Source organism: Canis aureus, chromosome 23, assembly GCF_053574225.1.
Source record: "Canis aureus isolate CA01 chromosome 23, VMU_Caureus_v.1.0, whole genome shotgun sequence".
Classification (NCBI taxonomy): domain Eukaryota; kingdom Metazoa; phylum Chordata; class Mammalia; order Carnivora; family Canidae; genus Canis; species Canis aureus.
In genome coordinates, this window is record NC_135633.1 from 39,513,668 (window position 1) to 39,585,756 (window position 72,089).

General features: G+C 36.8%; 1 long non-coding RNA gene across 1 annotated transcript; it reads left to right on the forward strand.

The window, feature by feature from the left end:
- Positions 1–13,422: 13,422 nt before the first annotated feature.
- LOC144295493 (uncharacterized) lies at positions 13,423–57,640 on the forward strand. Its single transcript, XR_013362631.1, has 2 exons — positions 13,423–13,563; positions 56,919–57,640. It is a non-coding gene; the product is annotated as an uncharacterized LOC144295493 (long non-coding RNA).
- Positions 57,641–72,089: the final 14,449 nt, after the last annotated feature.

A 72,089-nucleotide genomic window follows, 5' to 3' on the forward strand; every position in this document is an offset into this window, starting at 1 on the left:
AAGAGTGGTTTTCTTGGGAGGCTAGCGGTGTCTCTTTGTGAATGTAGGGAGGATGTTGCCCAGGGCTCCCTGTCCCAGTGCAAATTTAGCTGGGTCACCTGTCTCCAAGTTATAACTATCTTCTTGACATAAAGTTTATTTCCCTTTGGAGAAAGATAATTAACACTATATAATGGAACCTATCTGCCCAGCTATTATAAGGGGCAACGTTTCTTTTGGTCTTTCAATCTCTTTAGCCATTGCCTGTGATCTGCACAGCAGTCTGGTTTAATGCTTAATCACCAATAAAACTGTTTCATTCTTTTCTATATTTTGTATAGAGGATTCTTTTGGATTGGCAGGAGATTTTTTTTAAATTACTTCCCCAATGCCAATCAGAGAACATGAGAATTGGAGTGTCTGCCACTCACAACATGGAGGTAAAATGACTCCCATCTTGGCTGTAGGAGAAGGCAGCAGAGTCAAAGGTGGCTTGTCATTTCAGTTTTGATAGGTGATGATGCACAGTAGGTCTTTATTACAAATCTTAAAACGGAATGCCACTATGTGACAGTGGAGATGCAGAAACTGTTTTAGGAGAATAAAGTTCAGAGAGTGTAAATCTTATAGCATGTTTCCTGCAACGAGGAAAGAACAGTGGCCCACGTAGTTCTAAAAGTCACAAATGATGATACTAAGGGAGGACAACCTGTGCTCTGCTTTTCCCACCACAGGATCCTGCCCACGAGGGCCTAGACTGGTATGGTCTTGTGTCACCGATTTTACACAGGGGGATTAGAGCCAAAGCAGTGTAGTTGGCTACACATTTGGCGTATCTCCTCTAGAAGATCCCCATAGATGTTGGTTGGTCCATTTATTCATTCATTTACATCCTCCAACATTTAATAAACATCCTAAAGAACCATTTCAGCATGAGATGCTGCAAGTAGAGCTCAGTAAAGCTCAGGTCTTATTCTCAAGGAGCTTCCAGTTTACTGAGAAAGACCCATGAATGATGATGGCAGAGAGTGACAAGTATCATAACTGGAATCAGCACAAGAAGTTATGGGAATTCAAGGGACAATGGCCATCCTGGGGCAGGTCAGCAAAGTCCTCTGGAAGATATGACAGGTGGGCCCTGTCGTGAAGATGAGAGTCCAACCTCTGGAACGTTGGACTCTCACAGTTCTTCCCTTTGGACTGGTTAATTCCTAAGATCTAGATCCTCTGCATTTCACCTTAGGTAACCTCCACCAGGAAGCATTTATGCTGGCCTTGCAGGGCCACCAAACATTTATGCTGTTGCTTTGTGGCTTCATAGGGCCCTGTGTGGCCCCCCATCACAGTATTAATCTTCAGTGTCAGTGTTCTTTTACCTGTCTTTCAGCCCCACACCACACTGGGAGCTCTGAAAGGGCAGGAACTTTATGATATTCACCTTTGTTTCTCCAACATCTCACATGGTACCTGCCACAGAGGTAGTACTTAATACTACCTCTATGAAATGAATACTACCTCTATGAAACCTATGAAATGACTGGATGTTAGGTGAAAAAGGTATATGTGAGAAAAGGATTGGGAAAGAAGGAAAGGAGTTATTGACATTCTCCGTAGAGAGAACAGCATGAGCTTAAGAAGGCAAAAATAGCTAAGTACTGTGTGTAGGGAATGACAAGTATTTTAGATTTGCTGGACCATGCACTGCAAAGGAGAGAGTGGCAGGGAATAAAATTGAAAAACTAAGCAGAGACCCTGCTTCAGTCCCATGGTAAATGAAGTCAAGTGCCCTCCATTGATCTCTGTTTCCCTTTGGCAGGGTCTTGAGGATTGCTCATTGAAGTTGACATCTGCCTAATGTGAATATGTTACAGACCTTTCTCCCTATCAAGTAACCGACAGAGATGCAACATTTACAACAGTTGAAACAAATATGGTGACCCTAACTGCAGCCTACTGTGAACCTTTGGAGGACCCTTCTCCAGAAAGAGGGTTATCACACTAGAGGGGATCCACATGCAAACAGAGTTCAGGAATCAGGTACAACATATAATCACAGATATGTAACTCACACCTGATTTGTATCAAGTTACAGAATGTCTGAAAGGATCCTGCTTGGTTACTGGGCATTTTTAAAACAAGCTTGTTGATGGGCTAATTCTATGGTGGTGGAGGATAAGAGGCCAGCTGTGGCTTAGTAGCTATATACCCTGACCTGACCCAATTTTGAGTCTACAGTATGATCCTTACTGGCATAAGTACTGACATCAGAGATGGTCTTGGGAGGAACCAAGGAGATCAGCCAGCTTAGTGTACTAGAATGGGATGTGGACAAAGGATCAGAAGACCTGAATTCTATGTCCACTAATAAGTCACACACCTCTGTTTTTGAGACTGCAATGACATCTTGGATGCAGAACTCTGAAACAGTAAAGAATTTTAGCCTTTTATTACTTATAAAAATCAGTATTGAAACTGATCAAGCAATCCCTTTGAGGTTAGCCAAATACAAGGGCAGGAGGGGATTCAGGGAAATAAAATTTTCTATTTCTGCCCTCAAGTTTCTTTCTACTTTGACAGTGAAGACAAAATAAACACATACATAACAAAGAACAATTAAGCAGAGACTCTTAAGGCAATCAGAGTCTAGATAAGAGAGGAAACATCCTGAGATGGAAATATAATGAAGGTTGCAAGCTGAGTGGCAGGAATGAATTTACCTTTTTCTCTTTTCTTCTTCTTTTTAATCCTTTCCTATTGCAACAGCAGAAAAAAAAAATCACAACTGCCTACACGGATTCATCATAAAAACTCTCAGTACACTAAGACAAGAAGAGAAGTACCTTATGGAAAATCTACGGCCACTATCATATTTTTTGTTTCAGTTCAAGGTAGTTTTTGTTCCCACACTTTAATTCTTCATCCTACTGAGAGTTCTAACAATGCAATGCAGCATGAAAAGCTAATAAAAGTCACGAAGTTTGGAAAACAGAAATGCAAATATCTCATTGCAGGAAACATGATTGTCTCTACAAAAAAAGCTAAGGAAACTACAAAGGAAGTGATGAAACTAATGAGTAAATTCAGCAAGGTTGGAGGATAGAAGGTCAGTGTACAAAAATTGTAGTTTTATGTACTAGCAGCAAACTTTTAGAAAATGAAATAAAAATATTCATGGTAGCTTAAAAGAGGAACACAAAGTACTTAGATATAAATTTAACAAAAGGCTTGATGTCTAAATACTGAAAAGCACTAAATATTGCTAAGAGAAATTAAGTAGACCTAAATAGAAACCATATTAAAGGATTGGGAGATAGCAGAGACAATTATCTTCCAATTATTTAAAGTTCTGGAATAGATAAAATTAATCTAGAGTTGAAAACATTCAGCACAGTCTGAAGAGGTAGTTGGGAAATTACATGAAATTTTTTCAAGTTATGGAAATATTCTATGTACTATTATGAACAGAAGTGTGAATTATATGTATGCATTTGTCAAAACTCATGAAATTTTTATCTAAGATTTTTGTTCACTGAATATACATTTTATCTTTTCTTTAAAGACTTATTTATGTATTTATTTATGATAGACATAGAGAGAAAGAGAGGCAGAGACACACAGGAGGAGGGAGAAGCAGGCTCCATGCCGGGAGCCTGACGTGGGACTCGATCCTGGGACTCCAGGATCATGCCCTGGACCGAAGGCAGGTGCTAAACCGCTGAGCCACCCAGGGATCCCCTGAATACACATTTTATCTAAGTAAATAATGTAAATCATATTGAATTGTAGTTAGTAGGTTTGCTTTGTGCTATGGTATAGGATAGCAATTCTAAAAGACGTTTTGTGTATTCCAAGCTTGAGAGAATGAGTAATTGTGTTGAGAAAATGGAAACCAGGATTCTTGTTGTTATGTATTATGAGTATTCTTACGTATGTGTGTGTGTGTTTAAATATGCATATATACCTTAGACATTCTATAGAGATGGCCTACAAGCCATGACCTACCAGCAGCAATGAGTACATCATCAGCCCAGGTCACGTTTTCTAAATATCATTTGCTATTAAAAGGAACCAAAATTCTTTAGAGAAATGGACAGATCCAGGACTGAGGCAGGGAAATTATGAATTGACCCTGAGACATCTTATTTTGTCAGTAAATATGGAATTATTCAAAGAATAATGAGAACATTATAAGAGGACACCAGAGACAAGTTATAGTGGCTTCATTGGTCAGATCTGGAACAATTTTGGCACCTAAATAAATAAATAAATAAATAATAATAATGTGTTTTTAACCATTGAATAAAATAAAACCTGTGAGTTTATACCAATATAATAAATGAATAAATAAATTGGAGAAAAGGAAAAATTTTCTGCCAGTAGAATTGCAATATATACAGAGATATATAGAAGTAGAAGGTTAGGGGTAATAGGTAATAAGATATTTACATTATCTCACATTATTGATGAGTAATAAGATATTCACATAGTCTTAAATTATTTCCCCACAAAATACCTATTAGCAAGGAAAATGGTACCTTTATGTTGGAGAAACCAGGTAGGCATTGCCTAAATCAAGTGATAATGTTAACATCACCAACATCAAGACCAACTGTCATTATGTGCCTCCTGTGGAGGACAAAAATGTCACTTTTCTGCTATCTTGACAAAAATGCCTGACTTAAATATAACTATGAGAAAACACATGATAAACTAAATTGAGAATATGCTACTAAATAATTGTTCTACTCTCTTGAGATCCTCAAGGTCAAGAAAAGTGAAAAAAAGGACTGAAAAATGATTCCAGAGTAAAGGAGACTACCCAAGAGATGTGACAGATGATTTTGGGTTGGATCCTGGACTGGGAGGATTGTAGTTGATAAAATTTAAAAATCGATTAGAAAACAGATTATGGCAATATTAAATTTCTTAATCTCAGATAACTGTATATGATGATGTGAGAGAATGTGCTGAGGGAATACACACTGATCTTGTTCTTAGGAAATAGGCATATTGAGGAGTCAATGAGAAAAGTGTCTCCATCCTCTTGTCAGATGGTTCATACATATATGAAATGATAAAACAAATGAGCAAAATGTAAACAAATGGCAAACCTGGGTAAAGCATATCCAAGATTTCCTTGTACTGTTCTTGCCATTTTTCTTTACATTTGAAATCACACAAGAATAAAAGTCACCAAAAATGTGGCAGGATTACTAAAACAAAAGTCAGGATAATGATTACATCTTGAAATGTAGGGGATGCTCATGGGGCATATAGGGCATATAGGGGCACAGGGACATTTTTCACATGCGCAGGATATTCTGTTTCCTAGCCTGTTTCTTAAGTACATGGTTGTTTATCTTATTATTTTTGAAACTCTCAATACATGTTTTCTACCGGTTTCTATAGGTAGGATTCATTTAATAGAAGACAAGACACCAAGAGGATAAAGAACCATCCAAACTACAACCACTTATTTATGGTGAAGTCAGGGCTAAAAGCTGAATATTTCAATTCCCATCAAGTCCATTTCTCCTCCAGGTGACTATGTTGTGAATCATAACAAGATTGATACGTTTGGCCAGAGAATGCCTAAATCCTGACATCAACCAGCCATTCCTGCCTACATGGTCCTATGACTGAGGAAATAAAACTTCAGTGCTGACTAGGTTTTTGATCCCTAAACCCTCTGCAGTCGCTGGTGAGTAAACTGGACCCGGGAGAACAGCTCTCTTTTCTAGGCTACGGATGGCCAGACCCTAGAATCACAGCAAGGTGAATGAGTTTTTCACCTCATTCTCCCTAACTACACCCAATTTTTAAATTGCGTGTGACCCTGTGGTCACAATAGTTTTTACCACAGCCGACAGGCTAGCCAGCAAGCAGAACAAAAAGTCTCTCTGTGTGTTTGCATATTCATATCCTGCTACAACCCATTTCTTCATAAAAGCTGCCCAATTAGAATCTTTGCCCTCCATCAAATAAAAATGATACTTTCGAGAATGGAGTCAAAAGTGAGTTGTGAACTTGTTCTGGATGACAGACACCATTGTTGTCTGTTCTTATTCATAGGCTGTCTTCAGGCCAACAAGAACACAGGGGCAGGTAGGTAATGGAGACCCACTTAACCTGTAAATATAGACAACCTGAGGAATTGTTAAGCTTGTGGTAACTTGTGAACAAATCCAATCACATTTATCTGCTTTCTTACTTTGCCACTATAAAAAGCTATCAAAAGTGCATTTAAATTTTCCTATGGAGAGGGAATATACAGATCATAATGAAGGTAAGAATATGCTTATAACTACATGTTTAATTCTTACAGGAAAAAAAAATGTGCCCATATACAAAATGTTCCATTTTGAAGTTCTAGGCAGCATGTGGTGGTGGTGGGTTGAATGTCCACAGTAGGTTCTTTTGGTTTTTCTTCCCTTCATATTATTTGTTTATATTGTTCTATCTAAAGGTTCCCGTAACACCATCTCTTCCTTACCTCCTCCCTAAACCCCCGACTTTGCTCCTTTGTATTAAGGTTTGGCCTGAAAACACATTCCAAACAATGTCATATTCCATATACTTAGAGACAAAGGAAATGGTTGCCTAGCAACAAGGCCCTGTCAGAAATTTTGAGCATTCTTTTACTTTCCATTTTAGGGCAATGCTCAGGAAACTGTTTGCGGAGAGATCCAAGACTAGGATCTCTTTGTCTAAGAACTCTAAGAGGGAGAAAGAAAAGGAGGTGGAGGAAGTAGTGGTGGAGGAAGAGGAGGGGGAAAAGTATTAAGGTCTTTTCATCACAATCTAAGTTGTGCTCTCAATGGGAATGGAGAGACTTGGCCATAGGTAGGATGGAGCACTTAACTTGTCCATTCCTCTTCTAGTTCCCCACTGTTTCCCACGCTTAACATGGGATTCTAGTCAATTAGCTGAGCTGATATAGAAAGTCATTAAGGGAGGCTGACTCTTGCTCTGTCAGCCATCCAAGCTCTCTTGCCTCAAGGGCTTTAGGGACAGCCTGGGAGTGGCAGCAATTTCAGATTTATTTTGGCTGTTCTTAGTCCTCCTTAAAACATCAATCCTCTCTAGGATGATTATTATATTTTAATTTATTTTCTATCAGGGACATTTTTCCACATTATTAAATATTTCATGACTATAAGGTTGTCCAGAAACAGATGCTATAGGTATCACGTGACCGGTCTATCCATTCCTCACTGTACATTTAGTGTATTTGGAACTATTTGCTTCCATTGATGTTGTTTCTATAACTTTAATGTTCTATAGCTCAGAAATTTTTGTAAATGGGTGGCTAAAAGAATTTGGAAATATCTTAAATTTTTTTAGTTGGGCATTTTCAATATATACTTGATATTTATCAACTGCTTCTAGAAAACTTGAATTTATCAGCAAATATTTTCTGATTTGATGGGAAAGAACATGTTAATGTTTTATTTAGCTATTAGTTGGTTACTAGTTAGGTTAAATACATTTTGTTTAAAATCCATTTTTAAGACTTTCTAAAGTTTCTGATCATGTTATTGTCCATTTTTTCCTGTTGAGTGTTGTCTTTATTTATTTATGAAAGCTCTTTATACTCCCCGCTACATGCGTACTTAACTCACACATGAGTATGTACCCTTTATACAATGACAACTGAAATGAGGATGGGACAGAGGAGGCACTAAAGTAAAGAACATATATTTATGGTCATATTTGTTGAAAATATTTCTCCTAGTTATTTGCCTTTTACTTAATGGGAGTTTATTTATTTTTTTTACTTAATGGTTTTTTTGTGATTTTTAGTTTAGATCTATATCTTATTTTTGTAGCATCCCAAAGAACACAGTGATGAATGGAGGCTCTGGTATTTGCTTCCTGGATTCGAATCCTGGCTCTGCCATCTCCATGCTGTGTGATCTTGGTCAAATTACTTTAGCAGCCTTCTGCTTTACCTTTCTCTATAAAATGTGCATATTAATTGCACCTAGTTCATGGTGGGTGATGAATTTTCATCAAATATGTTAATAAAGCACAGAGAATGATGGCTGGAACATGCCAAGCACTTAATAAGTTAAAGTAATCAATATCATGTATCAAATATCCTAATCTATTCCTTTGTGATTTCTCCCATAGTTCAGAAAGTCTATATCCATAGAAAAACAAAGAATTCATTTATATCTTGTTTTATTTTCATTATTATTTACTTACTCATTTTTTGTTTAACTCACTAGAATTTATTTTGGCATATGGTAAGAGATAAGGCAACTTGATTTCCCCCCAAAATGTTTAGAGTTCCCTTTTTTCAATTAATTCACCTATTCTTATTGGTTTGTATGATTCTCTTATAACTTACTACATTGTAATATATACTTGGGTTTGTTTTTAGACTATTATATTCTATTGTTCTGTCCTTTTATTTCTTCGTGCCATGTTGAAAAAAATCAGTATAAAAAAATCAGTTTTATTATTTACTAAGCCAGTTCTGGTTTCATCATTTTCAAAACTCTTTTAGCTATTTTAGACTGTAAGTAGTCCAGGTGATTATCTAAATCATTTTAATAGGGCAGCCCCGGGGGATCCCTGGGTGGCTCAGCGGTTTAGCGCCTGCCTTTGGCCCAGGGCGTGATCCTGGAGACCCGGGATTGAGTCCCGCGTTGGGCTCCCTGCATGGAGCCTGCTCCTCTCTCTGCCTGTGTCTCTGCCTCTGTCTCTCTATCATGAATAAATAAATAAAATCTTAAAAAAAAAATAGGGCAGCCCGGTGGCGCAGCGGTTTGGCGCCGCCTGCACCCCGGGGTGTGATCCTGGAGACCTGGGATCGAGTCCCACGTCCGGCTCCCTGCATGGAGCCTGCTCCTCTCTCTGCCCCTCCCTCCTTCCCTCTCTCTCTCTCTCTCTCTCTCTGTCTCTGTCTCAATAAATAAATAAAATCTTTAAAAAAATAAATCATTTTAATATATAAAAATACTCCTGGGATTATGAATAGGATTACACTGATCTATAAATTGATTTTGGGAAAACTGACACTTGAACTATTTAGTTTCTTCATTTACAAAATGTTTTCGATTTTTCAATAGTTTCTTTTTTTTTAGTGTTTTCATAAAGCTTTCCACACATTCCTTAACATTTTTAGCAGTTAATTTTTTCCCCTGTTTGTAAAAAGGACTTTCTCCCCTAGTATAACTCCCCAAGTTATAGTTTTAGTTCTCAACTCAACCTCAGTTTTTTTACTTGTATTATCTCTGTGTGTACTTTTTGTAAGATGTTTGAAGTCTGAACCAGGGACTACCTGTCAAACATCATTTAAACTTGAAATGGGGATACTCTGTACCTCCAAAGTTGTTATTTCTAATTAAACTAATTTTAATTGCATCTCAGTGACACATAAGGCTTACTTGAAGAGAAAGAAACGATTCCTGCTACAGAGTAGACATAGAGAACTGATTTAATCCGAGCTGTGATAAGAATGAGGGAAAATGGCTGAGGCACAAGATGAGGGTCCAGCCTGAGGCCACAACAGGCAATCTTTAGGAGGTCATATTTGAGCTGAGCTCTGAGAGATGAGTAGAAATTAATTAGATGACCCATGGATGTACCTGAAAAAGGGGTGGGCCAGAATGCAAGATGTTTAAGGAATCAAGATAGGATCTTTGTGGCTGTGATGCAGAAATGAGGAGTGAGGTGGGAAGTGACATTAGATAAGTCAGAGAAAGGATTTTAGCCTTAAAAGGAAAACAAAAGTCACTTTGAAAAAAACTAAAAATGGACCAACTATTCCGATTATCTAATACTACTATCTGTATTCCCTTACCCCCCACTTAGAAACCAAGATTGTTCCCATGGTTATAGTGTCATAGTCCTTGAGAAAATAGCATTATAACAGTTAATGTTTTTTAGAAAGAACATTTCCTCCTGGAGAGACTTAAGTCTAGCTTCTCCTCTAGATTTCTTGACAGTTTATAGCTCTAGTCAAAGACCGACCAGCACAGTCTGCCATGGGATGCAAAAGCACTAAAAATATGTGGTTCTCAGTATTGTCTTGAGCAAACCTCAGCCTGTTTTGTGAAAGTAGCTGTCTGTAGAACAATGTTATATCGTCTCTTTTGTGAAATCTAAGAATGGTGAGTGCCAAACTGTTTTATCAAGTGTCCAGTCACCAGCGCAACCTAACAGACGGCCTATCCTCTAATCGAGGCAAGCCTACTTATTAGGGGAATGTTCCTCAATGTTGGCAATATTGACATTTTGAGCCAAATAATTTTTTTTGTTGTTGTGGGGCTTATAGTGTATTTAGCAGCTGCATCCCTGCCCCTACTCACTAGATTCCAGTAGCATTTCTCTCCAGTTCTGACAACTAAAATTGACAAGCAAAAATCTCTCAGGTTGAGAAACGCTGAGTGATAGAGACCATGATAATCCTGTACTTCCCAGTTGGAACTATTATATTCATTTTTGTTTTGCCATGAATTTACTAACATACTGTAAACATTTAACAAATGAGATTCAGAACTATTACTAACGGCTAACTTGCCTCTAATCTGCAAAGCATTGTCATATATATCCTTTATTCATTCATTGTAGCAAACATGAATTAAACACCTGCTTTGTGTAGGCACCATGCCAGTTGCTAGAGCTACAAGTTCAAATGAGACAACTTTGTAAGGGGGCCTAGAGTATGGGGGAAGACAGAGCATCATTGAGTCCACCAGCACCATTTAGATATGTGGCAGATGTCTCTGAGACGTGAACAGAATGTATAGAAACCCAGGTGAAGGGTGGAGCCCCCAGGAGCTTAAAGTAGAAGTGAAGCTCTGTGCTGCAGCTGAAACATGGTAGTTTTCAGGCTGCTGATGGATTTGAGGAGCCATGAGACCTATAAGAGTATTTTAGGACATGTATTACAATCATCTCTCTTTTAAGGATAAGAAAATTGCAAGGTTAAACATTTAGCTTGGGGTCACTTAGATAGCAACAAAATTAACCTGTCAATGGAACTATCTTCTGGATAAACATTATTGCCTTTTATAAGAGAGACTCAGGGATCATTTTTGACAAGTACTCCTCTCAAACCCACCCACCCCCAAAAGAAACTATAATGACAAAAATAATATTCCCTTACATAGTGTATTTCAAAAGGCACGTTCACAGACCCTATATCCTGTGATCCTTCCACCAACCCTGTCAGTTAGACATAGGCATGCATTATCATCCCTCTTTAGAGAGAGAAGGGAGACACTCAGGGAGTGTGTTGACATATAGTGCTCACAAAGCATGCTGCCCTCCTCAGCATGGATTCGTAGCTCCCATAGTGCAATGTAATGGTTCATTGTATTTTAGCTTGTCATTGTATTTTAGCACCAGGATACTGCCATCATTTTGGTATCCTTAAAAGCAGTTCAATTTCTGCACTTAGAGCTGAAATTATAGTGTCTCAAAGCTAAATTTAAAAGAGCAATTTACTGCTGTCCCCATGACGAAACAGAACCAATCAATGTAATAAAAAAAATTTAAGATCATTCTGTACTTTGTAGAGTTGCTATTGCAGTCGTGTGACTCATAGGGAGCAGCAGACTGCCTGTCATGGAATATTTAGAAAGCAGAACAGTACTTGACTGAGGTAGGTACTCAAGAAATGTGTTAGAAGGATAGATGGATGGAAATGTGAATGGTTAGATGAGGAGGTGAATGGCTGCTGTCACGGTGAGATGGTAACCTTTCCTCAACAACATAGCCTTGCTGTCCACTTGTTAGGAATGAACTCCTTTTCACTGGCTTCCACCAGTTTCTAAACCCAGTTCTTATTTGAAAAGAAGGCAAGAACAGGTGAAAAATACTGAAATTGAGGGCAGCCTTTAGTTTGGAAATCTCCTTTCTAAGGAAGAGGTGTTCAAAACTCATTGTGTTTGCCCCAAATACTGTAATGATCAGGCTCAAAGATGACCCCCCCTACCCCCGCACTTCCTTTCCACCACATCCAGGTGGTTCCCGAGTCCTGTCACACCTCCCTCTCAGGAGCATTTCAAAAATATCCCCTCACTTCCATTTTTATCCCTGTTAGTAAAGTAACAAGACCCCCAGCACCCAATTTCTGGGCTGTCACCTTAATGTATTAACTGTCTTGTCCTCATGTTTTTTCATTCCATCTTGAGCACCATGTTCAAACTAAAATTTAAAAGCTTTTTTTTTTTTGTCGTTTCTTCTGCCTTCTCAAACTTTTAATGGTGGTATATGATGAAGCTCAAATTCCTTATTCTAGTACACTAGGCTTCCCACAATGGGACCCTTACTATTTTCTCTTTACATACACCTACTCAAACCTGAGCAGTGTCTTTATTGTACCCAGAACATGTTTTGTGTCATCTCATTTATTCTTTTGTCAAATATTTACTGAGAGCCTTCTACCTAAGCCATGTATTAAAATGAGTATTCAGAAAAAGAATTTGAAAAGACAAATCTCCTGCCTTCAAGGGGCTCAGTATCCTGGAGTATATGAAAAAGCTATTCTGTTAGGGAGTGAATAGGTTGCTATAGGTTAGAAGCAAGATACAGAAGGAACTCAGGGGAAGGAAAACCCTTCTGCTTCCTATTTTGGATCAGTTCTGTATCTGCTGCTCAATACTTCCTATATTGTAACTTCACTTCTATTTTATTTTATAATTATTCATCAGCCCTCAAGTCAGAGATGAAATCTTACCTCTGGCTCCTGAAAATCCAGTTCTGTGCCAGACTACCACATAGTAACATCTACAACAACGAACAGTTACCTGTTACCTATTCTCTGAGAGGTATCCTACTGGAAGCTAGCTTCATACACATTTTCCCAATTGATTTCCACAATGCAATAGGCATGATTGATGCATTCATAATATCTCTATTTCACAGAGTGATATCGAACAACTTGCCCAACAACTATTAGGTGGAGGGGCCAGTATTAGAAGCCCATCAGTATGATGCCAAGTCCTATGCTCTAAATCACTTCCAAATCTTAACCTACCAATGATTTAGTGATGAATGAATGAATAAACGAATGTCCCTCTTTCTCTGTAAGGTGGTTCCTCTTCCACTAGCATTTCATAAAGCTTTTGGAAGAGGTCAGACACATTTAAACATTTTTCTTTTACTTTAAAATGAGAGATGTTGAAATTGAATTGATAAAAGTGAAATTAGTCATTCCAGAGGAGTCACAAGTGCCAGACACATGCAAGGTGTTGGGACAGATAAGGGTAATGAATACTGAATATTGACTTGAAAAGGCTGGAAATGGAGCCCTCACAGTTATCTAGATGGGATCACATTATGGTTCTGTTCCATATGACCAATAAAATAATAGGACCAGGGGTGACAATTTCAGGGGAGGGAGATGGTTGCTTTCTGGACAGCTTCCCCAAGTTCCTCTCCTCCCCTAGCCAATCCAGCTGCTTTACTTTGTCCTCTCTGCTGAGAGAGGACTTCTCATTGTTCTCCAGCTGCAAGGCATTAAAGGGACGGAATTACAGGGAGGAAGCTTGTCTGTGCACAGGAAAAATGAGCTGCACTGGGTTTGGCAGGATTTGGCAGCTGTTCCACATCGGCCTCTGTAATAAGGTAAGGAAAGGGGGATTGTGCTAATGAACAATGCTGGTCAGTTGGCTCATACACCACCTCTCATCTGAACATGTTCTGGGCTCAGGAAAGGTTTTTATAGCCTTAGAACTTTTTAAATCCTCTGATGATGTTGGCATAGCTGAAGCAAACCTTGAGGATATACTCCAGGTCAGAGCTATCAGCAGGAGTTATGCTAAAGTGGAAAGAACACAGAACCTGACTTCAGAAAATGCAGTGCTGACTGTGGCTTGGTTCTTGGCAGTTATGGGGCCATTTTTTATCTTCAGCTTATTATTTATAAATGGAGATAAAACACATGCAGAAGGATTGTTTTGATGATTACATACAATTTTACTTAGGGGAAAGTCTAAAACAACATGAGAGACGTTTCTTATTTCTTCTTATCTTTAAATGCCCAGTTGAAGATTCCTCCCACCTTCATCCCAGTGGATTTTGATAGAAACTGGTCTTGGATGATTGACAGGAACAAATGAGTAGGGCTAAGATGTGAAAAGCAAATGATTGTACAATTGGGCCCCCAAACCGTGTGTGAATAAATATCTCCAGCCTCTTTCCTCAGCCACTAAGGAAAATTCTGGCATTTTATCCTCTTCTGGGATGTGGTTGGTCAAATTACCCTTTATAGGTCTGAAGACCACCTAGAATTGACCAAATAATTAACAGTTTTCCTCATTCTCCTGTAGCTTTATAAATGTTATCTATTATACTTAATTTACTCTAAGAACTGAAATCTCACCTCAAATGAATAATATAGAATGTAGTAAGATATTAGAATATGTAATGATTTCAAAATAGTGTGAGAATTGTCTTTGTCCAAAAACTATATTTGCTTTCTGTTTGAAAAACAGAAGTGACTTCCTCATAGAATTTGCCTCAGTTCAGGCAGGAGATTTGCAATCTTATTTTGTCACAGTCCACATTTGTGCTATTGGTGATAATAAAAGGCAGGACTGAGCTAGCCCATTGGAAGCCTTGGTACAAAGTACTCTTCTCTCTGGATGGAAGTAGGCCAGCAATTTGATGAGCAGAGTGCCAGCTACATTCCAGCCCTTCCCAGGTTGGTGCTCTTGTGTGTAACCTGGACCATTGTTTCTGGTGGCCCTGGTTAATGGAATTATAGCACCCTGTCCTCTTTTAAAGCCTTTGTCTGTAATATCAACAGAGAGTGATTATGCGAACCTCTGTATGTCTTATTCCAATATCAAGTATTAGTCAAGTATTGGTTAAAATTATGAAGAATATTGATTAAAACATTAATAGAAATTTACTTAGTATCTGCAATGTGCATTGAGATAAGTGCTTTCAGAAGCATTATTTCATTTGATCCCAAAGTAAGCCTGGAGGAAGGTATTATCATCCCTATTTTACAGCTGAAGAGATTGTGGTTCAGAGGTGAAATATAATCGCACAGGAAACAAGTATCAGAACCAAATTTGACTTGAAGTCTTTTTCTTAAATAGCATTATGCTGCCTTAAAATTTCCTAACTGTATGATATTGTCAAATTGCCTTCATCCTAGTTTAAGTTGGCACATAGATTATTCCTCCAGGGTGAATGTGTAGGAGATAGGCTGATACTACATTATACAACACAGCTTTAATTTGGATGAATTCTTTTCTTTTTTTGATTGATTATATCTTCACTTACAGTGTTGTAAGCTGATCAGAGAAAATAAGCAATAATCCATTTGACTTACCAGCATCCATGAGGCAATGTGCCTAATAAGAAATCTATTCATTCATTACTTTAATCATTTGTTCAACACAAACATTTATTGATATTTTATTTTTGACTTGGCTGGGAATCATTCAGTATTATGAAAATAAAATGGGATATCAAGAAAGTAGGGAATACAATATGTAGACAAATATTTAGGATTCATTCTACAAATATATAATATATATAATATATTAGGACTCATTCTACAAAGCTTTGCCAAGGTGTCGTCATCTCTAGAAGTCCTCCTGAGTTATATTACTTACCTTTTGTTTTATGATGGCACACATACATAATGCTTGTTAGCATTTAGCCATATAATACATAAATTTTTCTGGTTATATCTTTATTTCCCAAATGGAAAGTATGCTACCCAGTGGCAGGGATGTTCTCTTCTCTTTATCACATGCCTGCTCTGTGTTTGTGATTAAAAATATTTGAGTAATTAGGTCACATAGTAAAGAAAATGTGCTAAAAAGAGAGTAATGTGCCAGCTTCAAAGGGAGCATGAAAGAGTTGGGAAATTCTCAGAGGAAGTTACCTTGAAAGAGAAGAAAGGATAGTCAACAAGTGCAATAATGGAAAGTAGAAAATAATGATGAAGGATGAAGGAGGAGGAAAAAATCATGGACATGAAGTCAGAGTACATAGCATAATCAAAGAGAGCCATGAAGGCATGGGCATGCTAAGGGAACAATGAATGATCTAAGAGGCAGGAGTTAGGGGTAATTAACATAGATGGGTGAGAGAGGACAACAGGTAGGAATACTGATGGACTTATGAAAGGAGTTGTACGGAAGGATCAGAGTTTGAACCATGTGGTCTGTGGGCAATAAGGGGTCCTAGAAGGTTTGCTAGATAGGAAGCTGGCAGAGGATACGTTATTTTCAAAGATCACTCAGTTTTTAGTTCACCATTTTTACATGCATGGTTCTGTTCTTTGGATATTTAGGAGGGGTGAAGATGCGGGGAAGACACGAGGGAATTTAAGTTGCAAGGAGCAGTCATGGTAGGGATATTGGAAAGGTTATCCTCTAAATTTATATTCTTAGTTTACAGGGAATTAAAAAAGAATTGGATATGGGTATAAGCATTGAAGGTGGAATTTGGAGCTCGATTTATTTCAATAATGTCTGCCAAATGAAAAATTTCTGGGTCTTTATTAAAATTCCCAGAATATTAGCTGGTGGTTTTCTTTAAGACTGCTTTAAACTCTGGATTTTTAGAAAATTGCTCTGTTCCCATGACTACCTGAGTCATTTTTGGAAAAATAATAACCCAAACACAACAGATTTTTTCATTGTACTCTCAGTAGCCAGGGCTGGGCAATACTACCCTCTCTTCCTCTTATTTCTGGACCTGGTTCTAACTCTGCACAATTATCAGGTTCATTTTCCTATGATTTTGTTTGCTTGTGTCTCATGTTGTCAAACCACTGCATAATTATTAGGTCATATCAACTTCTTGACAGCATTACATAATGAAAATAGCAAAGAGTTGGCTCATCTGCACAGTATGTAGTTTTACAAAATTGTGTACATTAAACCGTAGCTGGTAGTTGCTACCATGAGAGCTTATCATTAGGCGCAGAGGGTGATACAGTTCAATGAATCTTAACTAAAATCAGAACATCCATGTTTGAGTCCCAGCTTTACCAGCTCATCCATAAAATGAAATCATACTAAAATGGAAATTTGGCTTCTTTTTCTATCTCAAAATATTTCTGTGTGAAACACAAACAGATGAAAAAAGCCAATCACTGTGTTCCAGCTCCATGAAAAGAGGTATTGGTTTTGACATAGAATTTAATTAGATCTTGAGCCTGTCAGAGAGAAGAAGTTCCATGAGAACCAATTCAGGCCAATGAGGGGCAATAAATTATAGGCCATGTGAAAAAATTACTGGAAACTTCTTCATTACTTTTCTTTAAAAAGGTGGTAAGGCATTTCATCCTAATAAAGAAGAAAGGCTAAGGCTGCTGGAATGGGTTAGAGATGTCATGAGTAATGATGGGTAGTATTGGAATGAATCTGAGAACATGAAAGGGAGATGGGAAAAATCTGGATTTTTTAAGATATTTTGGCCACTGCCAAAATATCTAAAGCCTTATTTTGAGACTTTTGAAGAATTGTTCAGTTATAGGGGTCTACAAATTTTCTCTTTTGGTTTAAACCATTTTGGAGTAGAATTTCCTATCACTTGTACTTCAAAGAGTCCTACTTATTTTGGTAAAGTTGATTAGATAAATTATGCTCAATGCTGCTCTTTAGGTTATGATTTCTCAGGAAAACAAACTTGGAAATGTAGCCATTATATTGTTTGTGGGATCACTGACATCCAAGCAGATAATTCAGAAGAGCCTGTCCCTTTCAAATGGCCATTAAATAACTGGATTATTTTTCTAGTTTTGAAATGATTTTCACTTCACATAATCAGGCACTAAAAATATTATACTATAGAACTAACCATAGATACTAGTTATTTTAGTTATTTCTTACAGTTTTTTAAATATCCTAGAGAAACACTAGTGGCTTTTTTTTTAGATGTAATTGTGTGATTATACACATATATTTGTATACACACACATATATATGTACACATATATACAAACATCCACATAGATATATGGAAAGACACATATATAACCACTTTTCTATGTATCTTTTTGCAATTTGGAGAGTACTTACCTATTATTTATCTTTACAATAACTCTGGATTACTGTCTAGTTTTATTATCAGTAGTAGAGTGGTGCTAACTTCTAAGCTTACTTAAATGATAAAATCATTTCAAAGAGGTTATTGAGTGTCCAGTAATACAAAAGTAGGAAAAAATACATTCTACCTCTAGAAAGATTGAGTAGACTTACTTTTTCCTGTTTCTACTGCCAAGTACAGCTAAAAACCGTGGACATTTTTTTTAAAGATTTTATTCATTCATTCATTCATTCATTCATTCATTCTTTCTTTCTTTCTTTCTTTCATTCAAGACACAGAGAGAGAGAGAGAGAGGCAGAGACACAGGCAGAGGGAGAAGCAAGCTCCATGCAAGGAGCCTGATGTGGGACTCGATCCCGGGACTCCAGGATCACGCCCTGGGCCAAAGACAGGTCTAAACAGCTGAGCCACCCAGGGATCCCAAAACCTTGGACATAATGTATAATGTAAACATTAATAAAACTTTGAAAGACAGAAAAAGACAAACAGGCTACACTTTGGGGGATCCAAAGAACAACATGGTGGTAAATTTATTGAGTTCTCTTTTGCCTCATATATCCCAGACTGCTAGAGAAATCAGCAACTCAGAAACACCAATGGGTATAGATTTAAAAAAATACCCCAAGAAAAACTCACTGTCTCTTTCACACCATAGAACTAGGATAGGGTCAGCCTAGCAAGACAAGAATCTTTTAGATGATAACATCCTGCTCTGGCCGAGCACCACAGAAAAGAACTGAAGCTCCACATGAAACTCCAGGTAGCACAGACTAGGTGAAAAACCTAAACTTCCATTACAGACATGCTGTAATGATAGGTCCCAGCCCCAATGACAAGGTGTGCAGAGGTCCACTGGGAACCTTGCACTTCCAGCCTGCTAGGTGATGGTAAGCCTCCCCAGGCCACCTTGCTGTCAATGGAAACTACATGGGGAGCTGGACTTTGACACCCACTTGACAGCAATGAAGCACTCTTCCCCTTACTGTTGGGGTTGTATCATAGGAGGCCTGTTGGAGAGTCAAGAATTTATCACCATCCAGTAGTAATGAGGCCATAACTCTGCAGGTTTAGTGGAATCTAGGTGGAGAAAAATAATAAGGCACCACTCCTCTTCCCAGCCAGAATGGTATCAGCAGAATTCTAGTGGAGAGCATAACCTACCATGCAAACCCAGCAATAATAAGCTATCTGTTCTTTTTGATAGTGTCAACAGAAACCAAGTGGGGCACCTGGACTTCTACTCAATCTGACAGTAATGACATGGTTGACTCTTCTCTTGGTAGCACAGTGTCAAAGGGGGCACCCTAAAACATGATTTAAATAAGACCCAGAGAAAAATTAGAAAGACAAGCCATGAGAGAAACGTGGGTTTCTCTGGGAAACAAAGGGTTGTAGAAGGGGAGGTGTGTGGGGGGATGGGGTAACTGGGTGATAGGCACTAAGGGCTTGATGGGATGAACACTGAGTGTTATACTATATGTTGGCAAATTGAATTTAAATAAAAAATTTAAATAAATAAATAAATAAATAAATAAATAAATAAATAAGACCCAGAGTCTAATAGTAGCTAAAATGTCTAGGTTCTAGATAGAAACTCACTTATCATACAAAGAACCAGGAAAATCTCAACTTGAGTGAGAAAGATATTAATAGATACTAAGGCTGAGATAACACAGATGTTGGAATCATCTGACTGGGATTTTAAAGCAGCTATTATAAAAATTCTTCAATGAAATTGTGTATTTATTTGAAACCAATGAACAAAATAAAAGGTTTCAGGAAAGAAATGGAAGATCTAAAGAATGACCAAATGGAACTTTATTTTCCAAATGGAATTTCAGAACTGAATAATACAGCAACTAAAATAAAAAACTCAGTAGACAGATTCAACAGCAGGATGGAGGGTGCAGAACAAAGTATCAGTGAAATGGCACATTTCCCCAGGGCTGAAAAAATCCCTGTCAATTTAGAATCTTATATCCAGCAAAAATATCCTTCAGAAATGAACAACAACAACAAAAATAAGACAGTTTCAGATGAAGGAAAACTAGTTTCAGATGAAGGAAAACCATAAGTCCTATCATAAAAGAATGGCTAAAAAGGAAGTTCTCTACCTAGAGAAGAGATGATAAAAGACCCCAGAAATACCAGGAAGGAAATTAAAAAAAGCATTGTAAGGAGTAAAGTTTTATGGGTAACGACAATAGACTTTTCTTGTGTTTTCTAAATTATGTTTGATAGTCAATGCAAAGGAGTAAAATTTTATGGGTAACGACAATAGACTTTTCTTGTGTTTTCTAAATTATGTTTGATAGTCAATGCAAAAATTATAACACTGATGTGATTGATTTTTAAATTTTTTTTTAATTTGAATTTAATTTTATTTTAGTTCCAGCAGTTACCACACAGTATTATATTAGTTTCAGGTATACAATATAGTGACTCAACAATTCCATACATCACCCAGTGTTCATCATGACAAAGGTTGGTTTTTGTAGAGAAAAATTTAAGATGTTTAAATTATAAATGGGGGAGGGTTGTAAGGGCATAAAGGAAGGTAAGGTTTCTCTCCTCCGAACTGATGAAATGTATGTATAAAATCTAGAGGAACCACTAAAAGTCTATGTGAGGAGCTATAGTTCCAAAAAATAATAGATAAAACAAAATGGAGTTCTAAAAGATGTTCAAATAACCCAAAGGAAGACAGAAAAGAGAAAACAGAAGTGAACTGGAAAAAATGGATTTCATTTATATGATATTCTTTAAATGACCACATTTTAGAACTGGAGAACAAATTGTGGTTGCTGGAGTTTGGGGTTGGTAAGAGAAGCATGAGCAAAGGCTTAGTGGTGATCAAATGGGTCTGCCTCTTGTTTGAATAGTTACATAGTCTACATATGAAAATATAGCACAGAAGTAAGCACCATTGGGGGAACCTGGGTGAAGGGTACATACCTCCTGGAACAATTTATTTCCTGTGAATCTCTATCTCAAAATACAGTTTCTTCTAATAACGCAGTAAATATTAGAACCACAACAAGACATCATGTCTCTTGTGTCCCAGCTCAACTTTCAATACCCATGTAATATAGAGAAGGAAACAGCCAATTATAAAACATTAGGGATATGGAACATCCTATGTATCTTAAATGCTGCTTCTCTTTTTCAAAGTTACCTGACATCTCTGTCAACATTTCTTTCCTTATAATAGTTGTAAGGTCACACCTCACCTGCGCTGAACAATTCCATGAGGGCATTCCTAACTACCAGTCCCACACTGGCATTCAGAATTTCCATAGACTCAAATTCCTCCCACACCATTTAACATGATCATAAGCAGCCTAGTGCTTTTCACTGGGTCATATTTGCTACCCTATTTACATAACCAGTTTATAAACTTCTTAAGATCAGTCACAAGGGTTGTATTTTTTCCTCTGTGCACTTGGCTTGGAAATATTTGCTAAATCCCTTATAGGCTTTTGAAATGATGGTCAAGTGTATTCATTAGAAAGTTGTTTGTAGAATTTGCAAAAGTAAACTTTTCTCAAAACTGGCTTAAATGACATTCCAGAGATAAATTTTCCAAGGAATTCAAATGTTTACCCCAAGTAGTAGCTCTTTCTTATTGCCAAAATTCTACCCATAGCACTTCACACATATCTTTCTGTTGCAAGGAAGGAAAATCCAATTCAAATTGACTTGAATGATAAAAGGAATTCACTGGCTAATGTAACTGAAAGTTTAAGAGTAATTCAGTCAAAGATTAATCTAGGGATCAAGTGATGCCAACAAGGATCTGATTTTCTAATCTCTACAAGGTTGAGTTCTGCCATAGGTTTTATTGTGCCCTGGTCACTCCTCTGCTCCCCTATTCTAAAATTCCTGCTCTGGTTCCATTCCTGACACTAGTATACCACAGTCTCCAGAGAAATAGTTTTCAAAGAAGAGAGGAGAATCTGTTTTTTCTCAGGTTATCCAGCAAAAGCCACTTTGCCTTTCTTTGACCCTGACTACTGCACCTATTCCCCAAATCTATCATTATCACCAGGAGGATTAAATACACAAATTAGCATTAGCAAAGCATGAACCACTCCCAGATTTGAGGGTGAGAATCAATATAGTATTCAAATTAAGTGGCTGAGATTGTGTGGGAAATGATTCTTCCAATGCAAACTGTGGGTATACTGGAGGGTGGAAGATGATGTGGATGCTCAAAACATAACCAACAGCGTTCACTGCATCCATACCAGGGGAAAGTGGAAATTGTGGCTGGACAGGACTTTGGAATCCCTTTGCTTTGGATCTGGGCCAAGAATCCATAAATACCAGTTTTAGGTCTGACTTTGCAATTAGTTGTGTCGGGCAATTCAATTAATTTCTGAGTTTTAGCTTTAAAAACTTATTTAGGTAGAGATATTGCTGCTTTACTCAATGACTATGTGGACCGAATGAAATAATTATTATAGAAGTGCTTTAAAATCTTAACTAGTATTAAATAAAGATGAGGTGACTATGTATCTTCCACATGTGTCTACATGTTGGTTTATTTATCCCTTTGTCCTTTTCTGTTTTTTAGAGTCCTTTTCATTAAAATATCTTTTAAAATGCCAGCAAATTGTGTCTGTGAGAAAACGAGTACCATTTTTTGTTCAGTTATAAATGTAGAACAACTTTTTTGTTTGTCACTAATGGAAAGTGTTTGTAGAGAGGGGATATATGTGAGATGTTTTACATGGGCTATCGCAGTAAATTCTGCTCCTGGTTCCATGAGGCTGCTCCCAGTAACATGAGGTCAGAAGTATTGACCTAGCCTTCACAGATGTGGAAACTGAGCTGAAATATCTCATCACTATTAGCAAACAACAAACCTAGATTCAAACCCAAGGCAACCGGACAGCAGCAAGTCTCTGCTCTTTCAACAGCAGAATGTATTTGCTATGAGGAAATCTCAATTCCCTCAGAGCAAAATAATATTTGAGTTTGAAACAAATATCCCCCTAAAATGCAGGCTGTCTAAAGAAGTATTTTCAGTGTCTTTAGCTCTTGTATAGCTGCTCGTATGTCTAGTATTTAAGATTTCAGAGTTTAGCCTAATCATCTTGCCATCTGCTCTGAAATGATGAGCCCATCTGTCAAGATATTCAAGACAGTATCAGATTCCATTTATTCTATGAGAAGACAATGACTCTTGAAATACCAAATTTGAATATGTCTGATTACAACATTGTGTTATGCTTAAGAAATTTCAAAGCCAAGTTCCATATAGATAAATGATAGCTGAAGTCCCTGCATTGATAAGGTGATGATGAGGCAACCAAATTAGAAAAATGTAGACTGCCAAATGCTGATTTGGAAATTTTTCAGTTCCGGTATGATGACCACTATCTTAATTATTCCTTCATTATGTTTAAAAATACATAATATTCTTATACAGCATTTTACAAAGTGCCTTAAACTTAATCACTCATGTAATCATTTAATATAAATATACATGATTATTCTTACCTTTTTCCTATTATTATTCTGCTCCATTTTATGTATTTTTCTATTTATTTTATAAAAAGCCAAGCCATGTTCTAAGTGGAATTGCCAGTCATATTCCTTTAAAAGGGAAACACATGAACCATGGGAGTTCTCTGCCACGGGACAAACATGAGATATTAAAAAGGTATGACAAGTAATGCCACTATATCCTCTATTATTAACAGTAGTATTATTAGTAGTAGTAGTCAAATGAGTTTGAACAAACAGGCTCTTAAATTATAACATGAGTTGACTGGTGAGTGTGTTTTAGGCTACACTGGTAGAGAAAATCCTCTCTTTACTCCAGCCTTGCTTATTGTGCTTAACTGTAGGATCATCTAATTTATAATAATAAATTAAAATCTCTCAAATACTTTCTGAACTTTCAAGACAAACTATTTTCCCAAATTTATATGCAACACCTCCTATGCCTCTGTGTCCCCTATTCTGTTCCTTTTTATCCTTGGTTTGCCTGCTACCTTTTTAAAAAAATTTTAAGATGCTAAATACATTTCTTGCACTAGAACAGACACCTCCAAAGTTCTCATGTTCCCGTCCTAAAGTACTCCTAAAACTCCAGAACTTCCATAGGGTTAGTAGGACACACAAACATGTCCTAAGGGAAGCCTACATATACTAAATTTAAGAAATTACATCACTCCTGGAATCCTAGTTAACTATCTGGACTCATATCACTATGACTAATTTAGGCCATTAAGATTTTGTGTTACTTCAAGAAAGCAATAGATAGGGATTGAAGGAAAAAGAAGATAATCTTCCATGTTTGGATTTACCAGCATTCCAGTCCCTTCCTATCTATTGAGCTCATGATCTGGGTATCTAAGATTGAGAGAAATATCTCAGAAGGGTTACCCACACTGCCAGGTATACCTCTCCCATGTCGCTGAGGACAAAATGATGCTAAAGCCCGTGCTGTTGCCGTTGGTACTTTCACACCTGGTGTCTTCAGGGGTCTGTTTACTCTTGCCTCTCTGGTCCATCTGAGCAAAGAACAATCTAAAATATAAATCCCATCAGGTAGTTGTCTTTTTTGAAAAAACTGTTGAGTCCCTTCCATTATTATGGTGAAATTGGAAGAGGCTCACCTGAGGAGGTCTGGCTTTTGTATCCCATTCCAATATAGCTTTGGAGGCCTTTTTGCTCTTGTGCTATGTTTGAACACTTCAACCTGTGGCTCCCTGGCACTAAACCATGATTGAGTCAGAGCATGTCTTAGGTCTGCTTAAAACCATCCTAATGGCTGTCCATAGCACTTAAGGTGAAATCTGAACTTATTCTGCGTAGCAGACCCTGCATGATCTGGCTACACTTTGCAGCCTCCTCTCTTACTGCTTTCTGCCTGCCTCCTATTTAATTGTATTCCAAGTTCCCTCTTTCTGCAAGACTTTTATATATGCTGTCCTATCTACCTGGAAAGGTCTCTTTGCCCTCCCTTCCCATAGCTGATCTCTTTCATTATTTAGATACCAGCATAAATATCTTCTTCTCAGAGTCCTTCCATGGCCACTCTATTTAATGTAATAATCCTTTATAAAGGAATCAAATTATTTTACTCATTAGAGCTTACTAGAGTGTCAAATAATTGTTTAATAAATCAAGTTAAATTTCTTCCTAAGTTTTTTTCAGTTTCTCTCTAAAGTCTCTGCTAATCACCTCGATGGAACTCATTTTTTCTCTTGCATCCTGATGGCATATTGTATGCACCCAGGTGTGCTGCATTTAAGTATGTATGTAACTATTATCCCCACCAGTCTTTGAAATTCCTGTCTTGGATCTCAAACATATTTATATTTCTAGGACTTAGAATAAGATGCTGAGGGCAAATGTCCTTCCTAAACCATATCTAGTAGATTTGCTGTGCCCTGCACACCTAGACAGACTCCACCATCCTGTACCGGAAGCATCATCTCCCACTCCTTTATCTGAGTAGTAGCAGTGTTTGGGCTCTCTCAGCCCTAACCTCCCTCTCTGGCACTGTCTCTGCCAGTACCTGCTAAAAAAGTCCACCTAAATGGCTGTATTTGTATCAGCTGACTCAGCTTTTGGCCAAAGACAATTGGACTAATTGTGGGGACTGACCCAAGCTCAAATAAATTCATTGATCCGAAGGCAGAAGATAGTAGTCTGGATGTGAGCTACACCACTTTTCAATCTAGATAATGGGGCTTCATATCCCTATTTCCCTTTCCCCCCTGTCCATCATTGCATGCATTACAGAAACTGAGACGTACTAAGGATGGGATACAAATTATGATTAGAAAAACCAGTAGCAATTGTGGTGTTTGGAAGGGAGGGGTGGCAGGGGGGCAGTTTATGAGTTCTGAATCTTTCTAGAAGTAAACTTCTTTCCTTCCACCTGAGCAGAAAAGCAATGGAAACAAGAGAGGATGCTTTTGCTTCGATGAGGCAGCTGTAACACTTGCTAAGATGGACGTGGAGTTCAGAGTCTATACCACTCAGGGATTGGGGCTCTTGCCCTGCCCACAGCTAGCATCTGCTAGCACCATTAACCAACTCCAGAGTTTAGAGATGCTACCCTGAGTCACTTATTGTGTAATCTTGGGCCAAAGTCCCTTGACTTCTTGAATTCTCAGTTACATTTCCTTTAAAGAAGATGTGGTCTATATATATGATGGAATACTACTCAGCCATTAGAAATGTCGAATACCCACCATTTGCTTCAAAGTGGATAGAACTGGAGGGTATAATTTGAGTGAAGTAAGTCAATCGAAGAAGGACAAACATTATATGGTTTCATTCATTCGAGGAATATAAAAAATAGTGAAAGGCATTAAAGGGGAAAGGAGAGAAAATGAGTGAAAATATCAGTGAGGACGACAGAACATGAGAGACTCCTAACTCTGGGAAACGAACAAGGGGTAGTGGAAGGGGAGGTGGGCGGGGGGTTGGGGTGACTGGGTGACGGGCACTGAGGGGGGCACTTGGCGGGATGAGCACTGGGTGTTATACTATATGTTGGCATATCAAACTCAAATAAAAAAATATACAAAAAAAAAAAGGTAAAGTGCAAGGCATCGTATTGGTCTCCCTTTCCTCACCAAGTTTTTTGTGAATATCTATAAAAATAATGCAAAGTAAATAAAACTTCTTAATTGGTAGAATGATGTAAAGTCCAGATTATTATCCTTAAGAAACAAAACAAATAAACGTATGACAAGGGAATAATACATGAGGCTGAATACTGTGCCTAGAAACTTAGGAAATCTGGCAGGAAGATGAAAAGATTTTAAGCGCACCCCCATGGTTTGTACCACACAGCACTGCAGAAACCATTATCCCCCAATAATGACTCTTAAATAACTGGAAGGCATTCCTTTTTCTTACTTTCATAAAGCTCTTTCCTCCTGTTATTCTTCAATCAGAAAGACAGACATGGGTAACAAAAGAATAATATGATTTTACCTGGAGTGATTCTACAGTAAATTAAAGGCTTTGGTATTTTGTGCTTAAAACGCTGATTCTTTTTGATAATTATTGCTCTGCAAAGAGAAGGGAATGTGAGGCAGGGAGGGAGAGGAAAGAGAGAGTGTACCAGCCTTATCAAAAACTTCAATTTTCCTGATTGCTCTAGCATCAGGTTCAAAGTGAAGTATTATTCTTTTAAATGTCCTAAATTCTTCCCCTGAGCTCAAGTACTTCTACACCAAGTCACTTTCTAAGGGCAATGAATACTTTTCTTCCAGATCAGAGTTTTAAAATTCTAGATTACAATTTGGATTTTCTCAAGTTTCACATTAAGGGTAAGAATCTTTGCCAACTGCACACAATTACATCCTTTTGTATTTCATGGTAAAAGAACAAAGTTGTTTTAAAAAGTCTATATGACTCATTTTTAAAATGCATAATCTCTGAAATTCAGAAAAACTTCCTCTTCTAATAAATTTCTTGTGTTAGCATATTCCCATCTTTGGTATGTTGATGATTTTTATCTCCTGGTCAGAGTCAGATATACATGTTATCCTACTGTGGGCCAGATACTTAATAAATATGACCCCATGTAGGCCTATGAAAACATTTATGATGTAGCTACTTTTTTTCCCCTATTTTAAAAATGAGGAAGGTAAAGATTTAAGATTGATACTGCAAATCCCAGGTAGTGAATGGAAGAGTTAAGATTTGAACCCAAGTATTTCTTCCCCTCCAACTTTTCATACCACAATATCCTGCCCTCACCTGGGAATAAAAATAAGAGTTACAAGTATTCTAACTGGAGACAGAGCTAGAGGGACAGCACTGAGAATGAAAATGTAAACAAGGTGCTGTAGTCTAGTAGTGGAGACAGATGCAGATATAAACTGGTAATTGCCAAATTCTGTGATTTAAAAAAATACGGTCACCTAACATTTACTAATGATTCCACTTGCAAAGTACTGTTCTAAGTAATTTCTTTTGTTGACTCATATGTACAATAAGAGAGGGATGTATGAGTGGCATGGTGCCCAAATAAAGGGAGGAAATAGATCTTTTGAGGGGATCCATTTCATCATTGTAGGAGAAGTATGTTAAAGCAGATGCTGAAGGGCAGGTAATAATTTGCATAGGTATGTTTGAATGGGAATATTGAAGGCAAAATGAATAGATGTGCAAAAGCAAAGGGCATGGAAAAACTTGGCTTTTGTGCCAAGTAGAGTATGTGAGGGAATGGAATAGATCCATTTGAACTGGTAGGTGGGCCTCAGACCCCAGTTGTGCAGCTTAAAAGTCCCAGTGCCCAAGAGCAATGGTCTATCTGCTAGAGTCCAGCAGCCTGCCAGCTAGATCCCTATATACTGTCCCAGAAAGCGATAGGCAACAGAGAATCCACATATTTGCTATTTGCTCTGTCTTCAGAATTTGGCCCAATAAATGGAAAATATACTCCATTAGGTAAAGACTCATATAATTCCTTTCTGAGAGGGCTTAGTGGAAGGAGCTCTTTTGCTGCAAGGTAAGTAGATCCTCACTTCTCCTCAGGTTGGCTTAGATGCCATTGAACAAAAGATTTTTGACAGTCTCTCTTGACTATTCCTACAACAAGCCTTTCTCTATTCTGAGGTACACTCATCACTTAATTCAGAGAAAAACAGTTTATCTGGCTCCAATTTCCTATTACCATTTTTTCAGCTTCAATCAGTGATGTCTCCAGAGCTTGCAGTCTCAGGCAGATGTGGGATCCTGGTGTCATGCACAGAAGTAGCTTGATTACAATCACATTCCCTTAATGATCTCATTCTAATGAGGCAGCAGCTTGATGCCCCCTATTCCCTTCACAAATCTGTCTTGGGAGCTCTGTTCCAGCTTAAATCCTGGATGTCTCTTCTATTTCTGCTTTCTTGCTATCCAGGAGAGCTATGATTTTTTAGTTATTAGGCACCCAGTATTTATGAAACACGTGAATTGTCAAGGGGAAAAGTGAGTCCTTCCCTTTCTTCTAGGGGCAATTGATAAGTATATTCCTATTGCTTCCTCCCCAATATTCACTAAGGTACACCACTTCCTACAAGGATTCTCTCACTGGCCCCTTTTTCCTTCTTATGCCAAAGACACTAAACGTTTGCCTCCTTCATTCCTCCTGAAGTGCATTTCCTGTCAGGATCCCTGCAACCTCATTTTCTCAGCCAATTATGATCCCATTATCTCTCCAACTTGCTACATTATACACACATAGATTATTGAAGACGAATAGATTATGATCTTAATATTTAATTGCTTTTCATAATGTGGTATTTGTTTGGAAATGAAACTGATGAGGTGGCATTTCTTTATTATATACAATTCAATGACAGTCAATTAGCTGCAAAAGAAAACAAAACAAAATCCTAGTTGTGATTTTCAGAAAAAAAAAAAAAAAGGATATTTCTGTTTAAGCCCAGATTGCTGACATTTAGCTATTTAAAACGAAAAGTGGAACATGGGGGACCTTAAAGAGACACGGTACACAACAGGGCTCTTGAAAACATTCCTTCTAACCATGAAAACTGGTAGACGAAAACTCATTCCCTGTCAACAAAGATATTCTAGATAAGTAGCCTGGAATCCTATATCCAGACCATTTATTCATTGAATAAATGAATTCCTCCCAGACAGACTGATTTACTCATACAGTTACCCACTCAAATGTTTATTGAGCACTACTAGTGTGCTAAACACTGGAAGTGGATGTTAAACAAGACATAAGCAGCCTCGACTCTCAAGGCTCTTGGCTTGTAATAGAGGTGGCAAAGACATGCAAAAGGGCCACGTGTAGGAGAAGACTTGTGCCATATGAGGAAGCCTGGGATCCGAGGAAGGGATGATGAGTTGAGTCCTTAAGATTCAGTTGGACCAAATGAGACAAAGTAAAAGGGGAGAGACACTGCTGGTACTTGTATCAACAAGCACAGGAAGCAGCAAGAGAAACATTCTGGCAGCCTGCAGTTGGAATAGTACTTCCTCGGAAGTTCTATTTGATCTCAGCACAGGGTTGCAGTCTGACTTTCCATGCTATTCTGCACACGTGCCATACGTTCTATTGTTCCCTATCACCTTATCCCTAGGCTATTTTACATACTCATGTTACTCACTTCGTCTCCAAATATATTCAAGTTTTCAAATCTCAGCAGAGAGAGATCAAATAGAACACATTAGAGAAGTCTCAAGTAGCTTGGTAAAGGCAGAACAAGGGTGAATGCAGGGAAGGGAAAAGAAAGGAATCAGCAAAATCACATGGGTATCTGAATAGGAAGAGCTCTGTATGCAATGAGAAAGAATCGGAATTTCATCTAGAAAATTCGAAGAAGCAATTAAAGTAGTTCAAGTAGGATGTGTCAGGGTAAGATTATAGAAAGATCATGAGGCAGCAGCATACAGGATGAATTGGAGATAAAAAAAAAATTGAGACCAGGATAAAAGTTCTGTTATTAACAGGCCGGACATCATAAAGGCCTTACTCAGTAATGGTCAGACTATATGAGTAGGACATATCTTTGGAGTTAATAAAGGGGTTGAAAGAATAAAATTTGGCAGATGATTGTTGTGGGAAATTCTTAAAAGGGAAATGTTTTGGATAAAGTATTTTTTCTGTCTCAGACAACTGGATTCATGGTGGTGCCATTTGCCAAAACAGGGAAAGATTGTAGAAATGTAAAACTTTTCTTTTTCGGTCCTTACTCATCAAGCCCTCACCTAGAGAATGAATACTCTAACTTATGTGTATGATCGTGCCCTTCAAACAAGGTACCAAGGAGAGAGATTATAGTTTCATGAAGGCAGTATAGACTTGAAACCAGGACACCCAGTTTCACACCATGTCTTTACGTAATCTTGGACATATTTTCTTCACTATGCCTCAGGTATCTCATCTGTCAAGTGGAGATACTAGAACTTTCTACTAACTCAAGCCTTGTTTGAAGATAAAACATGTTGAAAAAATTAATTTACTTTGGGAATTGCCAAATGAAATATCTAAAAGGTTAATTCTTTTGGGCTCATTCATGTCAGGAAAGTAAGCACTGACCCAGAGGTTATCATGTAGGCAGATTAAAAAGCAGTGATATATAACAACTTTGTTGTGTCAAAACCAGGAGCAAATGAAGCTAAAATAAGCAACCTCTAAACTGGTAGGATGGAATGAAACCTTGAAAGCCAAGTCTGACTGACAGGAAATAATCACTCTGGACAACCAGAGGAAAAAACTTTGAGGAGGAATGCTGGATTTGCTCCATAGTTTTTCCTCTAGAGAAACACAGCCTGAGACCATAATGTTGGTCATTATGAAGGTTCATCTACTACTGGCTGTTTCAGTCCTCTGTACGTGGGATAGAATGTTTATATGAGGTGGCTTGTGAGCCATGGAGTAGCTGGAGGTACAGGTGTAGCCTGTATCTCTCTGAGATGCTGTTTCAGTTAGGGCTGGAGGTTCATTTTGTGAGTGCCAAGGATCCATTGTAAGAAACAGTGATCCCTCAGAACTTTCTGCAATCCTCTCCTCAAGGAGATGTTAGTGGATCCCTGAAGGAGGGTCCTAAGGAGGTTGCCTAAACATAGGATAGTTATATTAATTAGGGTATGGATTAGGTAGCTATAACAAAGTCTTCTCAAATACAGTAGCATAAACAAGAGAGAAGTTTCTTTCTGCTTTAGGAGTCTCAGTAGGTGTTCCAGGGCTGTAAAGTGGTTTAACAGAGAGAAAATCCAAGTTCCTCTTAAATTAATGCTCCATAATTGTCTTATCCACATGTTTGATGTTGGTTCAGCATCACATCTGCTGGGAGTATATTTTGCACAGCAGAAAAGGGTGAAGGAGAGGAGAAAATACGCTCTCTCCCTTTTAAGGTCATAATGTAGAAGTTACACACATTATGTTCAATTAGGCAGAGCCTAATCCTATATCCCTATCTATTTTTGAGAAAGGCTGAGGAGTGTAGCCTTTAGCTGATGATCCATTAGCCTAGCTAAACTTGGGAATTATAGAAGCAGAAGAGGTGATTGGATGCTAGAGGACTAATTATCACTCTCTGCCATAGTGGTAAAAGCACCAAGGCTTGGAACTTAAGCAATAAAAGTTATCTCAGAATTTGTCCTCTGGATATCCTTAAAAATAATCTTCAATCTGAAGAGACGAAGTAAAATACTAGTTTGATGAGAATCCAGTTATGATGTCTGCTGTGTTTTATTATGGCATATAATTTGTCCAAGGAACAAATCTTAACTGTTGCAGTTCAATGAGTTTTAGGATTCTATACTGACTTAACTCCCACCCTATTAAGATAGTGAGCATTTCCATTGCCCAAGAACATTTTTTTTTATCCCCCTCCTAAGTCATCTTCCATACCCAGGCAGCTACTGTTTTGAATACCATCATCATAGAAATGATTCACCAGAAAAAATGAATTTTAAGATTCCTTTGTGTTGTTATGTAGTATGCTATTATATGGGTTTACCACATTTTGTTCGCCTATTCTGCTATTGATGAACATTTAGGGCATTTACAAATTTGGACAACTATGAATAAAGTGGCTATGAATATTCATGTATAAATATTTTCTGGACATTTATTTCATTTCTCTTGGATAAGTACCTACGGGTGGAATTAATGGGTCTCAGGGTTGGTGTATGTTATGTTCATAAGAAATTGCTAGTTTTCCAACCCGCAATTTGTAAGAGCTCAAGTTGCTCTAAATTCTCAATAATATATGCCATTGGCAGAATTTTCAATAGAAGTTCTTCTAACGGGTCTGTTGGGTTTTGAAAGGGGAAAAATAAAATCTGGTTTCTGATTCACAAATTTTCAACAACTTCTTTCCATAGGGCAGCAAATAAATACCAAAGAAATGTGTATAAAACACTTTGAAATACACAAAATCTTGTATAAAAAAGTGATCCTATGGCAAATACTTTTATAGAAGGGACTCTTTTTAAGAAGTCTTTATAGTGTCATGGCATGCTTGGAGTCAGAAAACCTGAGTCTTCTCTCTGAGCTCTAATTTTTTCATCTATAAAATGGAGATAGAAATAGCCTTTTTGAAGTTTTTATGAAGTCTAAGATAATTTGCATATCACTAGCATAGTGCCTAATACAGAGCAAAAGATCAGTATGTTTCAATAAAATCTAAGATGAAGTGGTCTTATTCAAATAAGATTATCACCACCATTGCTATCATCATTATCATTAATTTTAACTGAAACCTTACCATATCCTAAGTGCTGCTAAGCACTTGTATATTATTAAATTCTCAAAACAATCCCGAACTTCAGTATTGATATTTTTGTCATGCAACTGCTAATCCTTTTATCTTGGTTTTCCAGCTTGTACTAAGCAATGCTTGTGGCTCTGTGCCTTTTGTTTGATAGAGGAGATATCATTATACCAGCAGCTGTGCAAATACAAATCACTTAATGCATACTAGAACTCAAAGCAAAAATGTCAGCAATGGCACAGATACTCCACTTCCTTGTCACTCTGTGGAGAGAGGATCCTTTCCTAGAATGTAGCTCCATGATGTGTCCAGCTGTGGGTCATTCCATGCATGCTCTTTGCAGTGTTCTAAGGGAACTGCGGACTTGTCCACCTGCTCATTTTTCCGACTCCAGGTCCAGTCCGTACCAGGTGACATCATGAGGATTTTTATAAGTAATGTTTCTACTATACAATAGGCTATGGGACTGGACTCAAAAAAGGTACATGATTTGCTCAAGCTTCCGAGTTGAAGAAACAAAATTCAAACCCAAGCTTTGTGAATCAAAACTTCTATTCCAAATTGCTATGAGATACAGACTCCTTAATTAAAGATTTATTCATTTGTTTTTAAATGCAATGGAAAATTTAGGTTTCTTTATAGTATACAACCCAAAGTGTTCTCATGTTATGTGCCTGAGGAGGCTGAATCTGAAATCAAGCACATGTAATAAATTTGCACTTGCAGTGACATGACCACAGAAAACAACATTGATCCACTGATGATCATTTGGGTAACTAGGACATTTTAAAGCAAACCTCCAGGACATGATTATGTTTCAAAGATTAAAGAAAACACAAACTTTAGTCAAACAGATCTGGGTCAGAATTGGTTTTCCCACTTAATGGCTGTGCAATCTGAGACATGTCACCTGGCCTTTTTAAGACTCAGTTTCTTTATTTCAAAATAAATATATTGGGACTTCCTCATAGGTTGGTGTGAGAAATAAAACACGTTGTTGATTTGAAAAAAATCACTGATTATAAGAAGCATGCATTATTTCATTTACAACTAAGAAAAATGCCTATTAATTTTAAGTTGTCATTGATTATAAAGACTAAAAAATGTGTGTATTAAATATCAATAAAATGCTAAGTGCCTGGTATATAGGCTCCCACTGATTGATAACTACCATTGGGATTGGTGTTAATACTACTATCATCATCTCTTTGTAAGCCAAAAGAATTGGCACAGAGAAGAGGTAAAGTAATAAGATGCCTTAAAACAGAAGGTAAATGATTTCCTTGCTATGGTCAGGTGCTCACAACTCTATCCATTGGTATCATATTCTTTGTGATATCAGGAACCTCACACAACTATCAACTATATTATCTGGGGTTTTTTTTCATTTTATTTTTAATATATCAGAATTAAATCCTTATTGATGAGAGAATTCTGAAAATGACAGAGAGGACTTATCCTTTTCATAGTGATAGTACTTTCTGGTTATGTATCTTAAGCAATACAGGTGTCATTTATAAGGTTAAAAGTAATATTCATCTATTATCATCCATAGATATGGAGAAAGAAATCCCTAACAGAAAAAAAAGATCTTTTTTTAAAGGTCAAGCATTAATTATGGGTAGAGACATCTGTTATATAATTTCTGAGGAAAAGAACTTATTAGGCAAAAAATGTCTATTTGGGTTAAAATCTGGAGATTTTGTACTTACTAGTTTGTGATCTTAAGCAAGTTACCAATTCACTCTGCACCTCAGTGTCCTCAGCTCTACGATGACAACACTTGTCTTTCAAAGTTGTTTAAATATCTCCCATGCAATTTCTTCTGTTCCTTTCCTTTTTGCTTTTCCTCCTGACATTCACTTATAGTTCACATATTAACTCGATCATCTCATCTAGAGGCCCAAGTAATTCTTCTTTTTTAGACCTTATGATTTTAATTTAAATAATTATATTTATCCTTAAAAAATTAAAAATAGAAATACCTTATGCTCTAGTATTTCCACTGGACTGGGTATTTACCCAAAGAAAATGAAAACACTAATTTGAGAAGATAAATACACCTCTCTTTATTGCAGCAATATTTACAATAGTGAGATGTGGAAACAACCCAAGTGTCCATCTACAGATAAATAGATGAAGTGGTATATACCTGCAGTGTAATATTAGCTATAAAAAAAGAAAGAGGTCATGCTTTGTAATGGACTTAGAGGGTATATGTTAAATGAAAAAAGTCAGACTGAGAATAAACACCATACAATTGACCCTATATGTTGAATCTAAAACTCAAAACAAGCCAACAAAGAAATATAAAAACAATAATGAATAGATTCATAAATATAGAGAACAGACATTTTTCCAGAGGGGGGTTAAGGGAGGTGGGAAAAAATAGATAAGAGGAATTAAAAGGTACAGACTAGCATTTATAAAATCAGTCACAGATGAGAAGTACAGCATAGGGAATATCAATAATATTTTAATAATGTTGTATAGTGACAGATGGTGACTACACTTACTGTGGTGAGCATTGAGTAATGTGTAGAATTGTTGGATCACAATGTTATGCACCTTAAACTAATATAACATTATATGTTAATTATACTTCAATTTAGAAAAAAACTACTTTTTAACAATTTGTCTAACATCTGTTTCCTCCACTTGATTATGAGCTCTGTGATGTTAGGGACCATGTTTATTATTGTTTTAGTCCAAGGCCCTACCATAGCACCTGGCACACTGTAGGTGCTTTATCATTTTCCCAAAAGAATGAATCAATGGATGGAAGAACAAATGAGGTTAGTGCCTCGCTCAACTCAGAACAAGCCCCCAATAGTAACAACGATAGTTTCTCATGAAAACCCTCAGAAATTCTATTTTATCTTTATTCTGTCTTGCTATATTGCAATCATTTTAGGTGCATTAAGCCTGCATGTCTGGAACCTGGCTCTGTTTTCAGGGATCATTTGGATCCATATGACTGAAGGAAGTTTTCATAAGCATGTTTGTCATTTCATGGTAGACTGTCACAATCCATATCCATTTGATTGGATTGTAGTGAAGATTTGTTTCTTTAGAAATTAAGGCATTTTTCCCTGTTGTGCATGAGAATGAGTCAACAGCTGCTGTGGAAATGCCAACATTCATGGATACCTTCTAATTATCCATGAAGCCTGGTGACAGGAAAGAGCAACGTTGTTTGCTTGAGGAGTTGCCTGGGGAAAAAGCATAGCCATTTTTAAGTGCACAGAACAAGCGAATTTGACAGAAGAAATGAAAGTATCTGAATAGAACCACAGTGAGGCAGAGTGGCTTTTATCACGATAGTCTCTGCCAAGTTTAGTCCATTATTCTCAGGGTGCAAAGAGACCTATTTTGTATGGCAAAGGATATAGAGATAAGCTGGAAATAGTCTCAGGATTTCTGAAAAATAATGCAGCTTGTTTTGATGTATATGAATTGAGCATGCAGAAACCACTGACCAAAGCTGTACACTACCCTGGTTTTGATTGGACAGTGGGGCTTTATACTGAGCCTACATCCTGAAGTCAGACCATGAATCACAGTTTTATGACTGATTAGATGTGTTCTCTTAGGAAGATTTCTTAATCCCTTGGTACCATAATTTCTTTGTTTTATTAGGGGAAATTATAGTACTTCTCTCAAAGAGTTGCTGTGAGAACTAAACCAGTTGTTAAACTTAATAATGGTGGTATCTCACCACATTAACAGTTATTCATTCCTTAGACTTCCTGTCTGTTACACTAGGGTTAATGATTGTATATGATGCCCTTTTTATTATGGTCATGGTCATCATCACGGTCACATATAGGTATGATGCTTTATAGTTTTTTAAAAAGCAAACCTATTCCTTATTTCAGTTCATCTTTCTAATAGTCCTCTAAGATAGAGAACTATAACTCACCTAGTAAGACAAGCAACCTAACATTTGTCAAGTGCATTAGGCCTTGGATTAATAGGTCAAGAAAAATTCAAAAATTTCAAAGGCGCTTTCACACTAGTAAGAATAGAAAGATGTAGAAACTAACATCTTTGACTACAATGCTGCCAGCCTTTTGCTGGGTGCATTTACCAGTGTTTTGTCATTATCATAACCATGTAATCCAAACCCTCTGCAAATAGAAGTTTCACAGATTGTATTGGTCAGAATGGAATTTTAACCCAATTTATCTGCCTAGAAAGCCCATGTTCTTTCCACTATGCAATAACATCTATTCAAATAATAGTATTAACTAAAGTGTTTAAGTCCCACCCATCAACAAGCAAGCTGGCAGGAGGTGTTTGCAACAGAGTTACAATGTTATATCCAGTGTTTGGATTCTGAGGATAAGTGGCTGGGAGCCTCAGGGACTAGGATCAGAGACCAGCCTAATCCATCACCTTGATTTCCTCAATGCCCATGACAGGGCATGGCCTATAATGGAGACTGAGTGTATGCTCGTGTAAGGATGGGGACAGAAGAGAAAATGAAGTCAAGAAGGGGAGCTGTCTGCATGGGAGAGTGGCCCATTGGTCTTCTATTGTTCTTTGGATGTATTTTCCAAGTCACTAATTATTTTGCTTGTTTCCCTCAGTGTACACTCGGTTTGTCAGTATTTCAGATGTGAACTCACTACCAGGTGTTATATGCTGACACATGACTGATACCACATATATGAGGATTATTGTTTCTTTTAGGCCATTATACTTTCCTCAATGCTACCTAAGACTGAGAGAGGTGTTTAGTACTTGCCTCCCACTTACTCAGATTTATTCCAAGCTTATTGTTAACTAAAATCTGAGAACTTTTCAACTTAAACCTCAACATCCTGCATACACAGGATTGTTTTGAATGGAAACTCAGAACTTGACAATTAGTTCTGTTGTGCAATTCATGGAAATATGGAGTTTCTTTTGAAGAGGGAGAGTTTTAGGAACAGTTTAGATGATGGAAGTTGGTAGATTAAATTTAAATGCAGGTAGAGAAGGCCTCAGGCTGAAGTTATATCCAGGGATGGCTGAAGAGTAGCTGTAAGTCCAGGGCATTGGCCTTATAGAGGAAGGGACTCTGCTTGAGAACACACCCTGCAGGACAGGGTGAGGTGCTTAGAGACCACATGGGCTTCGATGAGGAATAGCTATAAGGCCTGCTAAAGGCTGGGAGAACTTGAGCTCTGGTAGAATGTGGAATCTCTCATCTTCCCTATCTCCTCAAACCCCCTTTGGGAAGATCTTCTGTTCTGTGCTCAGAAGTACCGAACAGAGGCTTCTATATCTAGTAAATTGGAATGTCTACCTTTATGAGTTAAAGTTAAAATAAAAGTGCCTTGAACCAGGTAAGCTTGATTCAAGGGCAGCATTTCTTTTCTCAGTCCCATATATTGAGGAGGATTCATAATTACAGTGAATACTAGAAATAGGAATGCCATTGTGACACTGCAGAGTGTTCACACATTCAATTGTTGCCTTTTGCATACTATGCCTAATGAGTCCCAGCAGTTAATAGCTAATATAAGAAGAATAAAGCCATTTGTCTCATTTTAAAAATATTCCATTTCTTCCTGGCTGCTTTTGTGGCTTTCTATTCTGAAAGCCAAGCTTTACCCTCACCACCCTTTCATTCCTTCTTATCTAAAGAACTAATTTTCTTAGTACCCGGACATCATTTCCAGCTTAGTTTGTTTGTTTTAATTTTTTGGAGGCAGTTTAACAAAGTATTTGTTTCACAGCCTTAACATTTTGAAAGAGACACTGATATGTGGCTTAAAAGCAGGATCCCAAATTAAAGTATATTTAAAATAATTATTATTGAGTCCATCTGGCTTCATCTATCAGAAGCAGAAACTATTCTTGCTTTCAAATGCTTAGCATATAACTGAAAAATTACAGCAAAATGGAGTAGTGATTTCAGAAAGATGAAAAGCAATGGGGCTCCTAGTATGCTGCCACTAACATCTCTTCTGAGAACAATATCTTTATGAAAACTATCTCAGATAACACAAAGGATGAAGCTATGCAGATCCTCCCAGCCATTGGTCTCCCAAGCGATGGGTGAGACTACCGGTATACTCACAGAGACCCCTTCTGGAGATGCCTAGGCTTGGCACTGGCTGACTGAGGGTTTGCCCTTGGAAATTATATAATCAGCCCACATATCATAAGAAGCTTAAGATCTTCATCTCGAATACAACCAAAGTACCCAGGAATAACATCTTGGAAGCCATATTGTCCAACAAAGATATCAATTTGTATATTATTCTCTCCTCTTTCTCTGGCTCCTCCATCTTTCAGGACCCCTGTCCAACCATGGGAACTCATCCCAGGTTGTCTATCATTCAGAATGTGTTTCAAGCTTTACTGTTCCATAAATAGATCTCCTGGACTCTGTGGAATTAAGATCTTAGGAAGTTGAATATTGGCCTTATGGAACCCACTGAACAGGTCTGTATCTATGATGGAGAAAGCAGGTTCATACCCTATTACTGCCTCATCCAGGAGTTTGAGAGGAAAGGCATAGCATCAGCAGGGTCCTATGAACCAGAATCCTGAAATGTCTGCAATATTCTAGCTAGAATCCTCGCCAGAACTCAACAAAGACTGGAAGGGGTTTAAGATTCAGGAAGATGGAATGTCTTGAGTTATTATTAGCAGTTGGGGTTGGAGAGGGCTTATTTGTGATCCAACATAGGAATCTGTCCTGAGAGATTAGAGGGCCATCCTAAGAATGTTGAAAGGGTCTGGAGAGAGGCAGGTAATGTTTTACTTACACATAAGCCTGTTAGTTCTGTCTCCATCAAAATATTTCCAACAATGTGTATATAGAAGCAAATTCTTTTCATTAGTAGAGCCATAGATGTATAAAGAAAAGCTGGAGAGTAAACTCCCTAAATCTGAAACCAAGAGAGAGTGTTACATATGAAGAAGGAAGTTATTCCCCAGGATATCTAGAATTAGGAAGGACTAAATTTGTATCTGCACAAAGAAGTTTAGGTTAGACTTGCAAAAGCAAGGGTCTTTTCTAGAATCATTATAGGATACTAGAAAATTTCAGAAGTTGTAGAATCCTTGGTGAAATGTCCATAATTTCCAATTATGCTCCTGATAATTTTTTTTACCTCGAATTTTCTTTGGAAGCTGTTTGAACTAAAGAAGTAGTTTGTTTTGCTTTATTTTTAATACTAAGAGACAGAAGAAGTTGAAAAACTGGTTAGTTGATTTTTGGATTTTACAGGAGATTAAACAAAGTATTTTCTATTAATATTCTCTATAAACATACTGCCTCTGCAATGCATCAATGCAATGATTGCAATGTATGCAATCAACTTCCTTGTTGATTGAAGATTCTATAGTGATTCACTGACCGTTGTTTATACTCTAATCAACTAATCACAAGGAGGCATGCTAATGACTGGTCATAAGTGAGGTCCATGGCAGTATATTATAAAAACTCACACCTTGTCCTAGGAATGCTTATAATTTTTTTTCAAGTTAGTCCATATGTTGTAAGAAGAGATAATGTTCAAATGAAGGAAGAATGTTCTAATGTTCAAGGAATGGAAATAGGGAAAGACATAGGCAATATTTGTGATATAACAGTAAGTTTCAGCATCTGGTCCTACCAATGGGATTTAACTAACTGCTAACTAATCCAAGGACAAATAGTAATTGCTTTCCCAGTAATTTCTTCATTATCTTGTTTTTCTGTTTCAAATGAGAATAAAATTTTAGGAAAGAAATATGAGAAACGGCCTGGCATTCTGGAATGCATACTTTTATGTGAATTAATTGAGTACAGTTTAACTTGAGCACCTGCCATTTCAAAAATTTTTATTTGAATTATTAACAGTGCATTACTAGTTTCAGAGGTAGAGTTTAGGGTTTTGTCTGTTGCATTTTGTCAGTTGTCATTATATCACATACTCTCCCTTAATGTCCATCACCTAGTTATCCCATCCCCCTCTCCTCCAGCAACCCTCAGTTTGTTTCCTATGGTTAAGAGTCTCTTTTGGTTTGTCTCCCTCTCTGATTTCTTGTATTATTTTTCCCTCCTTTCCCCTATGCTTTTCTGTTTTGACTCACTTAAATTGCACATATGAGTGAAATAATATAATTGTCTTTCTCTGGTTGACTTATTTTGCTTAGCATATTACCCTCTAGTTCCATCCATGTTGTTGCAAATGGTAGGATTTCATTTTCTGATGGATGAATAATATTCCATTTTAGGTAGGTATATATCTCACATCTTTTTCCATTCATCTGTTGATGGATATCTGGGGTCTTTCCATAGTTTGGTTATTGTGGACACAGCTGCTATAAATATTGGGGTACAAGTGCCCTTTTGGATCACTACATTTGTATCCTTTGGGTAAATACACAATAGTGAGCATATACCATTTAAATTCTCAATTTATATTCAAATACCAGAGATGGCAATTTAGCATATGTTAGATTTCCTAATTTTTCTTAACTTTTAAGCCCTTTCTTCTAATACTTTCCACACCCTGCTCCTTTTTCTGGCAAGAGCACTTCAGTGTTAGAAGAGCTGCTGATATAAATTTAAGAGTGACAAATCAAAATGACTGCTTAGGAGATTAATACTCTTTTGGAGGCAAATTTTCATCTGATTAAATATATACCAAACACCTCTTCGCAATTTATTTTCTAAGGTTAAATCTCAGAAATGTTGCGTCAGTCTGATCTGATTCATTGAAGTAATTCATAGGAGCAGCTTCATGAGTTATTGGCTTCATGCCTGATCCCTGAAGGGCTTGTGGAATCACTGGGCTACTAATGCTATCATGAAGCCATGTTCAAAATGAAACTTCAAAAAAGGAGGTGCTAGCTTTCAGTTGTTGTTTCTAAAGAGACTTTCTTTCCTTCCTCCCTCCCTCCCTTCCTTCCTTTCTCTTCTTAGGGAAAGACAGATAAATGGACTCTGGATAAATAAATTCAACTAAGAAAATCTAGAATAAATCCAGTGTTGTCTATGTCATGGCCTTTGGTAACTCTTAGAACAGATGGAGGCAGAAGTGAAAGCTAAGCACAGATATTGGCACATCAGCTCCTCTTTCTCCTTTAGTTCAGACAAATCTATCTTCTTGATACTGCTCATACCTGTGGTAAGAGCTTTGAATACACACACACATACACACACACACACACAGTGCCGGGGACAATGTAGTTAGGGGAACCAATCTAGTCATCATGAAGCTACTCATAGGTGGAAGGACATTGGGAGGTAAATAGGCTCTCACCAGAAGAAAAACAGAAAAGTATTCAGGGTAAGGATGAAAGGTACGAAAGAGATTATTTCAATGACTCATTATCTGATGGCCCAAAATTTCTTGTGAAAGAATTGATTATTTAAAACACAGTCTAAAGTTCCAGCATACTTGCCACAACTCTCTGCAGCTTCCCTTAACTCTTTTCTGAAAGGTAATCTTCAGTGCTGTGGTCTTTAAAAGATAATTGCACAATTCACTTCTCAGTCAAAAGAGGTCCAAAGAGCAAAAGATTCTTCCATCAGCTGAAGCCACTACTTGTTATAGGGCCTAATAAATAAAGTTTTATTTCTAACAAATGTAGTCTTTAGTTTTGAAAAGCCCAAGGACCAGAATTCTCCTTCTGATTTTATAGTTATACCTTTTGATTTTTGAAATGAAGAACTACATACATATAGGAAAGAAAACTATCTGTAGCCCCAGTACCCAGAGATAACCAGGTTTAACAATTTGGCAGATTTCTTTCACTAATTATTGTTTCTATATTTTTCCGTATTGAAACTTATACCTTGTGTCTTTTTTAAATCTACTGTCTTTTAAGAAACATTTTCTACTCCTATTTTCTTCTGACTTCTGAATGATTGTTTTTTTTTCCATCAAGCAATGTCTTCAGGTAGCACATACTCTGTTTCATCTGCTTTTTCTTTGAAACCTCTCCTGCATGCCTTCTTTCTCCATAGGATTTAAAGTTGTGATCTTGTGCCTTGCCTTATGTTCTTCACCAGCTGTTTCCTTAGGCCCTAGAGACTTTAGACCACCTTGAAGTGTGTTTGCTGAATGATGTGCTCCAGGGCAAGAGAAATGTCTTCTTAACATTTGTTTCCCCATAGATTAGCCTGACATATGATAGACTTTTATTACCTATCTGCTGACTTAATAATGATTCCCACAACATCACAACAAGTACCCCTAATTTTTGAAAGACTACATGGTAACCATTGTGCCAGGGATTTTATGTATTTTGTTGCTAATCTGTATCACAATGTTCAGGGTCATAGGTGAGCATCATTATCCTATTTTTTTTTAGTCAAGGAACCTGAGATTTAATTTTATTGAGTCAAAAATCTTTATTACGGACAGTAACCAGAATCAAGTAATTCACTATGGTAAGGCCCCAAGCCCATTTCCCTCACATGAGCATAAAGCCAATGACAGTTACTACAGGAGCTACAAAATTGAACAAGTTATGGAGATTGTCCTCTAAAACTTAGCACTAAGACAGGAAAGGTAAGACACACCTATAAAGATGAATCAAGGAGAAGAAGAGAGGGAGCTTTCTACTGACAGGAGATTATTCTATTATGGACATTATTTAGAATTGCCAGAACATAGTGGTAATAAAAAGCACTGGTGGGTTTTTATTATTATTTATAAATTTTCTATAGGCAATATATTCATTTATGGCCTACACCTGCACATATTCCTCTTGCTTACCACACATCTTAGTATGCTCTGCACATATAAAAATCCTGTTTTTAATAGGATTAGGTTTGGAAAGTATCAAATGAATAAAGAGAAAACAGTAACACCTCATATTTTAATAAAACATTTCAATTTACTCCCTCTATTCCATTATTTGAACACTGTAACTTTGGGCCAAAGATAATGAAAAGAGGAGGCCAGAGTTGCAATGAGGACACAGCAGTAGGCAATTTTAAGATTAATTTTGGATAGTGACTTTTGCAGTCAGATATCTGGAAACATACACATCCTAAGGCTGCTTCCTGAATGTCTCTCAGTTGTGTCCTTTTAGGGACATCCAGAGTTCTTTGGTAATGTGTAATGTTTGCATTCTTGTCCCTAAATACCCTAAACACATGCATTCTTTGGTAATAGCAGGAATAATAGATGCAGTTTGTTAAGTAATCACTTTGAGTTAGACACTAATTTGTATAGATTCATTTATCCTGAGAACAAACCTCTGGAGAATGCAAAATAATCTCCATATAATAGCTACTAGGTGGGGAACCTCAAATCTGAACTCCAGGTCATTTAATGCCAAAATCATTTCTCTTTCCATTAGGACAACCCTTTACTTGATCTGAAACCTTGTGTGAGGTGAGCATTCTGTTTGTTGAACATCTGTTTTCATTTCTTCTACTAAGAGCATCTGATTCCTCCATTGGGGAACTGCATCTTTTCCATTAGATACATTCATAGTGAGTCTACCAATCAAAATGCCTCACTACCCAGCTGTCTTGAAATAGGGATGACCCAAGAAAAGCCAATCAAATTCTCCATTCCTAGATATTAAATTTTGAGCAGCATAGAATGGCATAGTTGTTGATGGGATTTATTCATCCCTGTGATGAAGCCCTAGAGTCTTCACTAGTTTATGCTAAATTTCAGAGTAGGCAGAGTCTTGGTCCTTTCAGAGGCCTGTTCAGATTTTTATTTAATTCTGTGAGCTATTCCAAAGATTTCCAATAAATTAATTTTTGGTACAAATTAACAAGAGTTGATAACAGAATATTTATTGCCCACAACCAAAAAACTTCAACAAAAATTGCCATATACTCTGCTTTGTCTGTTAAAAAAAAAAATATCAACTAATCCCTTGGGGACACTTGCTTCCTTCTGTGCCACACTCTTCCTCTGATTTCTTGTTTTAGAACATGCCACTTGTGAAGGTTGGGGACTTCAACAGATTCACATAGAAGTATAAAGAGATAAGAGGACCCTGAGGGTTCTGAGATTGGTTGCAGGTTGACAGAAGTCCATTATACAGACATGGAAACTGAGAAATACATTAGTAAAAGATTTAATTAAGGTTAGAGTGAGTTAATGGACAACCTGGAACCACTATAAAGATGGACTTTTAAGGAAAAAGAGGGGGGAAGGCAAACCAGGAAATAGACTCTTAACTATAAGAGACTGATAGTTACCAGAAAGGAGGTGGGTAGGGGGGAATTGGTGAAATAGGTGAGGAGTATTAAAGGATGCACTTATTATGATAAAAATAAATAATTTCTTTAAAAGGGTAGACTTTTATATAGTGCTTAAGCAATACAATTACATCATTTTTAAAAAGACATTTATTTTAGAGAGACAGCATGCACAAGTGGGAAATGCAGAGGGAAAGGGAGAGAATCTCAAGCAGACTCCATTCTGAGCATGGAGCCTGCTGTGGGGTTCAATCTCAATAACCTAACTGAGATCATGACTGAGCCTAAGCCAAGAGTCAGATGCTTAAGCAACTGCACCACCCACACACCCTTATATCACTTTAAATGACTCTATAATATAGATTCTTCCAAACTTTGGCCAAAATTTTCTTTCTTGCCTCCAGAATATTGTTTTTCAACAAAATATTAAACTAATTCTTAAAACTGATATAATAGATTTGTTGTTTCTGAGGAAGAAAAAGGATTTGTAAAATTATAGGACATAGATTAGCTAATAGAGGCTCCATCTCTCTTTGAAGATACCGTGAACATTAAATGATCCAGACACCTGGTTCTAAGAAGTATCTTATTACTCTAATCCACGTGCTGAAGGTAATTTGGTCTTTGTTTAGAGCCCCAGTATTTTTTTTTTTTTTTTTTTATTTATTCATGATAGGCACACAGTGAGAGAGAGAGAGGCAGAGACACAGGCAGAGGGAGAAGCAGGCTCCATGCACCGGGAGCCCGATGTGGGACTCGATCCCGTAGAGCCCCAGTATTTATCAAGAAGTTAGTTTGTCATCTTGGGGAATATTACTTATAACTTCACAAAGGAGATCTTTTCCAATAAATTCAAGATAAAACATGGCTGAGAATAATTCATTTGTTTACCCATCTATACATAAGAATTTTTTTGGGGGGGGTCATCACATATTTATTGAGTATTTTGCAGAAGGGATTAAAGGTGATGAAGGTAAAAAAGCATTTTTCACCTTCAGGAGGTATAACAGAAAAAACGTGAAACAATTTCCCCAATGTAGTATATGCTGTCTATAGCTAAAGAATATATAAAAGCCTCCCCACTGCCACCCAAAATAGCTCTATGTATCCTGATTATTTATAATGCACTTACTACTATTTAGAATTACACATTCAAGCATTTAATTATTATCTTTACTATAGGACCTACACTAAAATAGAAGATGAATCAGGGCAAGAACCCTGGTACATCTCTGTATTGCCAGCAATGAACATAGTGACTGGCACAAAGGAAACAGTAAGTACTAACTACATGAATTAACGAGCAATGGACCTTACCCAGACATCCTGGAGAAGATTTCAAAGACAAAGAGATGATTGAATGGCATCACAAAACCTCAATTTAACCTTAAGGATAAAGTCTATAGGGGTAGGAAAACATTTAAGGAAGCAACATAGTTAAAGGCATATGGTGAGGAGGTATTTAGAGATTGGTATGTTGCAGGAATACTAATAGCTCAAGTTGACAGATTTGAAAGAATTCTTGGGACTGATTCATGAACCTTCAATTTTAACTTCTCAAAAACATGATCGTCCATTAAAGTTTCTATGAAAGGAAAGTGAGAAGATGCTCTGTTGAGGAATCACTACTATAGCACTATAGACATTGAGCACTTGATTTGGATCAGGGAAATCAGTTACTGCAAAAGTCCAGACAAAGGTCATGGCTCCATTGAAAGTGGGGGAAAAGAAAATTAAAATTAATGATTCTTTATGCACTGGAGGTGTGACTACATGGGCCATCTCATTTATAGTACTTTATCCACTGAAGGAATTAAATGCTTCCAGGCACACCTGCTTCTTAACATGAGCATCACTCAAGAATAGAACTCAAACCAAGTAAAATGCAATTTTCTCAATATGGGACATCAGCTAAAAACAGTGAGCACAGCAGTTCCTAATTGCTAGACTGGTGACCTTTTACCAAGGTGGGGTGATCAACTTGAAATAACAACAAAACAGGCAGGATGCATTCCACAGCAAAACATCTCTCTAGAGGCAATCTGGCCAAGGGGATGTCTGCAAGATCCAAACCTGCTACAAATAGAAAGTTTAAATTTTTTTTTCAAGTTCTTGAGAATGGAACAAAAATTCAGTGTAAATGACATTTGTAATTTTTTCAACACTCTATGATTTGGTGACAAGGTCACAATTGCTGGCTTTTACTATCCTCCTACAATGTATAACTGATATAGACCCCTTCTCTAATCACATACTTCTTCAGAACACAGTACAGTCATGATGTTGGGACACAGTAGTTTGGAGAGCAACAGGGGGGAAATGAAGGCTGTTACAAATCATTTATTTTTTTAAAAAAGTTAAAATGTGCAAGATTATACATCTTTTATTTATTTTCTTTGACTATAGCCAATTCAAAATTATACCTAAAATAAGAGCACACTCATTTTGTGGCATGTCATACTTTCTTGAATGTAAAGGAAGAGGCCACAGAATGCCAGGTCACTACAGATTTTCATCACACTGAGCAGTCCAGATAGCCAATGCTTACAGGGCCCAGTTCTAACACTCTCCATCTACCTTACTAGGGCTACATGCCCTACCCCAATGTTCCCCTACAACCTGCCCTGCCTGATTTGACCACCGCAGCAGGCACGCCTCCAAAATGGCTCCTGCCCTAGGTAGAGGGTTTAGATAAACACACACACCAGTGCCCACAGTTCCTGAAGCCAGACCTCTCAGCTGGCCGTGCAGGGAGCAAGCCCTGCCCTTTGGGGCACCCCCAGCAATCACAGCAATTGCATATGCCTAGGCTGAATGTTGGACTTGCCTACCAGCAAGTCTACAGCACAGTGAGCAAATGCTGCCTAGTGTGCCTCCAGCAGGTGAAGTGGGTCATTGTAGCCCCACCCAATAGCTTGCCCACAGTAATCCCAGCTCAGCCACATAAGGGAGCATGAAGCCCACATAGGGAACACCCCTGGAATGCTGGTTTCTGGTGACCAGGAGTGTTTAGAAGGAGGCTACCACAAGAACCTTTCTATACGAGACTTTCTAGTCCAGGAGGTTTAGGTGACGACCTAACACAACAAAACAAGCAAAATGAGGAGGCAGAGGAATGTGTTACAAATAAAAGAACAAGACAAAAATCACAGAAAAAGAGCTAAATGAAACAGAGATAGGCAATATGCCTGATAAAGAATCCAAAATCATAAGCTGTTCACTGGACTGAGAGAAGAATGGATAAGCTCAGTGAGAACGTCGACAAGAGAAAATATAAAAAGAATGAATCAGAGCTGAAGAATAAATGAAATAAAACATACATTAGAGGGAATCAAGAGCCAATTAGGAGTTGTGGAAGAATAGATCAGTGATCTTAAACACAGGGTAATGAAAAGCAACAAACCTGAACAGCAAAAGGAATAATAAAAAATTGGGATGCCTGGGTGGCTCAGTGGTTAACCGTCTGGCTTCTGCCCAGGGCATGATCCTGGAGTCCCAGGGTCAGTCCCACATCGGGCTCCCTGCATGGAGCCTGCTTCTCCCTTTGCCTGTATCTCTCATGAATAAATAAATAAAATCTTAAAAAAAATAAAAAATTAGGATAAATTAAGACAATACCAAGTGTGGTAACATTCCCATAATAGGAGTTCCAGGTGGAGAAGAGAGACAAGGGGGAAGGTTACTTATTTTAAAATTTCTCTCACTTGGGGAAGAAACTGGACATCCATGTCCAGAAAGTAGAAAGCCCCAAACTAGATGAACCCAAGGTCTATACCAAGACACATAATAAAATGGCAAAAATTAAAGATTTAAAAATTAAAGAGAATTTTAAAAACAAGAGAAAAGAAAACAACATACAAGGAGAACTCAGTAGGGCTATCCGGTGGTTTCTGCTATCAGCAGAAACTTTGCAGCCAGAAGGGAATGGTATGATTGATATATTCAAAGTGCTGAAAGGAAAAAAAAAATCTTACAACCAGGAATACCCAGCAAGGTTATTATTCAGAATTAAAGAGAGTTGAAGACTTTCCCAGACAAACTAAAGTTAAAGGAGTTCATCATCTCTAAACAAGCCTTATAAAAAATAATTAAAGGGAATTCTGTAAGTGGAAAAAAAGTCTGAAACTAGAAGAAAATTATGAAAGGAAAATGTTTCACTAGTAAAAGTAAACATAGAGTAAATGTAGATTAGTTACTTATAAGGCCAGTATGGAGATTAAAACAAAAAATTGTAAAAATCAATAGTACCTACAAAATTAGTTAAGGGATATAAATAGGTAGAAAATATGATATTGTGTACATAAAACATAGAGGGGGGAGTGAAAATTTAGTGCTTTGGGGAATTTATTGAATTTAAATAAATTAATTTAAATTAATTAATTTAATTTAAATTTAAATTTTTAGGATGTTACATATTAATCCCATGATAACCAGAAGTCAAAAACATATGATAAAAATAAAGAGAAAGGAATCCAAGTATAATGCTAAAGAAAGCTATTAAATCAAAAGGGAAGAGAACAAGAGAAGGAAAATAAACAGGAGAATTTCAAAAACAACCGGAAACCAACTAACAAAATTGCCATAAATACTAACCTATCAATAATAACTTTAATATAGGGACACCTGGGTGGCTCAGTGGTTGAGCGTCTGCCTTCAGCTCAGGGCATGATCCCAGGATTCCGAATCAAGTCCCACATTGGGTATCTTGCAGGGAGCCTGCTTATCTCTCTGCCTATGTTTCTCCCCCCCCCCCACCTCCCGTGTCTCTCATGAATAAATAAAAATTATTTTAAAAATTATTTTAATATAAGTGGACTAAATACTAGAATCAAAAGTCTTGGAGCGACCAAATGGATAAAGAAAACAAGACCCACGTATGTGCTTCCTATAAAAGGCTCACCACATTCAGACTGAAAGTAAAAGAATAAAGATATTCTATGCAGACGGACATTAACAAGAAGAAAAAAAACAGGGTAGCAATACTTCTGTCAGACAAAATAGACTTTAAAACAAAGACTGTGACAAGAAACAAAGAAGGGAATTATAGAATTATATAATGATGAAAAGTTCAATCCAACTTGCATGTAATAATTGTAAATGTCTGTTTACCCAACATAGGAGTACTTAAATGCATAAAGCAAATATTAACAGACATAAAAGGAGAAATTGACAGTAATACAGTAATAGTAGGGGGCTTTAACACCTCACTTACATCAATGAATTGATCATACAAATAAAAAACAAACAAGGAAATTGGCTTTGACCTAAAACATTAGATCAGATGGACTTCACAAATATACAAAACATGCCACCCATAAATATCAGAATACATGTTATTTTCAAGTGCACATGGAACATTCTTCAGAATAGATCATACTATGCCGTAAACAAACCTCAAAAATTTAAAAAGAATAAAATCAAATTAAGCATTTTTCTGATCACAATGGTGGGAAATTAGAAATCAAAAGAAAAAACTGGAAAAAAAACCTGAAGCACATAGCTGAACAATATGCAACTAAAAAAAAAATGTGTCAATGAAAATAAAAATCAGAGAAAATGAAAAAAATACATGGAGATGAATTAAAATGGAAACAAAATGGTCCCAAATCTTTGGGATACAGCAAACACAGTTTTAAGAGGGAAGTTTATAGCAATACAGGCCTTTGTCAAGAAATAAGAAAATTCTCAAATAAACAACTGATCCTTCCACATAAATGAATGAGAAAAAGAAAGAAAAAAAACCCAATTTAGTAGAAGGGAGAAAGCAGTTAAAATTAGAGTGGAAATAAGAACAAGATTAAAGAAACAATAGAAAAGATCAATGAGACTAAGAGCTGGTTCTTTGAAAAGATAAAACTGAAACTCTTAGCTGGACTCATTAAGAAAAAAAAAATAGAGAGGACTCAAAATCAGAAATAAAAGAAAAATAACAAGTGAAACCACAGAAATACAAAAGATTAGAAAAGACTTCTCTGAAAAATTATATGCCAACAAATTGGACAACCTAGAAGAAATATATAAATTCTTACAAACGTGCAATCTTCCAAAACAGAATCAGGCAAAACTGAAAAACTTAAACAGACCCTTTACAAGTAAGGAAATTGAATCAGTAATCAAAAAATTATCAAGAACCAAAAATCCAGGATCAAATGGCCTTCACAGGTGAATTCTCTCAGACATTTAAAGGAGAATACTTATTCTTCTCAAACTATTCCAAACTAGAAGAAAAAGGAAAATTTCCGAACTATTATGCACACTACCACTGATACCAAAACCAGACACTTCCAAAAAAAAAAAAAAATACAGGCCAATAACCCTAATGAACATAGATGCAAAAATCCTCAAGATATTACCAAACCAAATTCAACAATTTATCTTTCAATTCAATCTTTAACCATGATTGAGTGAGATTCATTTTAGGAAGGCAAGATTCAATATCCACAAATCAATGTGATATATCATATTAACAAGGGGAAGGATATTTTTACATATGATCATCTTAATAGACATAGAAAAAAAGACATTTGACAGAAATCTAACATCCATTCATGATAAAACCTCTCCACAAAGTGGGTATAGAGAAAACATACCTTAACATAATAAAGTCCATATATTATGTTTGCTATGGGGGAAATCCACAGCTAACATCATACTTAATGGTGAAAAAACTGCAAACTTTCCTTCCAAGATGAAGGACAAGGTAAGGATGTCCTCTCACTTTCATCCAACACAGTACTGGGGATCCTCATGGCAATTATAAGCCAAGAAAAATAAATAAAAAGCAGCCAAAGTAGTATGAAACAAGTCAAATTATCACTAATTGCAGGTGAAATACTTTATACAAAAAAAAAAAAACAACACTAAAAACTCCACTATAAAACTGTTAGAATAAATGAATTCAGTAAAATTGTAGCATACAAAAATTAATTAATATACAGAAATATGTTGCTTCTACTTAAAAATAACTAAGTAGCAAAAGAGAAATTAAGAAAACAATCCCTTTTATAGTTGTGCTAAAAATAATAAAATACCTAGAAATAAACTTAACCAAGGAGGTAAAAGACCTATACTCTGAAAATTTCAAGAAATAGATGAAAGAAATTTAAGATGACACAAATGGAAAGAGATTCCATGCTCATGGACTGAAGGAATCAATATTGTTAAAATGACCATACTAACCAAAGAAACCTATAGATTCAAAGCAATATCTATCAAAATACCAACAGCATTTTTTAAAACATAACTAGAACAAATAATCCTGAAATTTGTATGGAACCACAAAAGACACCAAATAGTCAAAGCAATGTTCTTCTTGGGAAAGAACAAAGCTGAAAAATTCACAATTCCAGATAAAGATCTACTACAAAGCTATAGTAATCAAAACAACAGGGCAATGTCACCAAAAGAAACCTATAGATCAATAGAAGAGGATAAAGAGTCCAGAAATAAATCTACACTTACATGGTTAACTGATGTATGACAAAGGAGGCAAGCAAATACAACGGAGAAAAGACAGGATTTCAATAAATAGTGCTAGGAAAACTGGGATGCTACATGCAGAAGAATGAAACCAGACCACTTTCTTACACCATGCACAAAAATAAACTCAAAATGGGCTTAATACCTAAGTTAAGAGATCCAAAACCATAAAGCCCCAGAATAAGCATGGGCAGCAATCTCTTGTGTATCAGGCTTAACAACTTATTTATAGGTTTCCTGAGGCCAGGGAAACCAACCAACCAACAAACAAACAAAACCCACAAAACCTCTTGGGACTACATCAAACTAAAAAGTTTTTGCATAGCAGAGGAAACCATCAACAAAACAAAACAAAGAAATCAATCTACTGAATGAGCAAAGATATTCACAAAATCTGATAAGGGGTTAGTATCCAAAATATCTAAAGAATTTCTACAACTCAATACACAAAAAACCCCAAATAATCCAATTAAAAGATGGACAGAGAACCTGAATAGACATTTTTCCAAAGATGACATACAAGTGGCCCCCAGATGCAAGAAATATGCTTAATATCACTCATCATCAGGGAAATGCAAATCCAAATTACAATGAGATATCATCTTACACCTGTCAGAATGGCTAGTACCAAAAAGACAAGAAATAACAAATGTTGGAAAGGATATGGAGAAAAGGAAACTCCTGTGCACTGTTGGTGGGAATGTAAATTGGTACAACCACTGTGGGAAATAATATGAAGTTCCTCAAAAATTAAAAATGAAAATGCCATATGATCCAGTTAATTTAATTTCTCTATTGAATATTTAACCAAAGAAAACAAAAAAAGCACTAATTTGAAAAGATATATGCACCTCCATGTTTACTGCAGTATTACTTAAAATAGCTAAAATATGGACACAGCCTGAGTGTCCATAGATAGATGGAGAAAGAAGTTACAGTATATGAATATACAATGGAATATTACTCAGCCATTAAAGAGAATGTGATTTGCCATTTGTGACAATATGGATGGATCTAGAGAATATTATGCTAAGTGAAGACAAATACAATATGATTTCACTTATATGTGGGATTTAACAAAACAAATGAACAAATCAAAACAGACTCAAATACAGAGAATAATCTGGTAGTTGACAGAGGCAGGAAAGCTAGGGAAATTGTTGAAATAGGCAAAGGGACTTAAGAGATACAAACTTCCAGTTATAAAATAAGTAAGTCACAAAGATGAAAAGTACAGTAAAGGGATTACAGTCAGTCCTGTGATAACTGTTGGATGGTGACAGATGGTATTGACACTTGTTATGGTGAGCGGTGAGTGATGAGCAATGTGTATAGTTGTTGAATCATCATGTTGTACACCTGAAACTAATGTGACATTGTATTGCAACTATATTTCAATAATTAACAAAACAAAACTTTTAGACCTTGGTCCCAATCTCCTCTTCTTCTTCCATGATCTCTATGCCCAGGACACACTTGATATTTGACATTCTTGGAATATATTGCACTTCTTTACCTATGTTTATTTTGCCCTAAATGTCCTTCCTCTCCCTCCACCCTCTTATCTCTTATCAGTGAGTGCTATCCGGCTCTCCTACTGCAAGTCACACCCTCAGCGTCCTCACATACCTGCAACTGTAGTGCCTACCTTGCTTTACAAGACTTCAGAGTCAGGAGGCTTTCTCCACTAAGACTGCAAGGCCCTAAGGGGAAGAAGGACTCACATTAGCAACATGTGTGACTCATAGCAGTGCTTAATCAATGTTTAGGGAAGTTTTAGTAAATATTGAAGTAGTAACATCAAGAAGTGTGTTTGTGATAATTCTCTATGTCACAAACCTAATGAACATTTTTTAAAAAACATCTATTTTGACATGTGTCTTTTCTTCTGCCAGAAAGATAATTGCTTATCTCGGTTCTGTTAATTTAGCAAATATTTCTTGAACTTTTCTGAGTCTAAATCCTCTGGAGATGTTGTGATCAAAGATGAATAAAATTGGGTCCTCACCCTCACAGTGAACTGCTGAACAATTAGAGTTCACTAGTCTATGCTAAAATGCGTTCATGGGTTCAACCCTATGCTCAGACAGCAGAACTGAGAAAAGGAGAAATTCCAATGTTAATTAGGATTAGAGATCTGGGCTTGGGGGCTTCCTGATATAGATAGATATAGATAGATATAGATAGTCAGCTTACACTGACTTCCTAGATTTCAGTCATACTCTGTTGCAGGCTTAGAAAGATCCCTAAATTCTCTGAGAAATGAAAAATGAAAGTCCTCAATCCTTCTTATAATCTTCTCTTCCCAATTAAATTGAAACACTTGATAACCCAGCCTTTAGAAGATTGCTTGAGGGGCAAGGTTTTCTCTTCCTGAATCTGAAGCTCAACATTTGGAATTTAGTCAGCAGTAGGAGATGGGTTATTAAGAAAGTGGATGATTGCCCTATAATAGTTAAATGCATAATGGAAGAGAGGGGAAAATAAAGGTCTTGATGAGAACATCATTTAGAGTCTCAAAGCCTTGGTCTGAGACGTTTATCCTCAGTGGAGCCAGTTTCCAAGTGTTCTGGCCTGGGTAGCGGGAGAAAGCACTACCTATGTCTGGAGGTACCACAGCACGAGATGCTATTTCCAAATGCTAGCTTGGAAGACAGGCAGAAACTGTGGGTGCCTGAATAGGCTTCGGGCAGATCTGGAGGATGCTGAGGATTGGTTGGGGTTTTTTTTTGTTGTTGTTGTTGTTTGTTTGTTTTACTTCGGTCAATGCCAGAAGATCTATCATGGACTCAGTCTACGAAGTTAGACGGTGCAATGGAAAAAGCATAGGCTTTTGAGTCTGGAAGAGCTGGGCTGATTTCTAATTCTGCCACTGCGTGCCATTGGACAAGTTACTTCACTTCCCTGAGGCTCAGTTATTTTATCCACACAATGAATACAAACTGTAATTCACTATGCTTTTGCCTCTCTGCTATATACTATAAGCTTAAAGAGGGGTGGTTGTCAGTATGATGGTCCCGTTGGCAGAGGAGGTTGGGCAGACCGAGGAGACACAGACCAGCAGCCTTGCCATAATGACAGTCACCATTTATGGACCAGTGTCCATGTACCAGGCAATTTGTGCTTCATGTGTGTCATCTGATGCTTTTCATCTATGCTGTTGTGGGGCATGGGAGGAGGGAAATGTGCGGAAAAATGGCACTGAGTTCTTGGGCCTATGAAGAAGGCCTTGGTCTTGAAAGAGACCCCAAATTTTCTTAGCTTCATGTTTTTGCTGAAATGGTTCTCTCTCTCAGGAATTCTTTCTCCACCTGGAAACATCCTACCTGTGCTTCAAGGCTCTACCTACATGGCAACTTATCTGTGTAATAGCTCCCTATCTACTCCTCATGTTCCCATAGCACCTGCCCTTGATCATTTTTCAGTTCCTAGCTGTGTTGTAATTGTTTCTTTTGCCCACATTCCGTGTCAGCCATAACTTCATTAGAGGAAAAAAATATCTTATTCATTTTTATCCTCAGTATTCTGCACAGTGTTTGGTACATACTAAGTGAAAAGCATATACTAATTTATAAAGTACTTAAGTGTGCTCTGGAGATACTTCTACCTATGTTGGTGCCCCTCTCCTTCCTGACACCAACACCAACACCCCAGCATCGACACAGATCTCTGTCTTAGGTTCCACTTACAAAGAAGCAACTATTAGCAAGGGATAGAAATATTCCTCTTGTATGTAAACAAATAGAAGAGCTGAAGTTTATGCAATAACATTTTGTTGAATTATTTAAATAACTGGACACGCAGCTGATGGATTTGATAAGTGAATGGGAATGAAGTCTGGATGTCCTGGGATTTTCATTTCCACATTTATTTCTTCTATGAAGCTAAATTCACCTGGGTGCCCACTAGATCCCAGTGCCCAGTCTGGAAACACCATCAGAGAGCTCCCTGGGGAGCTGCATCTCAGCCTTGGGACTGGAGCAAAGTTCATTAAAATTCTTTTAACAAACTGGCAGCTTTCTCTCTCTCCTCTTTTCTAGTGCCTCCTTCGGATCCGGCTGCTCCCCATTTGACAAGTTCAATGTTTGTGTCCTCAGGAAGGGAAATGGAAACAGACCAAAGACGCAACATCAGAGGAAACTCAATTCCAAGATGCCTGTGTTGTGGCCCAGCCTCCCCCATATTGTCCAAATAAATAGAAGCGAATTACCTCAAAATGAAGGGCATCACAACAGTCAGGGGTTAACTCCATGTTCTGAGTGCTACCGTATTTGTTGCACAGATAAAGGCAAGGAGTGAACACTCCGTGAAAGGCTGTCCCTACCTTCAGAAAGGCTTCTAAATGCTGCAGCTAGCACAGTACATGCTGTGCAATCCCAGACACTTAGAATCACCATGTGAAATCAAGGTAGCCACGGTGGCCTCCTGAACAGTTACTATATACCAGTGCTTATCCTTTACTTACCTCATTAATCCTCATGATGGTACCATGAGAGAAGCACTATGCTGATAGCTCCTTCACAGAGGGGGATAAAATGTAGCCTTTCTCTTCTACGGGATCTAGCCTTGGGTTCCCTGGACTTTAGAATTTCACAGGGCAGTAGAACTTCCCAACAAAATTTGACATTGTTAATTTTATTCCTACTGGATACCTTTTAGAAAGCAGCTACTGCTATCTATAATTGGTATCATTTCATTAAAGAGGGCATTTCTACTATAAAAGAATTTGTCTAAGGCAGAATAAAGAAACTCCTTCCACTGAGTGCATTTTTCTGTGTGGAAAATATGTATACTCTACTATCCAGCAATTCTACCTTCAGGTTTTTATCTGAGAATGACTCTTGTCAATATACCCCAGGAGATGTGTACTGAAGTGTTCAAGCAGCTCTGATCATACTAGAAGTGTCTGGGAAATAATCCAGATGGCCATCTATAGGAGGATGAATAAATATGTGGTATATTTATTCAGTAGTCAGGATAAGTGAACAGCTCCATGAAAAAAATATGAATTTTAATAAAATATTGGATAGTAAAAATTCTGGGAAGTTTATAAACAGTGCATCTTGCTATATGTAAAGTAAAATTTTATGATATACTTTTTAGGATTCCATACAAATGTTTATCCATGTATCTGTGTATATAATTATTTGAAGAGTAAAATATCACAAGTGAAGGGAGGCATAAGAATGAATTGAACAGGAATTACATTTGCAGATTTAGGTTATAGTCCATTTTCTAGTTTCCATGTTGGATAGGAGATATATCTCTATTCAATTCAGTTATTTTTTTAAAGATTTTATTTATTTATTCATGAGAATACACAGAAAGGAGAGAGAGAAGCAGAGACACAGGCAGGGGGAGAAGCAGGCTCCATGCAGGGAGCCTGATGTGGGGCTCGATGGTCTCCAGGATCACACCCTGGGCTGCAGGCAGTGCTAAACCGCTGAGCCACCGGGGCTGCCCTCAATTCAGTTATTTTAAACAAGCAAGCAAACAAATAAGGATTATGCATGGATGATAAGACTAGGTCACAAATAAGAAAGTTATAGTTTTATAGTTATATAAAATAATATCAATCCATTGTTGCCCAAAGGCTAATGCAACATAATAAGACCACAAATCCCTCAATATATTATCTTTTTTTTTTCCTTTTTCCTAAGGACCGGTTTTATGTTACAGAATAACATTAGGTAGAGTGTGAAACCACTTATGGAACAGTGATCTAGACCAACCAGCTTAATTTTCCAAAATACTAAGATTGTAAAGAGAGCTGTAGAATTGGGATGATACCAAGACCTCTATTAGGGAGTTTGGGTTAAAGACAAAGAAAAACTCCACTAAACTCACAAAGTACAGGCAAGAGATGACCAGACTGAGAAATGTTCCAGTGGGGTACAGGAGACAGCCAGAGACCCTGGGTAGGAAATAAATGAAGGATCAGCTGGATATCTGTTAAAACCACTGCCACTATAATCACTTATTAATTTACATCTCCTTTCTGTCTGAAACAGGAAATTTACTCTGATGTAGAGAGAGGAAAATGGGGAGCTATAGTTCTCATGGACTTCCCCCTGAACTCTGTAGCAGGGAAAGTTTCCACTTATTCTCCTTGCTAGCAGGACTTGTCTGGGGAGATCTGAAGTTATAGTTCAATTTACAAAATTCTGTAATGATTAATCTAACTGCCTATTCAGTGACTGATTGAAGCGTATCACTCCCCTACTTAAACATCGTCATCAGCCTCCATAGATTGTAGGATAAAGTTGAAGCTTCTACAGGCTATTCTGTGACTTCGCCTCGCCTGACCAGCCTCATCCACCATCTCTCTCTCACACATGTACCTTATACCAGTTTCTTGATTTGGTGGTTGCCATTTCTTGACTGCATCATGCACCCTCCCCCTCTGCACATGTTGCTTTGCCTGGAAGGCTGTTTCCTCCTCCATTATCTAAGTTATCCCACCCATTCTCCAATACTCAGCTCAGGTATCCCATCTCCAGAAAGCCTTCCTTAATCAACCCAGCAGACAGGCTCTCCTCTGGGCACCACAATCCTAGTTTTAGTAATCATTGGTTTACATTCTGGCAACTGCTCCACACAGAGTTCTATGAAGGGGAGATTGATATTATTCAGTACCTTCTGAGATGAGGTAAGTCATACACACAACCATGCTGTCATCTTTATGTTTCTACTGCCAGTAGGAAGCCAATGTGTATTTTTCAGTAAACACTTGTCAAATTGATTGAATGTCAAAGATAATTCTATAACCAGTAGTACTGTCCAGTAGGTAAAAGGAGGTTTACTTTAATCTGGACAGTGGCAGATTCAGTATTTAATTCAGCTAGTGGGTGGGTTCAGAGAGGGCCTAGCTGACAGGGAGGATATGGAAGGGATTTAAGCACCAACTTTTTAACAGAGGGTTGCATTCTGTCAATGCTCTCTAGCTGTCCTTCTGACACAGAGCTTCTAGGACCTTTTAACAGTGGTTTTCATCATTTGGTTCTGAGCCAATCTGACCCATAGTACGAGATAGGCTTCCAGACCCTGATGCTCAGGCATACCCACTGCAGCTCAGTCTCTGATGGGCAGTTTGGCTATCTATATGGTGTGCATTACCGACCCCACTTGCTGGATCTCCCTTTCAGATGCACAGGGACTTGCCATAGATAAGGGACATATTTTCAATACACAGTAATTTGAAGCCTCCTCTTTGAGTTTCTTCTGGGGGAACTGTTGCAACAGTACCTCTAAAATGCCAGTGAATCATCTCTAACTACAGCCTAAAATTATAAGATGAAGCCATCTGTATTGCACTGGGAAAATATCATGTGGCATAATTAATTCATTGGATGTGATGATTACTTAGAATCACAGAAATACAGTGTTAGAAGGGCTCCCAGGAGACCTTATTGAAAATTCCCAGATTCCTCCATAGACCTGTATTTAAACTTATCAAAAGCATAATTACTCCTTTCTTTAGATTATCTAGTCACAACTTAAATATTGCCAGTAATGAGCTTGTGAAATTAGAAAGATAACTTAATCTCTCCGGGCCTCAGTGTCTCATTTTAAAAGTGGGGTCAGGAAGGCATTGTTTTGTTTTGTTTTGGTTTGGTTTTTTCCAAGTAGACACTGTGATGTGAAGCCTCTTCACAGTTACTGGGAAACAGAGGGCTACCTAAGATAGATAGTAGCATTCCCCTTTTGTATTACTATTTAAAATACAGAATCTGCTATTTTCTCACATGTTCTGCCTCTGATTTTACTATGAACCCCCCCACCCGACACACACACACACACAAGATTTGACATTAAAGTCACAGCCACTAGAAATGGTAATATCCTAGATACCTCCTAGCTTCCATGGTCACTGAATTTACTAACCCCATTGAGGAGCAATCCAGTGTAGAGACGACAAGAATTTGAGTCATGAGATAGGATTAGGATATAGCTCAGATGATCACCATCTGTGAGACTCCAGGTAAGCCACAGCATTATTTATCATCTGGACTGCATGTCAAATAATAGCTCTCTGATGGAGCATCTTTAGCCTGGCTCCTGAGAAGCAAGGCCTGAAACAAAGACTTTTGTGGAAGTATCTTACGGAGGGGTTTGATTCTAGCAGCAGACATGAGGGATAAAGGAACAGAGCAGGAAAGGAGTTAATCTGTATAGGAATATATTATTGGCTCACTGCTTGATCCAAGAACATCTCCAGAGCAGTACAAAATATGCCTCTTCAAGCTGTCTGTCAAGAGGACTAAGGATAAAGCATTGTCCACTGGCTTCTATTTCCCATTGGTAAAATATTCACTTTGTAGGTTAACTGTTCCATACTTCTGATGTGCACATGTGTGGGCATCAAATGTCTCTACAGGTGATTTACCTCTGCCTGTGGAGCAAGAAAAGGTAAGTAGTAGGGCTAGATGAGTCTGTTTGTAACTGCATGAAGCTGGATGGAACCTGTACCAAACTAGTCAAAGCAACCATGGCCAAAATAAGAGGTGTAGCTGAGAAGATTTCTAACAGTGCATAAGAAGTATTTAGCATATTCCACCCCTTGCCTACTCCAATCCACTTGTGCCCTCATTCAAGTCCAGTCTACTATGGATGTCCCTTCTAGATAGTGAACAGCCTTAATCTCTGTGAAGACACTTTGAGAGGAGTAAGGAAACAAAATAAGCTATAGTTCCCATGTCTGCAGCAGCTCACATGGATGTAAATAGTATCACCATTCTCTCCTCTACCAATTATTGTACATATCACTAACCCTCAGTCAGTACTTTAGTTGGGCTGGGTCATTTGTCTGGTGGGATGACCCACACTTACATTCCAAGTAACCCGATTCCTTTATTGCTTTGCCTTTGCCAGGACAACTTTGCAACAACTGCCTATTCATCCTTGAGCACAGAAAATAGACACCTCAGTAAGCTTCCTGGACTTCAGATCTATTCATTCCTGCTTCCGTTCCATCTTGTGGCAACAGCTCCATCATCAGTAACCTCCAGTATGAGTAATTTTCTTTGCTGCTGGTTTATGGATTTTGAGAGTACAAAATGGCCAGGCTGTCCTCACAACTTCAAGTTCAGGGGAGTTCTTAAAGTGTCCTTAGTAGAAAGTTTTACCCAGTGAAAACCTGGCCTTTACTTTAGCAGACCTAAGATTAGAGAGATAGAAAACAAAGTTTTCCAAGTGAATCACTTGGAATGATAATGGTTAGAGACAATACCACTTTCACCCTTTGGTTCTTGGAATCACGTATTCTGGTCAGTAGAGACATAGCACCATGAGCATAGGTTTACTGCATGTGCTGCCTCCTGGAGCACAGTCTCCAACCCTCTGCTGGCATATTACTAAGTATATAGGTTCTTCCCCTGGTAGGTTATGGTGCTGGATTATATAGGTTTAGTCTGTAACGTAAGACTAGTGGAGGCTATGGTCATGTGCCAATTATCTCACCTTCTTTGTTCGCCAACATGACAGATGAAATATTTTATAAGCTCTCAGATAATGCTCCTGGCAGAATTACTGTGGGAAAGACAAGGAAACAGATACATATCCAGAGAAGGTCGCCATGTAGGTAAAGTTAAATCACTTATCAGATTACAATTCAGATAAGGTCAAAATAAAATGGAAAAGGTCCAATGTACCCAACCTCCCACTTGGCGGGCTGGGCTTCTCAAGAAACTGTTCCATAATGAGGACTTGATTATGGCCTCTGCTCAGGCAGGTTTGTGATTTCATAGTGGCAGCAGCTATATCAGTTTTTTTCCCCCAATGAGGGAGATTCAAGAGGAACACACCTGCCAGGCAAATAGCTTCCAATCAAGTGCCAGAAGCTGTGTTGATTTGTACCTATACATGGACCACACCCAGCTCAGCAGCTGCCATTGCTACCACCTGTTTAATTTTACAGCACTCCTTCATTATCAAACATAATTCACCTCAGTTTTCAGAGGCTACAGGTTAATTAAATTGCCAAAGATTTAAAGAGCTGGTAGTTGTCAGGTCATTAATATGCAATTTTTCCTTGAAAAGGATATTGTTTCTAACTTCTTGGTTAGTGGAGGATGAACATTTTCAGAGACATGTTCCTATAATAGTGTTTTTTTTTTTAAGATTTTATTTTTATTAGAGAGAGAGAGAGAGAGAAAGGCAGAAACACAGGCAGAGGGAGAAGCAGGCTCCATGCAGGGAGCCTGATGTGGGACTTGATCCTGGTTCTCCAGCATCACACCTGGGCCGAAGGCAGGCACCAAACTGCTGAGCCACCAGAGCTGCCCAATAGTGGCTTTTATTCCATAGGCATGTGGATCAAAGAGAAGATTCTGTCAGAGGTCTATAACTACAATTGAGAAACCAGGTAAATAACTGTAAGATACATTCTTAGGCTCATAGGATTCATTGTGAATTAAAATTGTGCCATAATTTCAGCTGATACAAATCCCTGCTCACACAAAACTTCCTGGGTTTCCAGAATTTCTGACCTCTGGCATGTTCCTATTTCTAAATACTTGCATCTCACCATTCATAGAACTGGGAGCCTAATTTCTGGATCAAATAGTCTGAAATCGTGTCTCAATGATTTCACCTAATTGTCCCCTCTATCTCCTGCATTCATCTTAAAAGTATCTGTGAGAACTATTGGTAATGAACACATTCTGTTATTTGGCGATCCTCCAAGAGCAACTTATTTAGAATTTTCACACAATGAGTATATGAGTATATCTGAGCCTCATTTAATTAAATACAATAAATTTTTAATACTTTTATTTTTGATACCTATCCTAAAAGAGACATGGGTGGGAGAAATTCAGTGCTCTAGGGTTCATTAGACAAATGTTATAGTTCATGGTAAGATGGAGTACACACAAAGGTTCCTTGTAGCTGAAAAATCACAATCACCTCAAGCAAGCTCAAGCTGTGTACAGTTGTTAGGCAATAAGTAGTTTTTTTACATTTGATAAATAATCCCATTCTAAGTGTTTCTTCACCTTTTCCTTTTAAAATCACAATAATAACAGGCACTTACATGGTAAATTATAATTAACAAGACTTCCATACTTATTATCACATTTAATCTTTCCAGCAAAGATTAACATGAAGTTCTGTGAAAAAAAGTTGAGGAAGTGTTTAGACTTTCAACACTTCTATTCAACATTATACTGTGGGTTCTAGCCTGTATAACATACCGACCCTTCAAATAAAGAGAAAAAGAAGGAAAAATGGAAAAGGAGAAGAATTTATAATATCAGATTTGATATGAGGAAGTAAAACTGCCCTTATCCTCAGACATTATTCTATATGTAGAAATGATATATAGGCTGTCATCAACAACAAACCTGCTATAATTAATAAACAAGTTTAACGAGGTTATAGGGTAACATCAATATATAGAAATCAACTATATTTCTATATCGTAGATACAAACAATCCAAAAATTGAATTAAGGCAATAGTTACATTCAAAATAACTTCAGAAAAAATAAGTGTTTGGAAATAATTTTAACAAAAAAGTGCAAGGTTTATACACTACAAATTATAACATTGCTGAGAGAAATTAAAGCTCTAAATCGGGATAAACTAATAATTAAAGAAATCAGGAGAATCAATTGAAAGATCATTTAAAAACTAACAGTTCAACAAGAGGATGACAAAATATGAAAACCAATGGCTTTCTTATAGTCCATTTATAAGGAGTTAAAATATAAAAGGTAAAAAATATATATCATAGCAAAATAAAACATAAAACACCAGATGTTTACTTCTATAAAATTTACATAAGCCAAAACATGACTTAAGATGGATGAAAATATTTTACAAGACTATTAATATGTACTATTTATTTTGAAATTAATTTCTATTTTTGATGCAAACCAATAAATATTTGAAGAATTTGAGAGAAGAGTATCAAAGCAATTCTAAAATTCAGCTGGAAAAACAAATGAATGAAATTTACTTAAGAGCTTTATTTAAAAAGTAGTGAAGAAAAAGAAAAACATCAGAATAGGAGGACCCCGAGCTACCTCATCTCATGAGCACATGGTAACAACTACTACATGTATTGTAACTCACTCTGAAAACAACCTTAAACAAACTGGCCAATCAGACCTTACACAGCTAGTCAGAGAGAAAACCACCACAAAAACAAAAAGAAGGGAAGAGATATGGCTTAGAACTAAACTCTGATATGACTACTCACAAATGGGAAAGTCATCACAAACCAAGAGGAGTGAAAAGATGAATTTAAGAAGATTAAAATTATATCAACTATCTTATCTGACTATAGTTATATAAAGTTAGAAAAACTTACAGGAAACAAACATAGGTAGGCTAAACAACATGCTACTAACTAACCAATGGGTCAAAAAGAAATCAAAGGGGAAGTAGAAAAAGTATGGACACAAATGGAAATTTCAACAGTCCAAAATCTCTGTAACGCATCAAAAGCTGTTCTAAGAGAGAAATTGATAGCAAGAGCCTAAGAAGAAAAATCTCAAATAATCTAACTTTATATCCAAAGGAAACAGAAAAGATAATAAACAAAGCCCAAAGGTAATAGAAGAGAGAAAATAATAGACTTTAGAGCAGAAATTAATGTAATTACAATGTGCCAAAAGCAATGAGACTAAACTGGTTCTTTGGAAAGATGAGCAAAATTGATAGATCATTAGACTTTTCATGAAGAACAAAAACTCCAATAAAAATCACAAATGAAGGAACAGAAATAAACTTGGCACCAAAGAAATACAAAGAATTTTAAGAGAGTATTATGAAAAATTATATGTCAACAAATTGGGCAATCTAGAAAAGAATGGATACAATACCGGAAACATACAATCTTCCAAGACTAAATCAGGAAGAAAAAGAAGATCTGAACATATCATTTACTACCAAGGAAATTGAATTGGTCATCAATCAAACAAAACAAAAGTTCAGGATCAAATGGCTTTAACAGGTGAGTTCTACAAAACATTTAGAGAAGATGTAATATTATCAACCTATTCCAAAGATAGAAGATGGAATACTTCCAAATTCATTTTTATGAAGCTAATAATACCGATAGAAAAAGACAAAGACACTATAAACAAATAAACAGACATTGTAGGCCAAAATCCCTGATAAACACAGAAGCAAAATTCTGACCAAAACATTAACATAGTGCATTCAACAATATGTTAAAAACATCATTCACCACAATCAAGTAAGATTTATCCAGGGTACGCAAAGATGGTTCAATATCCACAAATCAACAATCATAATACATCACATTAACAAAATGAACGATAGGATCATCACAATAGATGCTAAAAAATCTGACAGAATTTTACATCTGTTCATGATAAAAACTTTCAATAAAGGAAACATACCTCAACATAAAAAAAGACCAGATATGAAAAATCCACAGCTTACATCATACTCCATGGTGAAAAGCTAAAGTCTTTTCCCTTAAGATCAGGAACGAGGTAGATCACTATTATTCAACATAGCACTACAAGTCAATGCCACAGCGAACAGAAGAGAAATAAAAGGCATCCAAATTGGTAAGAAAGAAGTAAAATCTTCACCATATACAGTTAATAAGCTATATACAGAAAAGCCTAAAGACCCCACAAAACTCTCACAATATATGTATTCAGTAAAATTACAGGATACAAAAATCAATATACAGAAATCTGTTGTGTTTCTATACACTAGTAATAAAAGGGAAAATAAGAAAACAATTTAACCCAAGAGGTGAAAAACCTAACTCTGAAAACCATGAATCACTGATGAAAGAAATCAAAGGCACAAAGACACAAATAAATGGAAAGCTACACCATGCTCATGAATTGGAAGAGTATTGTAAAAATACTACCCAAAACAATCTACAGATTTAATGCAATCCATATCAAAATATGCATAGTAATTTTCACAGAACTAGAACAAGTCATCTTAAAATTTCTATGGAACCACAAAAGACCCAAAATAGCTAAAGCAATCTTAAGAAGAACACTACAAAAGGTGCCATAGTCCCAGATTTCAAATTATACTACAAAACTATAGTAATGAAAACAGGATAGTATTGAGCAAAAATAGACACTTAGATCAATGGAATATTTAGAGAATCCAGAAACAGGCCCACACTTACACAGCAATCTATGACAAAGGAAGGAAACAACCCAATGGGAAAAAGACCACCTCTTCCATAAATGGTGCTGGGAAAACTGGACAGCTACATGCAAAAGAATAAAACCAGACTACTTTCTTATACTACACAAATTCAAAATAGATTAAAGACCTAAGTGTAAAATCTTAAGCCAGAAATCTCCTAAAAGAAAATATAGGCAGTAATCTCTTAGATTTCAACCTTAATATTTTTCTGGATATGCCTCCCCAAGCAATGGAAACAAAAGCAAAAACAAAGAAATGAGACTACAACAAACTAAAAAGCATTTGACAAGCAAAGGAAGCATTCAACCAAAAAGCAACTTACCTTGCAAATGATTTACCTTGCAAATGATTCATCCTTAGCATCCAATACAGAGTTAATATCCAAAATATACAAAAATACAGACAACTCAACACCAAACACACACACACACACACACACACACACACACACCAGATTGAAAAATGAGAAGACCTATATTAGACATTTTTCCAGAAAAGAAATTCAGATGGTCAATAGACATATGAAAAGACAATTATCATCATATTATTAGGGAAAGGTAAATCAAACCACAATAAGATAGCACCCCACACCTGTCAGAATGGCAAAAATTAAAAAAAAAAAAAAAAGAAGAAGAAACAAGTGTTGGTAAAGATGTGGAGAAAAATTCCTGCTGGTGGAAATGGAAACTGGTGGAGCCACTGGGGAAAACAGTATGGAGGTTCCTTTAAAAGTTAAAAATATAACTACCATATGATGCAATAATTCCACTATGGGGTATATACCCAAAGAATATGAAAACACTAAGATGAAAAGATACATGCAGCCTTATGTTTATGGCACTATTGATTACAAATACAGTAAGTATTCCAAATTAAGGAAGTAGCCCAAGTGTGCATGTGCACATGTACACACACATTGTGGAATATTACTTAGCCATAAAAAATAAAATATTGCTATTTGCAACATGGTTGGATCTGGAGAATATGACGCTAAGTGAAATAAGTCAGAGAAAGACAAATACCATATATTTCACTCATATGTAGAAGAAATAAATTTTAAAAAAGAGACAAAACCAACAAACATACTCTTAGCTATAAAGAACAAACTGATGGCTACTAGAGGGGAAGTGAATGGGGGGGATGGGTGAAATAAGTGACAGGAATTAAAAGTACACCTACTATGATGAGCACTGAGTAGTTTATAGAATTGCTGAGTCACACTATATTGTATACTTGAAACTAATAGAACACTCTTATGTTAACTATACTGGAATTAAAACTTCTAATAATCTTCAACAAAATACTGGAAAACCAAATTTAACATATATTAAAAAAATATTAAAAAGATCACCTGCCACGTTAAAGTGTGATTTATTCTAGGGGTGCAAGGATGGTTTAATACCTAGAAATCAATGTGATACACCACATTAACAAGAAGATGGATAAGAATATGATCATCTGGCACATGCAGAAAGACATTTGACAAAATATATCTGTTTATGATAAAAACTCTCCATGGGTTTAGAAGGAACATACTTCAATATGATAAAGGGCATATATTAATAACCCCTATAGTTAACATCACACTTAATGGTCAAAAACTGAAAGCTTTTCTTCTAAGATCTGCAGTAATACAAAAGGTCAATTCTTGCCACTTTTTTTTTTTTTTTTTTTTTTAACAGAGTATTGGAAGTCCTACCTGCAGCAATCAGACAAGAAAACAAGAGTTATCCAAACTGGTAAGGAAAAAGAAAAGCTGTCACTGTTTGCAGTTGACATAATACTACATACAGAAAACCCTAAAGAGTCCACCAGAAAATGATCAGAATAAATGAATTCAGTAAAGTTGCATGATACAAAATTAATATACAGAAATCTGTTGCATTTCTCTACACTAATAGAGAAAGCTAAAAAGATTTAAAAAACAATCCCATTTACAATACATCAAAATATCTAGGAAAAAATTTAACCCTGGAGATGAAAGGCCTATACTCTGAAAACTATAAGACATTGATGAAAAATATTGAAGACAACACACAAATATTAAAAGACACTCGAGGGGATCCCTGGGTGGTGCAGTGGTTTGGTGCCTGCCTTTGGCCCAGGGCGCGATCCTGGAGACACGGGATCGAGTCCCACATCGGGCTCCCGGTGCATGGAGCCTGCTTCTCCCTCTGCCTGTGTCTCTGCTGCTCTCTCTCTTTCTGTGACTATCAAATAAATAAATAAATAAATAAATAAATAAATAAATAAATAAATAAATTAGTTAAAAAAATTTTAAAAAAATTAAAAGACACTCCATACTCATGGATTAGAAGAAATTTTGTTAAAATGTCCATACTACCCAAAGCAATATACAGATTCAATGCAGTCTCTATCAAAATACCAGCAGCATTTTTCACAGAACTAGACCTAATAATCCTAAAATTTGTATGGAACCACAAAGACCCTAAATATCTGAGGAGCAATAAAGCTGAAGGTATCACAATCCCAGATCAAAATACACTACAAAACTATAGTAATGAAAACAGAAGGATACTTACTGGCACAAATACAGACACAATTTGATGGAACAGAATAAGGAGTCCAGAATAAACCTGTGATTATATGGTCAATTAATCTAGAACAAAGGAGGCAAAAATGCACAATGGGAACAGAATCTTCAACAAATGGTGCTGGGATAATGGAACAGCTACATGTAAAAGAATGAAACTGGACAACTTTCTTCTACTACACACAAAAATAAACCAAAATGGATTAAATGTGAGTCCTGAAACTATAAAAATCTTCAAAGAATACATAGACAGTAATCTCTTGGACATTGGCCTTATCAATATTTTTCTAGATAGGACTCCTTGGGCAAGAGAAACAAAAGCAATAATAAACAGTTGGAACTATACCAAAATCAAAAGCTCTCTGCAGAGTAAAAGAAACCATCAACCAAAAAAGTCAACCTACTACATGGAAGAAGAATCTTCAACTTATATCAAACAGGAGTTAATATCCAAAATATGTAAAGAACTTAGGCAATTTAACACAAAAAACAATATTGACTGAAAAATGGGCTAAGACCTGAATAGACTTTTCTCCAGAGAAAACATACAGATAGTCAACAAATACATGAAAAGATGTTCATCACTAATCACCAAGGAAATGCACATCAAAAACTACAATGTGGTATCACCTCACACCAGTCAGAATGGCTAGCATCAAAATGACAAAAAAAAAAAAAAAAAAAAAAAGTGTTAGTGAGGATGTGGTGAAAAAGGAATCTTCGTGCACTGTTGGTGGGAATGTAAATTGGTGCAACTACTCTGGAAAAAAATATGGATATCCTTTAAAAATTAAAAATGGAAATACCATATGAGACAGTAATTCTACTACTGGTTATTTACTGCCCCCACCCTACCATCTCCAAAAAAACCCTGCAACGCTAATTTGAAAAGATACAACCAGCCCTATGTTGAATGCCACATGATTTACAATAGCCAAGATATGAAAGCAATCTGAGTGTCCACCAATAGCTGAATGGATAAAGAAAATATAGATTATGAGTATTTTTATACATGTATAAAATTTACACATGCATACACTATGGAATATTAGTCAGCAAAAAGAAAGAATGAGATCTTACCATTTGCAACAACATGAATAGACCTATAGAGTATTATGCTAATGCAAAAAGTTTGACAGAGAAAGACAAATATCATGTTGATTTCACCTATATGTGGAGTCTAAAGTAAGGGGGGGGAATAAACTAGTGATTTATTAAAAGGGATTATTTAATTAATTCTAAAGGAATTAAGAGAGATAAATTTCCAGTTACAAAATAAATCTTAAGGATGAAAAATAAAGCACAGGAAATATGGTCAATGATATTGTAGTAAGTTCTATGGTGACAGATGGTGACTATATTTACCATGATGAGCATTGAGTGATATATAGAATTATCAACTATTAAATTAGGTTGTACACCTGAAACTAATGCAATGTTGTATGTCAACAATATTTCAATTAAAAAAAAAGATAAAAGTCTTAAAATCAGCCAGACTAAGTACCTTTGAAAACAATAACTAAACTGACGGCTAACTTCACAAATGTTATATTAGAAGCACAAATTAATAATTTAGTCTTCAGTACACTGAAAGGAAGCATTTGACAGTGTAGAAACCTATACACAATGCAAGTATCTCCTACAAATGAAGGCAAGATAAACACTTTTTATTATAACAGAAATAAGAGTTCACCTCCAGTAGATTCAGTCTAGTAAGATTTCTCAACATGTAGTTGAGGCAATATGAACACTATGCCAAGAAAAGCTCATAAATATATGTAGGAAAAAGAGCAAATGGAGCCATAAAAATGGTGGATGACTCTAAAAGAAAATTAAGTATAAAATATTCATAGTTTTAGAGAATATATCTATATACATGAAACATGAATATTAATATATTCTTACACCTGTATCATTAAAATACATGACTAAAATATCCTAACCACCGGTAGAAATAATAACGTTAAAACTTTCTAGTTCTTTGCATTTTCTTGGAGGAAAATAAAGATATTAAAACTAAACTTTAATAAATTAAAGATATATGCTTAAAATTAATCAAAAAGATCAGATATATAGCATATAAGCGCTAAACTAGTCAAGGGGAAGGAATTGGAGTTACTAAATATCCTCAGTCCAATAGAAGGCAAGATGAATGAGAAAAAAATATAGACAGAATTAGCATAACAAATAGCACACATGTTATGACAGTAGGTTTAAACATATATGGGAATAATTTTACTATAGATGGGGCATCTGATCTAACTTGAAGACAAATATTTCCAGATTGGGGAAAAAAGAAAAGAACGTAACTCCATCATATGCTATTCACCAGAGCCATATCTAAAATATAAGGATACTGAAGTTTTGAATGTAAGAGGTTGTAAAAGATTTACTAGGAAATCCTAAAAAAGGATGGAACAACTACTGTTTTGCCTAGACCACAAAAGCAGCTTCACATTCAATCCTAGAGGTGAAAAAAAAAAAATAGACTTTCAAATGTGATA